We start from the raw sequence: 72,089 nt of genomic DNA on the forward strand, positions 1-72,089 counted from the left end.
AAATACAGAAATAAACACTTTTCCAAAAACAAGCTCTAAATCATGTTGAAATACAGAAATAAGCACTTTTCAAAAACAAGCTCCAAATCATGTTGAAATACAGAAATAAACACTTTTCCATAAACAAGCTCTAAATCATGTTTGATGCACTCTGTAAGTGAATTTTTTTCCAGGTCTGTTTAATCAGGATGATAGGAACACTGTGGACAGTTTTCAGCAAGTTGCAACATTGAAATACAGAAATAAACACTTTTCCAAAAACAAGCTCTAAATCATGTTGAAAAACAGAAAAAATACTTTTCCATAAACAAGCTCTAAATCATGTTGAAATACAGAAATAAGCACTTTTCAAAAACAAGCTCCAAATCATGTTGAAATACAGAAATAAGCACTTTTCAAAAACAAGCTCCAAATCATGTTGAAATACAGAAATAAGCACTTTTCAAAAACAAGCTCCAAATCATGTTGAAATACAGAAATAAACACTTTTCCATAAACAAGCTCTAAATCATGTTTGATGCACTCTGTAAGTGAATTTTTTTTCAGGTCTGTTTAATCAGGATGATAGGAACACTGTGGACAGTTTTCAGCAAGTTGCAACATTGAAATACAGAAATAAACACTTTTCCAAAAACAAGCTCCAAATCATGTTGAAATACAGAAATAAACACTTTTCCATAAACAAGCTCCAAATCATGTTTGATGCACTCTGTAAGTGAATTTTTTTTCAGTACTGTTTAATCAGGATGATTGGAACACTGTGGACAGTTTTCAGCAAGTTGCAACATTGAAATACAGAAATAAACACTTTTCCAAAAACAAGCTCTAAATCATGTTGAAAAACAGAAAAAACACTTTTCCATAAACAAGCTCTAAATCATGTTGAAAAACAGAAAAAACACTTTTCCATAAACAAGCTCTAAATCATGTTGAAATACAGATATAAGCACTTTCCAAAAACAAGCTCTAAATCATGTTGAAAAACAGAAAAAACACTTTTCCATAAACAAGCTCTAAATCATGTTTGATGCACTCTGTAAGTGAATTTTTTTTCAGGTCTGTTTAATCAGGATGATAGGAACACTGTGGACAGTTTTCAGCAAGTTGCAACATTGAAATACAGAAATAAACACTTTTCCAAAAACAAGCTCTAAATCATGTTGAAAAACAGAAAAAACACTTTTCCATAAACAAGCTCTAAATCATGTTGAAATACAGAAATAAGCACTTTTCAAAAACAAGCTCCAAATCATGTTGAAATACAGAAATAAGCACTTTTCAAAAACAAGCTCCAAATCATGTTGAAATACAGAAATAAGCACTTTTCAAAAACAAGCTCCAAATCATGTTGAAATACAGAAATAAGCACTTTTCAAAAACAAGCTCTAAATCATGTTGAAATACAGAAATAAACACTTTTCCATAAACAAGCTCTAAATCATGTTTGATGCACTCTAAGTGAATTTTTTTTCAGGTCTGTTTAATCAGGATGATAGGAACACTGTGGACAGTTTTCAGCAAGTTGCAACATTGAAATACAGAAATAAACACTTTTCCAAAAACAAGCTCCAAATCATGTTGAAATACAGAAATAAACACTTTTCCATAAACAAGCTCCAAATCATGTTTGATGCACTCTGTAAGTGAATTTTTTTTCAGTACTGTTTAATCAGGATGATTGGAACACTGTGGACAGTTTTCAGCAAGTTGCAACATTGAAATACAGAAATAAACACTTTTCCAAAAACAAGCTCTAAATCATGTTGAAAAACAGAAAAAACACTTTTCCATAAACAAGCTCTAAATCATGTTGAAATACAGATATAAGCACTTTCCAAAAACAAGCTCTAAATCATGTTGAAAAACAGAAAAACCACTTTTCCAGCAACAAGCTCTCAATCATGTTGAAATACAGAAATAAACACCTTTCCATAAACAAGCTCTAAATCATGTTTGATGCACTCTGTAAGTGAATTTTTTTTCAGGTCTGTTTAATCAGGATGATAGGAACACTGTGGACAGTTTTCAGCAAGTTGCAACAATGAAATACAGAAATAAACACTTTTCCAAAAACAAGCTCTAAATCATGTTGAAATACAGAAATAAGCACTTTTCAAAAACAAGCTCCAAATCATGTTGAAAAACAGAAAAAACACTTTTCCATAAACAAGCTCTAAATCATGTTGAAATACAGAAATAAGCACTTTTCAAAAACAAGCTCCAAATCATGTTGAAATACAGAAATAAGCACTTTTCAAAAACAAGCTCCAAATCATGTTGAAATACAGAAATAAGCACTTTTCAAAAACAAGCTCCAAATCATGTTGAAATACAGAAATAAGCACTTTTCAAAAACAAGCTCCAAATCATGTTGAAATACAGAAATAAACACTTTTCCATAAACAAGCTCTAAATCATGTTTGATGCACTCTGTAAGTGAATTTTTTTTCAGGTCTGTTTAATCAGGATGATAGGAACACTGTGGACAGTTTTCAGCAAGTTGCAACATTGAAATACAGAAATAAACACTTTTCCAAAAACAAGCTCCAAATCATGTTGAAATACAGAAATAAACACTTTTCCATAAACAAGCTCCAAATCATGTTGAAATACAGAAATAAACACTTTTCCATAAACAAGCTCCAAATCATGTTTGATGCACTCTGTAAGTGAATTTTTTTTCAGTACTGTTTAATCAGGATGATAGGAACACTGTGGACAGTTTTCAGCAAGTTGCAACATTGAAATACAGAAATAAACACTTTTCCAAAAACAAGCTCTAAATCATGTTGAAAAACAGAAAAAACACTTTTCCATGAACAAGCTCTAAATCATGTTGAAATACAGAAATAAGCACTTTTCAAAAACAAGCTCCAAATCATGTTGAAATACAGAAATAAGCACTTTTCAAAAACAAGCTCCAAATCATGTTGAAATACAGAAATAAGCACTTTTCAAAAACAAGCTCCAAATCATGTTGAAATACAGAAATAAGCACTTTTCAAAAACAAGCTCCAAATCATGTTGAAATACAGAAATAAGCACTTTTCAAAAACAAGCTCCAAATCATGTTGAAATACAGAAATAAGCACTTTTCAAAAACAAGCTCCAAATCATGTTGAAATACAGAAATAAACACTTTTCCATAAACAAGCTCTAAATCATGTTTGATGCACTCTGTAAGTGAATTTTTTTTCAGGTCTGTTTAATCAGGATGATAGGAACACTGTGGACAGTTTTCAGCAAGTTGCAACATTGAAATACAGAAATAAACACTTTTCCAAAAACAAGCTCCAAATCATGTTGAAATACAGAAATAAACACTTTTCCATAAACAAGCTCCAAATCATGTTGAAATACAGAAATAAACACTTTTCCATAAACAAGCTCCAAATCATGTTTGATGCACTCTGTAAGTGAATTTTTTTTCAGTACTGTTTAATCAGGATGATTGGAACACTGTGGACAGTTTTCAGCAAGTTGCAACATTGAAATACAGAAATAAACACTTTTCCAAAAACAAGCTCTAAATCATGTTGAAAAACAGAAAAAACACTTTTCCATGAACAAGCTCTAAATCATGTTGAAATACAGAAATAAGCACTTTTCAAAAACAAGCTCCAAATCATGTTGAAATACAGAAATAAGCACTTTTCAAAAACAAGCTCCAAATCATGTTGAAATACAGAAATAAGCACTTTTCAAAAACAAGCTCCAAATCATGTTGAAATACAGAAATAAACACTTTTCCATAAACAAGCTCTAAATCATGTTTGATGCACTCTGTAAGTGAATTTTTTTTCAGGTCTGTTTAATCAGGATGATAGGAACACTGTGGACAGTTTTCAGCAAGTTGCAACATTGAAATACAGAAATAAACACTTTTCCAAAAACAAGCTCCAAATCATGTTGAAATACAGAAATAAACACTTTTCCATAAACAAGCTCCAAATCATGTTTGATGCACTCTGTAAGTGAATTTTGTTTCAGTACTGTTTAATCAGGATGATAGGAACACTGTGGACAGTTTTCAGCAAGTTGCAACATTGAAATACAGAAATAAACACTTTTCCAAAAACAAGCTCTAAATCATGTTGAAAAACAGAAAAAACACTTTTCCATAAACAAGCTCTAAATCATGTTGAAAAACAGAAAAAACACCTTTCCATAAACAAGCTCTAAATCATGTTGAAATACAGATATAAGCACTTTCCAAAAACAAGCTCTAAATCATGTTGAAAAACAGAAAAAACACTTTTCCATAAACAAGCTCTAAATCATGTTTGATGCACTCTGTAAGTGAATTTTTTTTCAGGTCTGTTTAATCAGGATGATAGGAACACTGTGGACAGTTTTCAGCAAGTTGCAACATTGAAATACAGAAATAAACACTTTTCCAAAAACAAGCTCTAAATCATGTTGAAAAACAGAAAAAACACTTTTCCATGAACAAGCTCTAAATCATGTTGAAATACAGAAATAAGCACTTTTCAAAAACAAGCTCCAAATCATGTTGAAATACAGAAATAAGCACTTTTCAAAAACAAGCTCCAAATCATGTTGAAATACAGAAATAAGCACTTTTCAAAAACAAGCTCCAAATCATGTTGAAATACAGAAATAAGCACTTTTCAAAAACAAGCTCCAAATCATGTTGAAATACAGAAATAAGCACTTTTCAAAAACAAGCTCCAAATCATGTTGAAATACAGAAATAAGCACTTTTCAAAAACAAGCTCCAAATCATGTTGAAATACAGAAATAAACACTTTTCCATAAACAAGCTCTAAATCATGTTTGATGCACTCTGTAAGTGAATTTTTTTTCAGGTCTGTTTAATCAGGATGATAGGAACACTGTGGACAGTTTTCAGCAAGTTGCAACATTGAAATACAGAAATAAACACTTTTCCAAAAACAAGCTCCAAATCATGTTGAAATACAGAAATAAACACTTTTCCATAAACAAGCTCCAAATCATGTTGAAATACAGAAATAAACACTTTTCCATAAACAAGCTCCAAATCATGTTTGATGCACTCTGTAAGTGAATTTTTTTTCAGTACTGTTTAATCAGGATGATTGGAACACTGTGGACAGTTTTCAGCAAGTTGCAACATTGAAATACAGAAATAAACACTTTTCCAAAAACAAGCTCTAAATCATGTTGAAAAACAGAAAAAACACTTTTCCATGAACAAGCTCTAAATCATGTTGAAATACAGAAATAAGCACTTTTCAAAAACAAGCTCCAAATCATGTTGAAATACAGAAATAAGCACTTTTCAAAAACAAGCTCCAAATCATGTTGAAATACAGAAATAAGCACTTTTCAAAAACAAGCTCCAAATCATGTTGAAATACAGAAATAAACACTTTTCCATAAACAAGCTCTAAATCATGTTTGATGCACTCTGTAAGTGAATTTTTTTTCAGTACTGTTTAATCAGGATGATTGGAACACTGTGGACAGTTTTCAGCAAGTTGCAACATTGAAATACAGAAATAAACACTTTTCCAAAAACAAGCTCCAAATCATGTTGAAATACAGAAATAAACACTTTTCCATAAACAAGCTCCAAATCATGTTGAAATACAGAAATAAACACTTTTCCATAAACAAGCTCCAAATCATGTTTGATGCACTCTGTAAGTGAATTTTTTTTCAGTACTGTTTAATCAGGATGATTGGAACACTGTGGACAGTTTTCAGCAAGTTGCAACATTGAAATACAGAAATAAACACTTTTCCAAAAACAAGCTCTAAATCATGTTGAAAAACAGAAAAAACACTTTTCCATAAACAAGCTCTAAATCATGTTGAAATACAGAAATAAGCACTTTTCAAAAACAAGCTCCAAATCATGTTGAAATACAGAAATAAGCACTTTTCAAAAACAAGCTCCAAATCATGTTGAAATACAGAAATAAGCACTTTTCAAAAACAAGCTCCAAATCATGTTGAAATACAGAAATAAACACTTTTCCATAAACAAGCTCTAAATCATGTTTGATGCACTCTGTAAGTGAATTTTTTTTCAGTACTGTTTAATCAGGATGATTGGAACACTGTGGACAGTTTTCAGCAAGTTGCAACATTGAAATACAGAAATAAACACTTTTCCAAAAACAAGCTCTAAATCATGTTGAAAAACAGAAAAAACACTTTTCCATAAACAAGCTCTAAATCATGTTGAAATACAGATATAAGCACTTTCCAAAAACAAGCTCTAAATCATGTTGAAAAACAGAAAAAACACTTTTCCATAAACAAGCTCTAAATCATGTTGAAATACAGAAATAAACACTTTTCCATAAACAAGCTCTAAATCATGTTTGATGCACTCTGTAAGTGAATTTTTTTTCAGTACTGTTTAATCAGGATGATAGGAACACTGTGGACAGTTTTCAGCAAGTTGCAACATTGAAATACAGAAATAAACACTTTTCCATAAACAAGCTCTAAATCATGTTGAAATACAGATATAAGCACTTTCCAAAAACAAGCTCTAAATCATGTTGAAAAACAGAAAAACCACTTTTCCATAAACAAGCTCTAAATCATGTTGAAATACAGAAATAAACACCTTTCCATAAACAAGCTCTAAATCATGTTTGATGCACTCTGTAAGTGAATTTTTTTTCAGGTCTGTTTAATCAGGATGATAGGAACACTGTGGACAGTTTTCAGCAAGTTGCAACATTGAAATACAGAAATAAACACTTTTCCAAAAACAAGCTCTAAATCATGTTGAAAAACAGAAAAAATACTTTTCCATAAACAAGCTCTAAATCATGTTGAAATACAGAAATAAGCACTTTTCAAAAACAAGCTCCAAATCATGTTGAAATACAGAAATAAGCACTTTTCAAAAACAAGCTCCAAATCATGTTGAAATACAGAAATAAGCACTTTTCAAAAACAAGCTCCAAATCATGTTGAAATACAGAAATAAACACTTTTCCATAAACAAGCTCTAAATCATGTTTGATGCACTCTGTAAGTGAATTTTTTTTCAGGTCTGTTTAATCAGGATGATAGGAACACTGTGGACAGTTTTCAGCAAGTTGCAACATTGAAATACAGAAATAAACACTTTTCCAAAAACAAGCTCTAAATCATGTTGAAATACAGAAATAAACACTTTTCCATAAACAAGCTCTAAATCATGTTTGATGCACTCTGTAAGTGAATTTTTTTTCAGTACTGTTTAATCAGGATGATTGGAACACTGTGGACAGTTTTCAGCAAGTTGCAACATTGAAATACAGAAATAAACACTTTTCCAAAAACAAGCTCTAAATCATGTTGAAAAACAGAAAAAACACTTTTCCATAAACAAGCTCTAAATCATGTTGAAAAACAGAAAAAACACTTTTCCATAAACAAGCTCTAAATCATGTTGAAATACAGATATAAGCACTTTCCAAAAACAAGCTCTAAATCATGTTGAAAAACAGAAAAAACACTTTTCCATAAACAAGCTCTAAATCATGTTTGATGCACTCTGTAAGTGAATTTTTTTTCAGGTCTGTTTAATCAGGATGATAGGAACACTGTGGACAGTTTTCAGCAAGTTGCAACATTGAAATACAGAAATAAACACTTTTCCAAAAACAAGCTCTAAATCATGTTGAAAAACAGAAAAAACACTTTTCCATAAACAAGCTCTAAATCATGTTGAAATACAGAAATAAGCACTTTTCAAAAACAAGCTCCAAATCATGTTGAAATACAGAAATAAGCACTTTTCAAAAACAAGCTCCAAATCATGTTGAAATACAGAAATAAGCACTTTTCAAAAACAAGCTCCAAATCATGTTGAAATACAGAAATAAGCACTTTTCAAAAACAAGCTCTAAATCATGTTGAAATACAGAAATAAACACTTTTCCATAAACAAGCTCTAAATCATGTTTGATGCACTCTAAGTGAATTTTTTTTCAGGTCTGTTTAATCAGGATGATAGGAACACTGTGGACAGTTTTCAGCAAGTTGCAACATTGAAATACAGAAATAAACACTTTTCCAAAAACAAGCTCCAAATCATGTTGAAATACAGAAATAAACACTTTTCCATAAACAAGCTCCAAATCATGTTTGATGCACTCTGTAAGTGAATTTTTTTTCAGTACTGTTTAATCAGGATGATTGGAACACTGTGGACAGTTTTCAGCAAGTTGCAACATTGAAATACAGAAATAAACACTTTTCCAAAAACAAGCTCTAAATCATGTTGAAAAACAGAAAAAACACTTTTCCATAAACAAGCTCTAAATCATGTTGAAATACAGATATAAGCACTTTCCAAAAACAAGCTCTAAATCATGTTGAAAAACAGAAAAACCACTTTTCCATAAACAAGCTCTCAATCATGTTGAAATACAGAAATAAACACCTTTCCATAAACAAGCTCTAAATCATGTTTGATGCACTCTGTAAGTGAATTTTTTTTCAGGTCTGTTTAATCAGGATGATAGGAACACTGTGGACAGTTTTCAGCAAGTTGCAACATTGAAATACAGAAATAAACACTTTTCCAAAAACAAGCTCTAAATCATGTTGAAATACAGAAATAAGCACTTTTCAAAAACAAGCTCCAAATCATGTTGAAAAACAGAAAAAACACTTTTCCATAAACAAGCTCTAAATCATATTGAAATACAGAAATAAGCACTTTTCAAAAACAAGCTCCAAATCATGTTGAAATACAGAAATAAGCACTTTTCAAAAACAAGCTCCAAATCATGTTGAAATACAGAAATAAGCACTTTTCAAAAACAAGCTCCAAATCATGTTGAAATACAGAAATAAGCACTTTTCAAAAACAAGCTCCAAATCATGTTGAAATACAGAAATAAACACTTTTCCATAAACGAGCTCTAAATCATGTTTGATGCACTCTGTAAGTGAATTTTTTTTCAGTACTGTTTAATCAGGATGATAGGAACACTGTGTTTTCAGCAAGTTGCAACAGAAATACAGCACTTTTCAAAAACAAGCTCCAAATCATGTTGAAATACAGAAATAAGCACTTTTCAAAAACAAGCTTCAAATCATGTTGAAATACAGAAATAAGCACTTTTCCAAAAACAAGCTCCAAATCATGTTTGATGCACTCTGTAAGTGAATTTTTTTTCAGTACTGTTTAATCAGGATGATTGGAACACTGTGGACAGTTTTCAGCAAGTTGCAACATTGAAATACAGAAATAAACACTTTTCCAAAAACAAGCTCTAAATCATGTTGAAAAACAGAAAAAACACTTTTCCATAAACAAGCTCTAAATCATGTTGAAATACAGAAATAAGCACTTTTCAAAAACAAGCTCCAAATCATGTTGAAATACAGAAATAAGCACTTTTCAAAAACAAGCTCCAAATCATGTTGAAATACAGAAATAAGCACTTTTCAAAAACAAGCTCCAAATCATGTTGAAATACAGAAATAAGCACTTTTCAAAAACAAGCTCCAAATCATGTTGAAATACAGAAATAAGCACTTTTCAAAAACAAGCTCCAAATCATGTTGAAATACAGAAATAAGCACTTTTCAAAAACAAGCTCCAAATCATGTTGAAATACAGAAATAAACACTTTTCCATAAACAAGCTCTAAATCATGTTTGATGCACTCTGTAAGTGAATTTTTTTTCAGGTCTGTTTAATCAGGATGATAGGAACACTGTGGACAGTTTTCAGCAAGTTGCAACATTGAAATACAGAAATAAACACTTTTCCAAAAACAAGCTCTAAATCATGTTGAAAAACAGAAAAAACACTTTTCCATAAACAAGCTCTAAATCATGTTGAAAAACAGAAAAAACACTTTTCCATAAACAAGCTCTAAATCATGTTGAAATACAGATATAAGCACTTTCCAAAAACAAGCTCTAAATCATGTTGAAAAACAGAAAAAACACTTTTCCATAAACAAGCTCTAAATCATGTTTGATGCACTCTGTAAGTGAATTTTTTTTCAGGTCTGTTTAATCAGGATGATAGGAACACTGTGGACAGTTTTCAGCAAGTTGCAACATTGAAATACAGAAATAAACACTTTTCCAAAAACAAGCTCTAAATCATGTTGAAAAACAGAAAAAACACTTTTCCATAAACAAGCTCTAAATCATGTTGAAAAACAGAAAAAACACTTTTCCATAAACAAGCTCTAAATCATGTTGAAATACAGATATAAGCACTTTCCAAAAACAAGCTCTAAATCATGTTGAAAAACAGAAAAAACACTTTTCCATAAACAAGCTCTAAATCATGTTTGATGCACTCTGTAAGTGAATTTTTTTTCAGGTCTGTTTAATCAGGATGATAGGAACACTGTGGACAGTTTTCAGCAAGTTGCAACATTGAAATACAGAAATAAACACTTTTCCAAAAACAAGCTCTAAATCATGTTGAAAAACAGAAAAAACACTTTTCCATAAACAAGCTCTAAATCATGTTGAAATACAGAAATAAGCACTTTTCAAAAACAAGCTCCAAATCATGTTGAAAAACAGAAAAAACACTTTTCCATAAACAAGCTCTAAATCATGTTGAAATACAGAAATAAGCACTTTTCAAAAACAAGCTCCAAATCATGTTGAAATACAGAAATAAGCACTTTTCAAAAACAAGCTCCAAATCATGTTGAAATACAGAAATAAGCACTTTTCAAAAACAAGCTCCAAATCATGTTGAAATACAGAAATAAGCACTTTTCAAAAACAAGCTCCAAATCATGTTGAAATACAGAAATAAACACTTTTCCATAAACAAGCTCTAAATCATGTTTGATGCACTCTGTAAGTGAATTTTTTTTCAGGTCTGTTTAATCAGGATGATAGGAACACTGTGGACAGTTTTCAGCAAGTTGCAACATTGAAATACAGAAATAAACACTTTTCCAAAAACAAGCTCCAAATCATGTTGAAATACAGAAATAAACACTTTTCCATAAACAAGCTCCAAATCATGTTGAAATACAGAAATAAACACTTTTCCATAAACAAGCTCCAAATCATGTTTGATGCACTCTGTAAGTGAATTTTTTTTCAGTACTGTTTAATCAGGATGATAGGAACACTGTGGACAGTTTTCAGCAAGTTGCAACATTGAAATACAGAAATAAACACTTTTCCAAAAACAAGCTCTAAATCATGTTGAAAAACAGAAAAAACACTTTTCCATAAACAAGCTCTAAATCATGTTGAAATACAGAAATAAGCACTTTTCAAAAACAAGCTCCAAATCATGTTGAAATACAGAAATAAGCACTTTTCAAAAACAAGCTCCAAATCATGTTGAAATACAGAAATAAGCACTTTTCAAAAACAAGCTCCAAATCATGTTGAAATACAGAAATAAGCACTTTTCAAAAACAAGCTCCAAATCATGTTGAAATACAGAAATAAGCACTTTTCAAAAACAAGCTCCAAATCATGTTGAAATACAGAAATAAGCACTTTTCAAAAACAAGCTCTAAATCATGTTGAAATACAGAAATAAACACTTTTCCATAAACAAGCTCTAAATCATGTTTGATGCACTCTGTAAGTGAATTTTTTTTCAGGTCTGTTTAATCAGGATGATAGGAACACTGTGGACAGTTTTCAGCAAGTTGCAACATTGAAATACAGAAATAAACACTTTTCCAAAAACAAGCTCTAAATCATGTTGAAAAACAGAAAAAACACTTTTCCATAAACAAGCTCTAAATCATGTTGAAAAACAGAAAAAACACTTTTCCATAAACAAGCTCTAAATCATGTTGAAATACAGATATAAGCACTTTCCAAAAACAAGCTCTAAATCATGTTGAAAAACAGAAAAAACACTTTTCCATAAACAAGCTCTAAATCATGTTTGATGCACTCTGTAAGTGAATTTTTTTTCAGGTCTGTTTAATCAGGATGATAGGAACACTGTGGACAGTTTTCAGCAAGTTGCAACATTGAAATACAGAAATAAACACTTTTCCAAAAACAAGCTCTAAATCATGTTGAAAAACAGAAAAAACACTTTTCCATAAACAAGCTCTAAATCATGTTGAAATACAGAAATAAGCACTTTTCAAAAACAAGCTCCAAATCATGTTGAAATACAGAAATAAGCACTTTTCAAAAACAAGCTCCAAATCATGTTGAAATACAGAAATAAGCACTTTTCAAAAACAAGCTCCAAATCATGTTGAAATACAGAAATAAGCACTTTTCAAAAACAAGCTCTAAATCATGTTGAAATACAGAAATAAACACTTTTCCATAAACAAGCTCTAAATCATGTTTGATGCACTCTGTAAGTGAATTTTTTTTCAGGTCTGTTTAATCAGGATGATAGGAACACTGTGGACAGTTTTCAGCAAGTTGCAACATTGAAATACAGAAATAAACACTTTTCCAAAAACAAGCTCCAAATCATGTTGAAATACAGAAATAAACACTTTTCCATAAACAAGCTCCAAATCATGTTTGATGCACTCTGTAAGTGAATTTTTTTTCAGTACTGTTTAATCAGGATGATTGGAACACTGTGGACAGTTTTCAGCAAGTTGCAACATTGAAATACAGAAATAAACACTTTTCCAAAAACAAGCTCTAAATCATGTTGAAAAACAGAAAAAACACTTTTCCATAAACAAGCTCTAAATCATGTTGAAATACAGATATAAGCACTTTCCAAAAACAAGCTCTAAATCATGTTGAAAAACAGAAAAACCACTTTTCCATAAACAAGCTCTAAATCATGTTGAAATACAGAAATAAACACCTTTCCATAAACAAGCTCTAAATCATGTTTGATGCACTCTGTAAGTGAATTTTTTTTCAGGTCTGTTTAATCAGGATGATAGGAACACTGTGGACAGTTTTCAGCAAGTTGCAACATTGAAATACAGAAATAAACACTTTTCCATAAACAAGCTCTAAATCATGTTGAAATACAGATATAAGCACTTTCCAAAAACAAGCTCTAAATCATGTTGAAAAACAGAAAAAACACTTTTCCATAAACAAGCTCTAAATCATGTTGAAATACAGAAATAAACACCTTTCCATAAACAAGCTCTAAATCATGTTTGATGCACTCTGTAAGTGAATTTTTTTTCAGGTCTGTTTAATCAGGATGATAGGAACACTGTGGACAGTTTTCAGCAAGTTGCAACAATGAAATACAGAAATAAACACTTTTCCAAAAACAAGCTCTAAATCATGTTGAAATACAGAAATAAGCACTTTTCAAAAACAAGCTCCAAATCATGTTGAAAAACAGAAAAAACACTTTTCCATAAACAAGCTCTAAATCATGTTGAAATACAGAAATAAGCACTTTTCAAAAACAAGCTCCAAATCATGTTGAAATACAGAAATAAGCACTTTTCAAAAACAAGCTCCAAATCATGTTGAAATACAGAAATAAGCACTTTTCAAAAACAAGCTCCAAATCATGTTGAAATACAGAAATAAGCACTTTTCAAAAACAAGCTCTAAATCATGTTGAAAAACAGAAAAAACACTTTTCCATAAACAAGCTCTAAATCATGTTGAAATACAGAAATAAGCACTTTTCAAAAACAAGCTCCAAATCATGTTGAAATACAGAAATAAGCACTTTTCAAAAACAAGCTCCAAATCATGTTGAAATACAGAAATAAGCACTTTTCAAAAACAAGCTCCAAATCATGTTGAAATACAGAAATAAGCACTTTTCAAAAACAAGCTCTAAATCATGTTGAAATACAGAAATAAACACTTTTCCATAAACAAGCTCTAAATCATGTTTGATGCACTCTGTAAGTGAATTTTTTTTCAGGTCTGTTTAATCAGGATGATAGGAACACTGTGGACAGTTTTCAGCAAGTTGCAACATTGAAATACAGAAATAAACACTTTTCCAAAAACAAGCTCCAAATCATGTTGAAATACAGAAATAAACACTTTTCCATAAACAAGCTCCAAATCATGTTTGATGCACTCTGTAAGTGAATTTTTTTTCAGTACTGTTTAATCAGGATGATTGGAACACTGTGGACAGTTTTCAGCAAGTTGCAACATTGAAATACAGAAATAAACACTTTTCCAAAAACAAGCTCTAAATCATGTTGAAAAACAGAAAAAACACTTTTCCATAAACAAGCTCTAAATCATGTTGAAATACAGATATAAGCACTTTCCAAAAACAAGCTCTAAATCATGTTGAAAAACAGAAAAACCACTTTTCCATAAACAAGCTCTAAATCATGTTGAAATACAGAAATAAACACCTTTCCATAAACAAGCTCTAAATCATGTTTGATGCACTCTGTAAGTGAATTTTTTTTCAGGTCTGTTTAATCAGGATGATAGGAACACTGTGGACAGTTTTCAGCAAGTTGCAACATTGAAATACAGAAATAAACACTTTTCCATAAACAAGCTCTAAATCATGTTGAAATACAGATATAAGCACTTTCCAAAAACAAGCTCTAAATCATGTTGAAAAACAGAAAAACCACTTTTCCATAAACAAGCTCTAAATCATGTTGAAATACAGAAATAAACACCTTTCCATAAACAAGCTCTAAATCATGTTTGATGCACTCTGTAAGTGAATTTTTTTTCAGGTCTGTTTAATCAGGATGATAGGAACACTGTGGACAGTTTTCAGCAAGTTGCAACAATGAAATACAGAAATAAACACTTTTCCAAAAACAAGCTCTAAATCATGTTGAAATACAGAAATAAGCACTTTTCAAAAACAAGCTCCAAATCATGTTGAAATACAGAAATAAACACTTTTCCATAAACAAGCTCTAAATCATGTTTGATGCACTCTGTAAGTGAATTTTTTTCCAGGTCTGTTTAATCAGGATGATAGGAACACTGTGGACAGTTTTCAGCAAGTTGCAACATTGAAATACAGAAATAAACACTTTTCCAAAAACAAGCTCTAAATCATGTTGAAAAACAGAAAAAACACTTTTCCATAAACAAGCTCTAAATCATGTTGAAATACAGATATAAGCACTTTTCAAAAACAAGCTCCAAATCATGTTGAAATACAGAAATAAGCACTTTTCAAAAACAAGCTCTAAATCATGTTGAAATACAGAAATAAACACTTTTCCATAAACAAGCTCTAAATCATGTTTGATGCACTCTGTAAGTGAATTTTTTTCCAGGTCTGTTTAATCAGGATGATAGGAACACTGTGGACAGTTTTCAGCAAGTTGCAACAATGAAATACAGAAATAAACAATTTTCCAAAAACAAGCTCTAAATCATGTTGAAATACAGATATAAGCACTTTCCAAAAACAAGCTCTAAATCATGTTGAAAAACAGAAAAACCACTTTTCCATAAACAAGCTCTAAATCATGTTGAAATACAGAAATAAACACCTTTCCATAAACAAGCTCTAAATCATGTTTGATGCACTCTGTAAGTGAATTTTTTTTCAGGTCTGTTTAATCAGGATGATAGGAACACTGTGGACAGTTTTCAGCAAGTTGCAACAATGAAATACAGAAATAAACACTTTTCCAAAAACAAGCTCTAAATCATGTTGAAATACAGAAATAAGCACTTTTCAAAAACAAGCTCCAAATCATGTTGAAAAACAGAAAAAACACTTTTCCATAAACAAGCTCTAAATCATGTTGAAATACAGAAATAAGCACTTTTCAAAAACAAGCTCCAAATCATGTTGAAATACAGAAATAAGCACTTTTCAAAAACAAGCTCCAAATCATGTTGAAATACAGAAATAAGCACTTTTCAAAAACAAGCTCCAAATCATGTTGAAATACAGAAATAAGCACTTTTCAAAAACAAGCTCTAAATCATGTTGAAAAACAGAAAAAACACTTTTCCATAAACAAGCTCCAAATCATGTTGAAATACAGAAATAAGCACTTTTCAAAAACAAGCTCCAAATCATGTTGAAATACAGAAATAAGCACTTTTCAAAAACAAGCTCCAAATCATGTTGAAATACAGAAATAAGCACTTTTCAAAAACAAGCTCCAAATCATGTTGAAATACAGAAATAAGCACTTTTCAAAAACAAGCTCCAAATCATGTTGAAATACAGAAATAAACACTTTTCCATAAACAAGCTCTAAATCATGTTTGATGCACTCTGTAAGTGAATTTTTTTTCCGTACTGTTTAATCAGGATGATAGGAACACTGTGGACAGTTTTCAGCAAGTTGCAACATTGAAATACAGAAATAAACACTTTTCCAAAAACAAGCTCCAAATCATGTTGAAATACAGAAATAAACACTTTTCCATAAACAAGCTCTAAATCATGTTTGATGCACTCTGTAAGTGAATTTTTTTTCAGTACTGTTTAATCAGGATGATAGGAACACTGTGGACAGTTTTCAGCAAGTTGCAACATTGAAATACAGAAATAAACACTTTTCCAAAAACAAGCTCTAAATCATGTTGAAAAACAGAAAAAACACTTTTCCATAAACAAGCTCTAAATCATGTTGAAATACAGAAATAAGCACTTTTCAAAAACAAGCTCTAAATCATGTTGAAAAACAGAAAAACCACTTTTCCATAAACAAGCTCTAAATCATGTTGAAATACAGAAATAAACACCTTTCCATAAACAAGCTCTAAATCATGTTTGATGCACTCTGTAAGTGAATTTTTTTTCAGGTCTGTTTAATCAGGATGATAGGAACACTGTGGACAGTTTTCAGCAAGTTGCAACATTGAAATACAGAAATAAACACTTTTCCATAAACAAGCTCTAAATCATGTTGAAATACAGATATAAGCACTTTCCAAAAACAAGCTCTAAATCATGTTGAAAAACAGAAAAACCACTTTTCCATAAACAAGCTCTAAATCATGTTGAAATACAGAAATAAACACCTTTCCATAAACAAGCTCTAAATCATGTTTGATGCACTCTGTAAGTGAATTTTTTTTCAGGTCTGTTTAATCAGGATGATAGGAACACTGTGGACAGTTTTCAGCAAGTTGCAACAATGAAATACAGAAATAAACACTTTTCCAAAAACAAGCTCTAAATCATGTTGAAATACAGAAATAAGCACTTTTCAAAAACAAGCTCCAAATCATGTTGAAATACAGAAATAAACACTTTTCCATAAACAAGCTCTAAATCATGTTTGATGCACTCTGTAAGTGAATTTTTTTCCAGGTCTGTTTAATCAGGATGATAGGAACACTGTGGACAGTTTTCAGCAAGTTGCAACATTGAAATACAGAAATAAACACTTTTCCAAAAACAAGCTCTAAATCATGTTGAAATACAGAAAAAACACTTTTCCATAAACAAGCTCTAAATCATGTTGAAATACAGATATAAGCACTTTTCAAAAACAAGCTCCAAATCATGTTGAAATACAGAAATAAGCACTTTTCAAAAACAAGCTCTAAATCATGTTGAAATACAGAAATAAACACTTTTCCATAAACAAGCTCTAAATCATGTTTGATGCACTCTGTAAGTGAATTTTTTTCCAGGTCTGTTTAATCAGGATGATAGGAACACTGTGGACAGTTTTCAGCAAGTTGCAACAATGAAATACAGAAATAAACAATTTTCCATAAACAAGCTCTAAATCATGTTGAAATACAGATATAAGCACTTTCCAAAAACAAGCTCTAAATCATGTTGAAAAACAGAAAAACCACTTTTCCATAAACAAGCTCTAAATCATGTTGAAATACAGAAATAAACACCTTTCCATAAACAAGCTCTAAATCATGTTTGATGCACTCTGTAAGTGAATTTTTTTTCAGGTCTGTTTAATCAGGATGATAGGAACACTGTGGACAGTTTTCAGCAAGTTGCAACATTGAAATACAGAAATAAACACTTTTCCATAAACAAGCTCTAAATCATGTTGAAATACAGATATAAGCACTTTCCAAAAACAAGCTCTAAATCATGTTGAAAAACAGAAAAACCACTTTTCCATAAACAAGCTCTAAATCATGTTGAAATACAGAAATAAACACCTTTCCATAAACAAGCTCTAAATCATGTTTGATGCACTCTGTAAGTGAATTTTTTTTCAGTACTGTTTAATCAGGATGATAGGAACACTGTGGACAGTTTTCAGCAAGTTGCAACATTGAAATACAGAAATAAACACTTTTCCAAAAACAAGCTCTAAATCATGTTGAAATACAGAAATAAGCACTTTTCAAAAACAAGCTCCAAATCATGTTGAAATACAGAAATAAACACTTTTCCATAAACAAGCTCTAAATCATGTTTGATGCACTCTGTAAGTGAATTTTTTTCCAGGTCTGTTTAATCAGGATGATAGGAACACTGTGGACAGTTTTCAGCAAGTTGCAACATTGAAATACAGAAATAAACACTTTTCCAAAAACAAGCTCTAAATCATGTTGAAAAACAGAAAAAACACTTTTCCATAAACAAGCTCTAAATCATGTTGAAATACAGATATAAGCACTTTTCAAAAACAAGCTCCAAATCATGTTGAAATACAGAAATAAGCACTTTTCAAAAACAAGCTCTAAATCATGTTGAAATACAGAAATAAACACTTTTCCATAAACAAGCTCTAAATCATGTTTGATGCACTCTGTAAGTGAATTTTTTTCCAGGTCTGTTTAATCAGGATGATAGGAACACTGTGGACAGTTTTCAGCAAGTTGCAACAATGAAATACAGAAATAAACACTTTTCCAAAAACAAGCTCTAAATCATGTTGAAATACAGAAATAAGCACTTTTCAAAAACAAGCTCCAAATCATGTTGAAATACAGAAATAAACACTTTTCCATAAACAAGCTCTAAATCATGTTTGATGCACTCTGTAAGTGAATTTTTTTCCAGGTCTGTTTAATCAGGATGATAGGAACACTGTGGACAGTTTTCAGCAAGTTGCAACATTGAAATACAGAAATAAACACTTTTCCAAAAACAAGCTCTAAATCATGTTGAAATACAGAAATAAGCACTTTTCAAAAACAAGCTCCAAATCATGTTGAAATACAGAAATAAACACTTTTCCATAAACAAGCTCTAAATCATGTTGAAATACAGATATAAGCACTTTTCAAAAACAAGCTCCAAATCATGTTGAAATACAGAAATAAACACTTTTCCATAAACAAGCTCTAAATCATGTTTGATGCACTCTGTAAGTGAATTTTTTTCCAGGTCTGTTTAATCAGGATGATAGGAACACTGTGGACAGTTTTCAGCAAGTTGCAACATTGAAATACAGAAATAAACACTTTTCCAAAAACAAGCTCTAAATCATGTTGAAATACAGAAATAAGCACTTTTCAAAAACAAGCTCCAAATCATGTTGAAATACAGAAATAAACACTTTTCCATAAACAAGCTCTAAATCATGTTTGATGCACTCTGTAAGTGAATTTTTTTCCAGGTCTGTTTAATCAGGATGATAGGAACACTGTGGACAGTTTTCAGCAAGTTGCAACATTGAAATACAGAAATAAACACTTTTCCAAAAACAAGCTCTAAATCATGTTGAAAAACAGAAAAAACACTTTTCCATAAACAAGCTCTAAATCATGTTGAAATACAGATATAAGCACTTTTCAAAAACAAGCTCCAAATCATGTTGAAATACAGAAATAAGCACTTTTCAAAAACAAGCTCTAAATCATGTTGAAATACAGAAATAAACACTTTTCCATAAACAAGCTCTAAATCATGTTTGATGCACTCTGTAAGTGAATTTTTTTCCAGGTCTGTTTAATCAGGATGATAGGAACACTGTGGACAGTTTTCAGCAAGTTGCAACAATGAAATACAGAAATAAACAATTTTCCAAAAACAAGCTCTAAATCATGTTGAAATACAGAAATAAGCACTTTTCAAAAACAAGCTCCAAATCATGTTGAAATACAGAAATAAACACTTTTCCATAAACAAGCTCTAAATCATGTTTGATGCACTCTGTAAGTGAATTTTTTTTCAGGTCTGTTTAATCAGGATGATAGGAACACTGTGGACAGTTTTCAGCAAGTTGCAACATTGAAATACAGAAATAAACACTTTTTTTCATGTTGAAATACATAAGCACTTTTCAAAAACAAGCTCAAAATCATGTTGAAATACAGAAATAAACACTTTTCCATAAACAAGCTCTAAATCATGTTGAAATACAGATAAGCACTTTTCAAAAACAAGCTCCAAATCATGTTGAAATACAGAAATAAACACTTTTCCATAAACAAGCTCTAAATCATGTTTGATGCACTCTGTAAGTGAATTTTTTTTCAGGTCTGTTTAATCAGGATGATAGGAACACTGTGGACAGTTTTCAGCAAGTTGCAACATTGAAATACAGAAATAAACACTTTTCCAAAAACAAGCTCTAAATCATGTTGAAAAACAGAAAAAACACTTTTCCATAAACAAGCTCTAAATCATGTTGAAAAACAGAAAAAACACTTTTCCATAAACAAGCTCTAAATCATGTTGAAATACAGATATAAGCACTTTCCAAAAACAAGCTCCAAATCATGTTGAAATACAGAAAAAACACTTTTCCATAAACAAGCTCTAAATCATGTTGAAATACAGAAATAAACACCTTTCCATAAACAAGCTCTAAATCATGTTTGATGCACTCTGTAAGTGAATTTTTTTTCAGGTCTGTTTAATCAGGATGATAGGAACACTGTGGACAGTTTTCAGCAAGTTGCAACATTGAAATACAGAAATAAACACTTTTCCATAAACAAGCTCTAAATCATGTTGAAATACAGATATAAGCACTTTCCAAAAACAAGCTCCAAATCATGTTGAAAAACAGAAATAACCACTTTTCCATAAACAAGCTCTAAATCATGTTGAAATACAGAAATAAACACTTTTCCATAAACAAGCTCTAAATCATGTTTGATGCACTCTGTAAGTGAATTTTTTTTCAGGTCTGTTTAATCAGGATGATAGGAACACTGTGGACAGTTTTCAGCAAGTTGCAACATTGAAATACAGAAATAAACACTTTTCCAAAAACAAGCTCCAAATCATGTTGAAATACAGAAATAAACACTTTTCCATAAACAAGCTCCAAATCATGTTTGATGCACTCTGTAAGTGAATTTTTTTTCAGTACTGTTTAATCAGGATGATAGGAACACTGTGGACAGTTTTCAGCAAGTTGCAACATTGAAATACAGAAATAAACACTTTTCCAAAAACAAGCTCTAAATCATGTTGAAAAACAGAAATAAACACTTTTCCATAAACAAGCTCTAAATCATGTTTGATGCACTCTGTAAGTGAATTTTTTTTCAGGTCTGTTTAATCAGGATGATAGGAACACTGTGGACAGTTTTCAGCAAGTTGCAACATTGAAATACAGAAATAAACACTTTTCCAAAAACAAGCTCCAAATCATGTTGAAATACAGAAATAAACACTTTTCCATAAACAAGCTCCAAATCATGTTTGATGCACTCTGTAAGTGAATTTTTTTTCAGTACTGTTTAATCAGGATGATTGGAACACTGTGGACAGTTTTCAGCAAGTTGCAACATTGAAATACAGAAATAAACACTTTTCCAAAAACAAGCTCTAAATCATGTTGAAAAACAGAAAAAACACTTTTCCATAAACAAGCTCTAAATCATGTTGAAATACAGAAATAAGCACTTTTCAAAAACAAGCTCCAAATCATGTTGAAATACAGAAATAAGCACTTTTCAAAAACAAGCTCCAAATCATGTTGAAATACAGAAATAAGCACTTTTCAAAAACAAGCTCCAAATCATGTTGAAATACAGAAATAAGCACTTTTCAAAAACAAGCTCTAAATCATGTTGAAAAACAGAAAAAACACTTTTCCATAAACAAGCTCTAAATCATGTTGAAATACAGAAATAAGCACTTTTCAAAAACAAGCTCCAAATCATGTTGAAATACAGAAATAAGCACTTTTCAAAAACAAGCTCCAAATCATGTTGAAATACAGAAATAAGCACTTTTCAAAAACAAGCTCCAAATCATGTTGAAATACAGAAATAAGCACTTTTCAAAAACAAGCTCTAAATCATGTTGAAATACAGAAATAAACACTTTTCCATAAACAAGCTCTAAATCATGTTTGATGCACTCTGTAAGTGAATTTTTTTCCAGGTCTGTTTAATCAGGATGATAGGAACACTGTGGACAGTTTTCAGCAAGTTGCAACAATGAAATACAGAAATAAACACTTTTCCAAAAACAAGCTCTAAATCATGTTGAAATACAGAAATAAGCACTTTTCAAAAACAAGCTCCAAATCATGTTGAAATACAGAAATAAACACTTTTCCATAAACAAGCTCTAAATCATGTTTGATGCACTCTGTAAGTGAATTTTTTTCCAGGTCTGTTTAATCAGGATGATAGGAACACTGTGGACAGTTTTCAGCAAGTTGCAACATTGAAATACAGAAATAAACACTTTTCCAAAAACAAGCTCTAAATCATGTTGAAATACAGAAATAAGCACTTTTCAAAAACAAGCTCCAAATCATGTTGAAATACAGAAATAAACACTTTTCCATAAACAAGCTCTAAATCATGTTGAAATACAGATATAAGCACTTTTCAAAAACAAGCTCCAAATCATGTTGAAATACAGAAATAAACACTTTTCCATAAACAAGCTCTAAATCATGTTTGATGCACTCTGTAAGTGAATTTTTTTCCAGGTCTGTTTAATCAGGATGATAGGAACACTGTGGACAGTTTTCAGCAAGTTGCAACATTGAAATACAGAAATAAACACTTTTCCAAAAACAAGCTCTAAATCATGTTGAAATACAGAAATAAGCACTTTTCAAAAACAAGCTCCAAATCATGTTGAAATACAGAAATAAACACTTTTCCATAAACAAGCTCTAAATCATGTTTGATGCACTCTGTAAGTGAATTTTTTTCCAGGTCTGTTTAATCAGGATGATAGGAACACTGTGGACAGTTTTCAGCAAGTTGCAACATTGAAATACAGAAATAAACACTTTTCCAAAAACAAGCTCTAAATCATGTTGAAAAACAGAAAAAACACTTTTCCATAAACAAGCTCTAAATCATGTTGAAATACAGATATAAGCACTTTTCAAAAACAAGCTCCAAATCATGTTGAAATACAGAAATAAGCACTTTTCAAAAACAAGCTCTAAATCATGTTGAAATACAGAAATAAACACTTTTCCATAAACAAGCTCTAAATCATGTTTGATGCACTCTGTAAGTGAATTTTTTTCCAGGTCTGTTTAATCAGGATGATAGGAACACTGTGGACAGTTTTCAGCAAGTTGCAACATTGAAATACAGAAATAAACAATTTTCCAAAAACAAGCTCTAAATCATGTTGAAAAACAGAAATAAGCACTTTTCCACAAACAAGCTCCAAATCATGTTGAAATACAGAAATAAACACTTTTCCATAAACAAGCTCTAAATCATGTTTGATGCACTCTGTAAGTGAATTTTTTTCCAGGTCTGTTTAATCAGGATGATAGGAACACTGTGGACAGTTTTCAGCAAGTTGCAACATTGAAATACAGAAATAAACACTTTTCCAAAAACAAGCTCTAAATCATGTTGAAATACAGAAATAAGCACTTTTCAAAAACAAGCTCAAAATCATGTTGAAATACAGAAATAAACAAGCTCTAAATCATGTTGAAATACAGATATAAGCACTTTTCAAAAACAAGCTCCAAATCATGTTGAAATACAGAAATAAACACTTTTCCATAAACAAGCTCTAAATCATGTTTGATGCACTCTGTAAGTGAATTTTTTTTCAGGTCTGTTTAATCAGGATGATAGGAACACTGTGGACAGTTTTCAGCAAGTTGCAACATTGAAATACAGAAATAAACACTTTTCCAAAAACAAGCTCTAAATCATGTTGAAAAACAGAAAAAACACTTTTCCATAAACAAGCTCTAAATCATGTTGAAATACAGAAAAAACACTTTTCCATAAACAAGCTCTAAATCATGTTGAAATACAGATATAAGCACTTTCCAAAAACAAGCTCTAAATCATGTTGAAAAACAGAAAAACCACTTTTCCATAAACAAGCTCTAAATCATGTTGAAATACAGAAATAAACACCTTTCCATAAACAAGCTCTAAATCATGTTTGATGCACTCTGTAAGTGAATTTTTTTTCAGGTCTGTTTAATCAGGATGATAGGAACACTGTGGACAGTTTTCAGCAAGTTGCAACATTGAAATACAGAAATAAACACTTTTCCATAAACAAGCTCTAAATCATGTTGAAATACAGAAATAAGCACTTTTCCAAAAACAAGCTCTAAATCATGTTGAAATACAGAAAAACCACTTTTCCATAAACAAGCTCTAAATCATGTTGAAATACAGAAATAAACACTTTTCCATAAACAAGCTCTAAATCATGTTTGATGCACTCTGTAAGTGAATTTTTTTTCAGGTCTGTTTAATCAGGATGATAGGAACACTGTGGACAGTTTTCAGCAAGTTGCAACATTGAAATACAGAAATAAACACTTTTCCAAAAACAAGCTCCAAATCATGTTGAAATACAGAAATAAACACTTTTCCATAAACAAGCTCTAAATCATGTTTGATGCACTCTGTAAGTGAATTTTTTTTCAGTACTGTTTAATCAGGATGATTGGAACACTGTGGACAGTTTTCAGCAAGTTGCAACATTGAAATACAGAAATAAACACTTTTCCAAAAACAAGCTCTAAATCATGTTGAAATACAGAAATAAGCACTTTTCAAAAACAAGCTCCAAATCATGTTGAAAAACAGAAATAAACACTTTTCCATAAACAAGCTCTAAATCATGTTTGATGCACTCTGTAAGTGAATTTTTTTTCAGGTCTGTTTAATCAGGATGATAGGAACACTGTGGACAGTTTTCAGCAAGTTGCAACATTGAAATACAGAAATAAACACTTTTCCAAAAACAAGCTCTAAATCATGTTGAAATACAGAAATAAACACTTTTCCATAAACAAGCTCCAAATCATGTTTGATGCACTCTGTAAGTGAATTTTTTTTCAGTACTGTTTAATCAGGATGATTGGAACACTGTGGACAGTTTTCAGCAAGTTGCAACATTGAAATACAGAAATAAACACTTTTCCAAAAACAAGCTCCAAATCATGTTGAAATACAGAAATAAGAAATCATGTTGAAAAACAGAAAAAACACTTTTCCATAAACAAGCTCTAAATCATGTTGAAATACAGAAATAAGCACTTTTCAAAAACAAGCTCCAAATCATGTTGAAATACAGAAATAAGCACTTTTCAAAAACAAGTTCCAAATCATGTTGAAATACAGAAATAAACACTTTTCAAAAACAAGCTCCAAATCATGTTGAAATACAGAAATAAGCACTTTTCAAAAACAAGCTCTAAATCATGTTGAAAAACAGAAAAAACACTTTTCCATAAACAAGCTCTAAATCATGTTGAAATACAGAAATAAGCACTTTTCAAAAACAAGCTCCAAATCATGTTGAAATACAGAAATAAGCACTTTTCAAAAACAAGCTCCAAATCATGTTGAAATACAGAAATAAGCACTTTTCAAAAACAAGCTCCAAATCATGTTGAAATACAGAAATAAGCACTTTTCAAAAACAAGCTCTAAATCATGTTGAAATACAGAAATAAACACTTTTCCATAAACAAGCTCTAAATCATGTTTGATGCACTCTGTAAGTGAATTTTTTTTCAGGTCTGTTTAATCAGGATGATAGGAACACTGTGGACAGTTTTCAGCAAGTTGCAACATTGAAATACAGAAATAAACACTTTTCCAAAAACAAGCTCCAAATCATGTTGAAATACAGAAATAAACACTTTTCCATAAACAAGCTCCAAATCATGTTTGATGCACTCTGTAAGTGAATTTTTTTTCAGTACTGTTTAATCAGGATGATTGGAACACTGTGGACAGTTTTCAGCAAGTTGCAACATTGAAATACAGAAATAAACACTTTTCCAAAAACAAGCTCTAAATCATGTTGAAAAACAGAAAAAACACTTTTCCATAAACAAGCTCTAAATCATGTTGAAATACAGATATAAGCACTTTCCAAAAACAAGCTCTAAATCATGTTGAAAAACAGAAAAACCACTTTTCCATAAACAAGCTCTAAATCATGTTGAAATACAGAAATAAACACCTTTCCATAAACAAGCTCTAAATCATGTTTGATGCACTCTGTAAGTGAATTTTTTTTCAGGTCTGTTTAATCAGGATGATAGGAACACTGTGGACAGTTTTCAGCAAGTTGCAACATTGAAATACAGAAATAAACACTTTTCCATAAACAAGCTCTAAATCATGTTGAAATACAGATATAAGCACTTTCCAAAAACAAGCTCTAAATCATGTTGAAAAACAGAAAAACCACTTTTCCATAAACAAGCTCTAAATCATGTTGAAATACAGAAATAAACACCTTTCCATAAACAAGCTCTAAATCATGTTTGATGCACTCTGTAAGTGAATTTTTTTCCAGGTCTGTTTAATCAGGATGATAGGAACACTGTGGACAGTTTTCAGCAAGTTGCAACATTGAAATACAGAAATAAACACTTTTCCAAAAACAAGCTCTAAATCATGTTGAAATACAGAAATAAGCACTTTTCAAAAACAAGCTCCAAATCATGTTGAAATACAGAAATAAACACTTTTCCATAAACAAGCTCTAAATCATGTTTGATGCACTCTGTAAGTGAATTTTTTTCCAGGTCTGTTTAATCAGGATGATAGGAACACTGTGGACAGTTTTCAGCAAGTTGCAACATTGAAATACAGAAATAAACACTTTTCCAAAAACAAGCTCTAAATCATGTTGAAAAACAGAAAAAACACTTTTCCATAAACAAGCTCTAAATCATGTTGAAATACAGATATAAGCACTTTTCAAAAACAAGCTCCAAATCATGTTGAAATACAGAAATAAGCACTTTTCAAAAACAAGCTCTAAATCATGTTGAAATACAGAAATAAACACTTTTCCATAAACAAGCTCTAAATCATGTTTGATGCACTCTGTAAGTGAATTTTTTTCCAGGTCTGTTTAATCAGGATGATAGGAACACTGTGGACAGTTTTCAGCAAGTTGCAACAATGAAATACAGAAATAAACAATTTTCCAAAAACAAGCTCTAAATCATGTTGAAATACAGAAATAAGCACTTTTCAAAAACAAGCTCCAAATCATGTTGAAATACAGAAATAAACACTTTTCCATAAACAAGCTCTAAATCATGTTTGATGCACTCTGTAAGTGAATTTTTTTCCAGGTCTGTTTAATCAGGATGATAGGAACACTGTGGACAGTTTTCAGCAAGTTGCAACATTGAAATACAGAAATAAACACTTTTCCAAAAACAAGCTCTAAATCATGTTGAAATACAGAAATAAGCACTTTTCAAAAACAAGCTCCAAATCATGTTGAAATACAGAAATAAACACTTTTCCATAAACAAGCTCTAAATCATGTTTGATGCACTCTGTAAGTGAATTTTTTTCCAGGTCTGTTTAATCAGGATGATAGGAACACTGTGGACAGTTTTCAGCAAGTTGCAACATTGAAATACAGAAATAAACACTTTTCCAAAAACAAGCTCTAAATCATGTTGAAAAACTGAAAAAACACTTTTCCATAAACAAGCTCTAAATCATGTTGAAATACAGAAATAAACACTTTTCCATAAACAAGCTCTAAATCATGTTTGATGCACTCTGTAAGTGCATTTTTTTTCAGGTCTGTTTAATCAGGATGATAGGAACACTGTGGACAGTTTTCAGCAAGTTGCAACATTGAAATACAGAAATAAACACTTTTCCAAAAACAAGCTCTAAATCATGTTGAAATACAGAAATAAGCACTTTTCAAAAACAAGCTCCAAATCATGTTGAAATACAGAAATAAACACTTTTCCATAAACAAGCTCTAAATCATGTTGAAATACAGATATAAGCACTTTTCAAAAACAAGCTCCAAATCATGTTGAAATACAGAAATAAACACTTTTCCATAAACAAGCTCTAAATCATGTTTGATGCACTCTGTAAGTGAATTTTTTTCCAGGTCTGTTTAATCAGGATGATAGGAACACTGTGGACAGTTTTCAGCAAGTTGCAACATTGAAATACAGAAATAAACACTTTTCCAAAAACAAGCTCTAAATCATGTTGAAATACAGAAATAAGCACTTTTCAAAAACAAGCTCCAAATCATGTTGAAATACAGAAATAAACACTTTTCCATAAACAAGCTCTAAATCATGTTTGATGCACTCTGTAAGTGAATTTTTTTCCAGGTCTGTTTAATCAGGATGATAGGAACACTGTGGACAGTTTTCAGCAAGTTGCAACATTGAAATACAGAAATAAACACTTTTCCAAAAACAAGCTCTAAATCATGTTGAAATACAGAAATAAGCACTTTTCAAAAACAAGCTCCAAATCATGTTGAAATACAGAAATAAACACTTTTCCATAAACAAGCTCTAAATCATGTTGAAATACAGATATAAGCACTTTTCAAAAACAAGCTCCAAATCATGTTGAAATACAGAAATAAACACTTTTCCATAAACAAGCTCTAAATCATGTTTGATGCACTCTGTAAGTGAATTTTTTTCCAGGTCTGTTTAATCAGGATGATAGGAACACTGTGGACAGTTTTCAGCAAGTTGCAACATTGAAATACAGAAATAAACACCTTTCCAAAAACAAGCTCTAAATCATGTTGAAAAACAGAAAAAACACTTTTCCATAAACAAGCTCCAAATCATGTTGAAATACAGAAATAAACACTTTTCCATAAACAAGCTCTAAATCATGTTTGATGCACTCTGTAAGTGCATTTTTTTTCAGGTCTGTTTAATCAGGATGATAGGAACACTGTGGACAGTTTTCAGCAAGTTGCAACATTGAAATACAGAAATAAACACTTTTCCAAAAACAAGCTCTAAATCATGTTGAAAAACAGAAAAAACACTTTTTCATAAACAAGCTCTAAATCATGTTGAAATACAGAAATAAACACTTTTCCATAAACAAGCTCTAAATCATGTTTGATGCACTCTGTAAGTGCATTTTTTGTCAGGTCTGTTTAATCAGGATGATAGGAACACTGTGGACAGTTTTCAGCAAGTTGCAACATTGAAATACAGAAATAAACACTTTTCCAAAAACAAGCTCCAAATCATGTTGAAATACAGAAATAAGCACTTTTCAAAAACAAGCTCCAAATCATGTTGAAATACAGAAATAAGCACTTTTCAAAAACAAGCTCCAAATCATGTTGAAATACAGAAATAAGCACTTTTCAAAAACAAGTTCCAAATCATGTTGAAATACAGAAATAAGCACTTTTCAAAAACAAGCTCCAAATCATGTTGAAATACAGAAATAAGCACTTTTCAAAAACAAGCTCTAAATCATGTTGAAAAACAGAAAAAACACTTTTCCATAAACAAGCTCTAAATCATGTTGAAATACAGAAATAAGCACTTTTCAAAAACAAGCTCCAAATCATGTTGAAATACAGAAATAAGCACTTTTCAAAAACAAGCTCCAAATCATGTTGAAATACAGAAATAAGCACTTTTCAAAAACAAGCTCCAAATCATGTTGAAATACAGAAATAAGCACTTTTCAAAAACAAGCTCCAAATCATGTTGAAATACAGAAATAAACACTTTTCCATAAACAAGCTCTAAATCATGTTTGATGCACTCTGTAAGTGAATTTTTTTTCAGGTCTGTTTAATCAGGATGATAGGAACACTGTGGACAGTTTTCAGCAAGTTGCAACATTGAAATACAGAAATAAACACTTTTCCAAAAACAAGCTCCAAATCATGTTGAAATACAGAAATAAACACTTTTCCATAAACAAGCTCCAAATCATGTTTGATGCACTCTGTAAGTGAATTTTTTTTCAGTACTGTTTAATCAGGATGATTGGAACACTGTGGACAGTTTTCAGCAAGTTGCAACATTGAAATACAGAAATAAACACTTTTCCAAAAACAAGCTCTAAATCATGTTGAAAAACAGAAAAAACACTTTTCCATAAACAAGCTCTAAATCATGTTGAAATACAGATATAAGCACTTTCCAAAAACAAGCTCTAAATCATGTTGAAAAACAGAAAAACCACTTTTCCATAAACAAGCTCTAAATCATGTTGAAATACAGAAATAAACACCTTTCCATAAACAAGCTCTAAATCATGTTTGATGCACTCTGTAAGTGAATTTTTTTTCAGGTCTGTTTAATCAGGATGATAGGAACACTGTGGACAGTTTTCAGCAAGTTGCAACATTGAAATACAGAAATAAACACTTTTCCATAAACAAGCTCTAAATCATGTTGAAATACAGATATAAGCACTTTCCAAAAACAAGCTCTAAATCATGTTGAAAAACAGAAAAACCACTTTTCCATAAACAAGCTCTAAATCATGTTGAAATACAGAAATAAACACCTTTCCATAAACAAGCTCTAAATCATGTTTGATGCACTCTGTAAGTGAATTTTTTTCCAGGTCTGTTTAATCAGGATGATAGGAACACTGTGGACAGTTTTCAGCAAGTTGCAACATTGAAATACAGAAATAAACACTTTTCCAAAAACAAGCTCTAAATCATGTTGAAATACAGAAATAAGCACTTTTCAAAAACAAGCTCCAAATCATGTTGAAATACAGAAATAAACACTTTTCCATAAACAAGCTCTAAATCATGTTTGATGCACTCTGTAAGTGAATTTTTTTCCAGGTCTGTTTAATCAGGATGATAGGAACACTGTGGACAGTTTTCAGCAAGTTGCAACATTGAAATACAGAAATAAACACTTTTCCAAAAACAAGCTCTAAATCATGTTGAAAAACAGAAAAAACACTTTTCCATAAACAAGCTCTAAATCATGTTGAAATACAGATATAAGCACTTTTCAAAAACAAGCTCCAAATCATGTTGAAATACAGAAATAAGCACTTTTCAAAAACAAGCTCTAAATCATGTTGAAATACAGAAATAAACACTTTTCCATAAACAAGCTCTAAATCATGTTTGATGCACTCTGTAAGTGAATTTTTTTCCAGGTCTGTTTAATCAGGATGATAGGAACACTGTGGACAGTTTTCAGCAAGTTGCAACAATGAAATACAGAAATAAACAATTTTCCAAAAACAAGCTCTAAATCATGTTGAAATACAGAAATAAGCACTTTTCAAAAACAAGCTCCAAATCATGTTGAAATACAGAAATAAACACTTTTCCATAAACAAGCTCTAAATCATGTTTGATGCACTCTGTAAGTGAATTTTTTTCCAGGTCTGTTTAATCAGGATGATAGGAACACTGTGGACAGTTTTCAGCAAGTTGCAACATTGAAATACAGAAATAAACACTTTTCCAAAAACAAGCTCTAAATCATGTTGAAATACAGAAATAAGCACTTTTCAAAAACAAGCTCCAAATCATGTTGAAATACAGAAATAAACACTTTTCCATAAACAAGCTCTAAATCATGTTTGATGCACTCTGTAAGTGAATTTTTTTCCAGGTCTGTTTAATCAGGATGATAGGAACACTGTGGACAGTTTTCAGCAAGTTGCAACATTGAAATACAGAAATAAACACTTTTCCAAAAACAAGCTCTAAATCATGTTGAAAAACTGAAAAAACACTTTTCCATAAACAAGCTCTAAATCATGTTGAAATACAGAAATAAACACTTTTCCATAAACAAGCTCTAAATCATGTTTGATGCACTCTGTAAGTGCATTTTTTTTCAGGTCTGTTTAATCAGGATGATAGGAACACTGTGGACAGTTTTCAGCAAGTTGCAACATTGAAATACAGAAATAAACACTTTTCCAAAAACAAGCTCTAAATCATGTTGAAATACAGAAATAAGCACTTTTCAAAAACAAGCTCCAAATCATGTTGAAATACAGAAATAAACACTTTTCCATAAACAAGCTCTAAATCATGTTGAAATACAGATATAAGCACTTTTCAAAAACAAGCTCCAAATCATGTTGAAATACAGAAATAAACACTTTTCCATAAACAAGCTCTAAATCATGTTTGATGCACTCTGTAAGTGAATTTTTTTCCAGGTCTGTTTAATCAGGATGATAGGAACACTGTGGACAGTTTTCAGCAAGTTGCAACATTGAAATACAGAAATAAACACTTTTCCAAAAACAAGCTCTAAATCATGTTGAAATACAGAAATAAGCACTTTTCAAAAACAAGCTCCAAATCATGTTGAAATACAGAAATAAACACTTTTCCATAAACAAGCTCTAAATCATGTTTGATGCACTCTGTAAGTGAATTTTTTTTCAGTACTGTTTAATCAGGATGATAGGAACACTGTGGACATTTTTCAGCAAGTTGCAACATTGAAATACAGAAATAAACACTTTTCCAAAAACAAGCTCTAAATCATGTTGAAAAACAGAAAAAACACTTTTCCATAAACAAGCTCTAAATCATGTTGAAATACAGAAATAAACACTTTTACATAAACAAGCTCTAAATCATGTTTGATGCACTCTGTAAGTGCATTTTTTTCCAGGTCTGTTTAATCAGGATGATAGGAACACTGTGGACAGTTTTCAGCAAGTTGCAACATTGAAATACAGAAATAAACACTTTTCCAAAAACAAGCTCTAAATCATGTTGAAATACAGAAATAAGCACTTTTCAAAAACAAGCTCCAAATCATGTTGAAATACAGAAATAAACACTTTTCCATAAACAAGCTCTAAATCATGTTTGATGCACTCTGTAAGTGAATTTTTTTCCAGGTCTGTTTAATCAGGATGATAGGAACACTGTGGACATTTTTCAGCAAGTTGCAACATTGAAATACAGAAATAAACACTTTTCCAAAAACAAGCTCTAAATCATGTTGAAAAACAGAAAAAACACTTTTCCATAAACAAGCTCTAAATCATGTTGAAATACAGAAATAAACACTTTTCCATAAACAAGCTCTAAATCATGTTTGATGCACTCTGTAAGTGCATTTTTTTCCAGGTCTGTTTAATCAGGATGATAGGAACACTGTGGACAGTTTTCAGCAAGTTGCAACATTGAAATACAGAAATAAACACTTTTCCAAAAACAAGCTCTAAATCATGTTGAAATACAGAAATAAGCACTTTTCAAAAACAAGCTCCAAATCATGTTGAAATACAGAAATAAACACTTTTCCATAAACAAGCTCTAAATCATGTTGAAATACAGATATAAGCACTTTTCAAAAACAAGCTCCAAATCATGTTGAAATACAGAAATAAACACTTTTCCATAAACAAGCTCTAAATCATGTTTGATGCACTCTGTAAGTGAATTTTTTTCCAGGTCTGTTTAATCAGGATGATAGGAACACTGTGGACAGTTTTCAGCAAGTTGCAACATTGAAATACAGAAATAAACACTTTTCCAAAAACAAGCTCTAAATCATGTTGAAATACAGAAATAAGCACTTTTCAAAAACAAGCTCCAAATCATGTTGAAATACAGAAATAAACACTTTTCCATAAACAAGCTCTAAATCATGTTGAAATACAGATATAAGCACTTTTCAAAAACAAGCTCCAAATCATGTTGAAATACAGAAATAAACACTTTTCCATAAACAAGCTCTAAATCATGTTTGATGCACTCTGTAAGTGAATTTTTTTCCAGGTCTGTTTAATCAGGATGATAGGAACACTGTGGACAGTTTTCAGCAAGTTGCAACATTGAAATACAGAAATAAACACTTTTCCAAAAACAAGCTCTAAATCATGTTGAAATACAGAAATAAGCACTTTTCAAAAACAAGCTCCAAATCATGTTGAAATACAGAAATAAACACTTTTCCATAAACAAGCTCTAAATCATGTTTGATGCACTCTGTAAGTGAATTTTTTTCCAGGTCTGTTTAATCAGGATGATAGGAACACTGTGGACATTTTTCAGCAAGTTGCAACATTGAAATACAGAAATAAACACTTTTCCAAAAACAAGCTCTAAATCATGTTGAAAAACAGAAAAAACACTTTTCCATAAACAAGCTCTAAATCATGTTGAAATACAGAAATAAACACTTTTACATAAACAAGCTCTAAATCATGTTTGATGCACTCTGTAAGTGCATTTTTTTCCAGGTCTGTTTAATCAGGATGATAGGAACACTGTGGACAGTTTTCAGCAAGTTGCAACATTGAAATACAGAAATAAACACTTTTCCAAAAACAAGCTCTAAATCATGTTGAAATACAGAAATAAGCACTTTTCAAAAACAAGCTCCAAATCATGTTGAAATACAGAAATAAACACTTTTCCATAAACAAGCTCTAAATCATGTTTGATGCACTCTGTAAGTGAGTTTTTTTCCAGGTCTGTTTAATCAGGATGATAGGAACACTGTGGACATTTTTCAGCAAGTTGCAACATTGAAATACAGAAATAAACACTTTTCCAAAAACAAGCTCTAAATCATGTTGAAAAACAGAAAAAACACTTTTCCATAAACAAGCTCTAAATCATGTTGAAATACAGAAATAAACACTTTTCCATAAACAAGCTCTAAATCATGTTTGATGCACTCTGTAAGTGCATTTTTTTCCAGGTCTGTTTAATCAGGATGATAGGAACACTGTGGACAGTTTTCAGCAAGTTGCAACATTGAAATACAGAAATAAACACTTTTCCAAAAACAAGCTCTAAATCATGTTGAAATACAGAAATAAGCACTTTTCAAAAACAAGCTCCAAATCATGTTGAAATACAGAAATAAACACTTTTCCAAAAACAAGCTCTAAATCATGTTGAAATACAGATATAAGCACTTTTCAAAAACAAGCTCCAAATCATGTTGAAATACAGAAATAAACACTTTTCCATGAACAAGCTCTAAATCATGTTTGATGCACTCTGTAAGTGAATTTTTTTCCAGGTCTGTTTAATCAGGATGATAGGAACACTGTGGACAGTTTTCAGCAAGTTGCAACATTGAAATACAGAAATAAACACTTTTCCAAAAACAAGCTCTAAATCATGTTGAAATACAGAAATAAGCACTTTTCAAAAACAAGCTCCAAATCATGTTGAAATACAGAAATAAACACTTTTCCATAAACAAGCTCTAAATCATGTTGAAATACAGATATAAGCACTTTTCAAAAACAAGCTCCAAATCATGTTGAAATACAGAAATAAACACTTTTCCATAAACAAGCTCTAAATCATGTTTGATGCACTCTGTAAGTGAATTTTTTTCCAGGTCTGTTTAATCAGGATGATAGGAACACTGTGGACAGTTTTCAGCAAGTTGCAACATTGAAATACAGAAATAAACACTTTTCCAAAAACAAGCTCTAAATCATGTTGAAATACAGAAATAAGCACTTTTCAAAAACAAGCTCCAAATCATGTTGAAATACAGAAATAAACACTTTTACATAAACAAGCTCTAAATCATGTTTGATGCTCTCTGTAAGTGCATTTTTTTCCAGGTCTGTTTAATCAGGATGATAGGAACACTGTGGACAGTTTTCAGCAAGTTGCAACATTGAAATACAGAAATAAACACTTTTCCAAAAACAAGCTCTAAATCATGTTGAAATACAGAAATAAGCACTTTTCAAAAACAAGCTCCAAATCATGTTGAAATACAGAAATAAACACTTTTCCATAAACAAGCTCTAAATCATGTTTGATGCACTCTGTAAGTGAGTTTTTTTCCAGGTCTGTTTAATCAGGATGATAGGAACACTGTGGACATTTTTCAGCAAGTTGCAACATTGAAATACAGAAATAAACACTTTTCCAAAAACAAGCTCTAAATCATGTTGAAAAACAGAAAAAACACTTTTCCATAAACAAGCTCTAAATCATGTTGAAATACAGAAATAAACACTTTTCCATAAACAAGCTCTAAATCATGTTGAAATACAGATATAAGCACTTTTCAAAAACAAGCTCCAAATCATGTTGAAATACAGAAATAAACACTTTTCCATAAACAAGCTCTAAATCATGTTTGATGCACTCTGTAAGTGAATTTTTTTCCAGGTCTGTTTAATCAGGATGATAGGAACACTGTGGACAGTTTTCAGCAAGTTGCAACATTGAAATACAGAAATAAACACTTTTCCAAAAACAAGCTCTAAATCATGTTGAAATACAGAAATAAGCACTTTTCAAAAACAAGCTCCAAATCATGTTGAAATACAGAAATAAACACTTTTCCATAAACAAGCTCTAAATCATGTTTGATGCACTCTGTAAGTGAATTTTTTTCCAGGTCTGTTTAATCAGGATGATAGGAACACTGTGGACAGTTTTCAGCAAGTTGCAACATTGAAATACAGAAATAAACACTTTTCCAAAAACAAGCTCTAAATCATGTTGAAAAACAGAAAAAACACTTTTCCATAAACAAGCTCTAAATCATGTTGAAATACAGAAATAAACACTTTTCCATAAACAAGCTCTAAATCATGTTTGATGCACTCTGTAAGTGCATTTTTTTTCAGGTCTGTTTAATCAGGATGATAGGAACACTGTGGACAGTTTTCAGCAAGTTGCAACATTGAAATACAGAAATAAACACTTTTCCAAAAACAAGCTCTAAATCATGTTGAAATACAGAAATAAGCACTTTTCAAAAACAAGCTCCAAATCATGTTGAAATACAGAAATAAACACTTTTCCATAAACAAGCTCTAAATCATGTTGAAATACAGATATAAGCACTTTTCAAAAACAAGCTCCAAATCATGTTGAAATACAGAAATAAACACTTTTCCATAAACAAGCTCTAAATCATGTTTGATGCACTCTGTAAGTGAATTTTTTTCCAGGTCTGTTTAATCAGGATGATAGGAACACTGTGGACAGTTTTCAGCAAGTTGCAACATTGAAATACAGAAATAAACACTTTTCCAAAAACAAGCTCTAAATCATGTTGAAATACAGAAATAAGCACTTTTCAAAAACAAGCTCCAAATCATGTTGAAATACAGAAATAAACACTTTTCCATAAACAAGCTCTAAATCATGTTTGATGCACTCTGTAAGTGAATTTTTTTCCAGGTCTGTTTAATCAGGATGATAGGAACACTGTGGACAGTTTTCAGCAAGATGCAACATTGAAATACAGAAATAAACACTTTTCCAAAAACAAGCTCTAAATCATGTTGAAAAACAGAAAAAACACTTTTCCATAAACAAGCTCTAAATCATGTTGAAATACAGAAATAAACACTTTTCCATAAACAAGCTCTAAATCATGTTTGATGCACTCTGTAAGTGCATTTTTTTCCAGGTCTGTTTAATCAGGATGATAGGAACACTGTGGACAGTTTTCAGCAAGTTGCAACATTGAAATACAGAAATAAACACTTTTCCAAAAACAAGCTCTAAATCATGTTGAAATACAGAAATAAGCACTTTTCAAAAACAAGCTCCAAATCATGTTGAAATACAGAAATAAACACTTTTCCATAAACAAGCTCTAAATCATGTTGAAATACAGATATAAGCACTTTTCAAAAACAAGCTCCAAATCATGTTGAAATACAGAAATAAACACTTTTCCATAAACAAGCTCTAAATCATGTTTGATGCACTCTGTAAGTGAATTTTTTTCCAGGTCTGTTTAATCAGGATGATAGGAACACTGTGGACAGTTTTCAGCAAGTTGCAACATTGAAATACAGAAATAAACACTTTTCCAAAAACAAGCTCTAAATCATGTTGAAATACAGAAATAAGCACTTTTCAAAAACAAGCTCCAAATCATGTTGAAATACAGAAATAAACACTTTTCCATAAACAAGCTCTAAATCATGTTTGATGCACTCTGTAAGTGAATTTTTTTCCAGGTCTGTTTAATCAGGATGATAGGAACACTGTGGACAGTTTTCAGCAAGTTGCAACATTGAAATACAGAAATAAACACTTTTCCAAAAACAAGCTCTAAATCATGTTGAAAAACAGAAAAAACACTTTTCCATAAACAAGCTCTAAATCATGTTGAAATACAGAAATAAACACTTTTCCATAAACAAGCTCTAAATCATGTTTGATGCACTCTGTAAGTGCATTTTTTTTCAGGTCTGTTTAATCAGGATGATAGGAACACTGTGGACAGTTTTCATCAAGTTGCAACATTGAAATACAGAAATAAACACTTCTCCAAAAACAAGCTCTAAATCATGTTGAAAAACAGAAAAAACACTTTTTCATAAACAAGCTCTAAATCATGTTGAAATACAGAAATAAACACTTTTCCATAAACAAGCTCTAAATCATGTTTGATGCACTCTGTAAGTGCATTTTTTTTCAGGTCTGTTTAATCAGGATGATAGGAACACTGTGGACAGTTTTCAGCAAGTTGCAACATTGAAATACAGAAATAAACACTTTTCCAAAAACAAGCTCCAAATCATGTTGAAATACAGAAATAAACTCTTTTCCATAAACAAGCTCTAAATCATGTTGAAATACAGAAATAAGCACTTTTCAAAAACAAGCTCCAAATCATGTTGAAATACAGAAATAAGCACTTTTCAAAAACAAGCTCCAAATCATGTTGAAATACAGAAATAAGCACTTTTCAAAAACAAGCTCCAAATCATGTTGAAATACAGAAATAAACACTTTTCCATAAACAAGCTCTAAATCATGTTGAAAAACAGAAATAAGCACTTTTCAAAAACAAGCTCCAAATCATGTTGAAATACAGAAATAAACACTTTTCCATAAACAAGCTCTAAATCATGTTTGATGCACTCTAAGTGAATTTTTTTTCAGGTCTGTTTAATCAGGATGATAGGAACACTGTGGACAGTTTTCAGCAAGTTTCAACATTGAAATACAGAAATAAACACTTTTCCAAAAACAAGCTCTAAATCATGTTGAAATACAGAAATAAGCACTTTTCAAAAACAAGCTCCAAATCATGTTGAAATACAGAAATAAACACTTTTCCATAAACAAGCTCTAAATCATGTTTGATGCACTCTGTAAGTGAATTTTTTCCAGGTCTGTTTAATCAGGATGATAGGAACACTGTGGACAGTTTTCAGCAAGTTGCAACATTGAAATACAGAAATAAACACTTTTCCAAAAACAAGCTCTAAATCATGTTGAAAAACAGAAAAAACACTTTTCCATAAACAAGCTCTAAATCATGTTGAAATACAGAAATAAACACTTTTCCATAAACAAGCTCTAAATCATGTTTGATGCACTCTGTAAGTGCATTTTTTTTCAGGTCTGTTTAATCAGGATGATAGGAACACTGTGGACAGTTTTCAGCAAGTTGCAACATTGAAATACAGAAATAAACACTTTTCCAAAAACAAGCTCTAAATCATGTTGAAATACAGAAATAAGCACTTTTCAAAAACAAGCTCCAAATCATGTTGAAATACAGAAATAAACACTTTTCCATAAACAAGCTCTAAATCATGTTGAAATACAGATATAAGCACTTTTCAAAAACAAGCTCCAAATCATGTTGAAATACAGAAATAAACACTTTTCCATAAACAAGCTCTAAATCATGTTTGATGCACTCTGTAAGTGAATTTTTTTCCAGGTCTGTTTAATCAGGATGATAGGAACACTGTGGACAGTTTTCAGCAAGTTGCAACATTGAAATACAGAAATAAACACTTTTCCAAAAACAAGCTCTAAATCATGTTGAAATACAGAAATAAGCACTTTTCAAAAACAAGCTCCAAATCATGTTGAAATACAGAAATAAACACTTTTCCATAAACAAGCTCTAAATCATGTTTGATGCACTCTGTAAGTGAATTTTTTTCCAGGTCTGTTTAATCAGGATGATAGGAACACTGTGGACATTTTTCAGCAAGTTGCAACATTGAAATACAGAAATAAACACTTTTCCAAAAACAAGCTCTAAATCATGTTGAAAAACAGAAAAAACACTTTTCCATAAACAAGCTCCAAATCATGTTGAAATACAGAAATAAACACTTTTCCATAAACAAGCTCTAAATCATGTTTGATGCACTCTGTAAGTGCATTTTTTTCCAGGTCTGTTTAATCAGGATGATAGGAACACTGTGGACAGTTTTCAGCAAGTTGCAACATTGAAATACAGAAATAAACACTTTTCCAAAAACAAGCTCCAAATCATGTTGAAATACAGAAATAAGCACTTTTCAAAAACAAGCTCCAAATCATGTTGAAATACAGAAATAAACACTTTTCCATAAACAAGCTCTAAATCATGTTTGATGCACTCTGTAAGTGCATTTTTTTTCAGTACTGTTTAATCAGGATGATAGGAACACTGTGGACAGTTTTCAGCAAGTTGCAACATTGAAATACAGAAATAAACACTTTTCCAAAAACAAGCTCTAAATCATGTTGAAATACAGAAATAAGCACTTTTCAAAAACAAGCTCCAAATCATGTTGAAATACAGAAATAAACACTTTTCCATAAACAAGCTCTAAATCATGTTTGATGCACTCTGTAAGTGAATTTTTTTTCAGTACTGTTTAATCAGGATGATAGGAACACTGTGGACAGTTTTCAGCAAGTTGCAACATTGAAATACAGAAATAAACACTTTTCCAAAAACAAGCTCTAAATCATGTTGAAAAACAGAAAAAACACTTTTCCATAAACAAGCTCTAAATCATGTTGAAATACAGAAATAAACACTTTTCCATAAACAAGCTCTAAATCATGTTTGATGCACTCTGTAAGTGCATTTTTTTCCAGGTCTGTTTAATCAGGATGATAGGAACACTGTGGACAGTTTTCAGCAAGTTGCAACATTGAAATACAGAAATAAACACTTTTCCAAAAACAAGCTCTAAATCATGTTGAAATACAGAAATAAGCACTTTTCAAAAACAAGCTCCAAATCATGTTGAAATACAGAAATAAACACTTTTCCATAAACAAGCTCTAAATCATGTTTGATGCACTCTGTAAGCGAATTTTTTTCCAGGTCTGTTTAATCAGGATGATAGGAACACTGTGGACATTTTTCAGCAAGTTGCAACATTGAAATACAGAAATAAACACTTTTCCAAAAACAAGCTCTAAATCATGTTGAAAAACAGAAAAAACACTTTTCCATAAACAAGCTCCAAATCATGTTGAAATACAGAAATAAACACTTTTCCATAAACAAGCTCTAAATCATGTTTGATGCACTCTGTAAGTGCATTTTTTTCCAGGTCTGTTTAATCAGGATGATAGGAACACTGTGGACAGTTTTCAGCAAGTTGCAACATTGAAATACAGAAATAAACACTTTTCCAAAAACAAGCTCTAAATCATGTTGAAATACAGAAATAAGCACTTTTCAAAAACAAGCTCCAAATCATGTTGAAATACAGAAATAAACACTTTTCCATAAACAAGCTCTAAATCATGTTTGATGCACTCTGTAAGTGAATTTTTTCCCAGGTCTGTTTAATCAGGATGATAGGAACACTGTGGACATTTTTCAGCAAGTTGCAACATTGAAATACAGAAATAAACACTTTTCCAAAAACAAGCTCTAAATCATGTTGAAAAACAGAAAAAACACTTTTCCATAAACAAGCTCTAAATCATGTTGAAATACAGAAATAAACACTTTTCCATAAACAAGCTCTAAATCATGTTTGATGCACTCTGTAAGTGAATTTTTTTCCAGGTCTGTTTAATCAGGATGATAGGAACACTGTGGACAGTTTTCAGCAAGTTGCAACATTGAAATACAGAAATAAACACTTTTCCAAAAACAAGCTCTAAATCATGTTGAAATACAGAAATAAGCACTTTTCAAAAACAAGCTCCAAATCATGTTGAAATACAGAAATAAACACTTTTCCATAAACAAGCTCTAAATCATGTTTGATGCACTCTGTAAGTGAATTTTTTTCCAGGTCTGTTTAATCAGGATGTAAGGGAACTCCCCCCCCAATTGTACAAAATAACATGGCAACTTATTGGCAGAGAGCGAACCATACACACGATGGGATTGTGTGGGATTTCATATTGCAACCGGCGGTGTTTCGTCCAAAGTTGGTGGCAAATGCCATATTGTAAATGAGCTGTGTAACACCCCAAAAATCCTATAGTGGGCGTGTGAGTTCCATCTTATTTTTTCATAGGCTTACTGTAACGCAAGTCAAGACCCCAGAGCCAAATTTTGAAATTTTTTAAGTTTTGGCAAAAACTTATCACCCCCTTAAAAAAGTGCTTTCTGGACCGTTTTTCGAAATTCTTTCGATTTTTATGTCAATTACACATGTGTAAGAACTGTATGAAAATACTTTTGTCAAATTTTATTAACATAATTTTATTGACATTTTTATTTGGACTTAAGGAATATGTTTTGTGCATTTTGGAATGTGATTTCATAGGAAGTCAAAAGTCAAAAGTCAAAAATGTCAAAAATTTGGAAAAAACGTATCACCCCCTTTAAAAAAGTGCTTTCTTGACCGTTTTTTGAAATTCTTTCGATTTTTATGTCAATTACACATGTGTAAGAACTGTATGAAAATACTTTTGTCAAATTTTATTAACATAATTTTTTGGACATTTTTATTTGGACTTAAGGAATATGTTTTGTGCATTTTGGAATGTGATTTCATAGGAAGTCAAAAGTCAAAAGTCAAAAATGTCAAAAATTTGGAAAAAACGTATCACCCCCTTTAAAAAGGTGCTTTCTGAACCGTTTTTTGAAATTCTTTCGATTTTTATGTCAATTACACATGTATAAGAACTGTATGAAAATACTTTAGTCACATTTTACTATCATAATTTTTTATAAATGTTTACTTGTACTTAAGGAATATGTTTTGTGCATTTGGAATGTGATTTCATAGGAAGTCAAAAGTCAAAAGTTAAAAGTCAAAAATGTTAAAAATGTGGAAAAAACATATATTCCATTTAAAAAAGTGCTTTCTGGACCGTTTTTTGAAATTCTTTCAATTTTTACGTCAATTACACATGTATAAGAACTGTATGAAAATACTTTAGTCACATTTTACTATCATCATTTTTTATAAATGTTTACTTGTACTTATCACCCCCCAAACCTCCATAAATCACTCAGGCCAGCACCCATTGATTTGGGGCCGTAGTATAGTGCTCCCATGGACGTCTGGATGACACCTAAAAGCATTTAAAACCGTTTTGAAAAATGACATGAAAACATGAAAAATATTTTTTTTTTTACTTTTTTTGGAAACCTCCTTAAATCACTCAGGCCAGACCCCATTGACTCGAGAAGAAAAAACATAAAATATTTTTCAGAAGATAAAACATAGAATATTTTTTGACTTTTTTGGAAAACCTCCATAAATCACTCAGGCCAACCCCCATTGATTTTTGTCCGTAGAATAGTGCTCCCAGAGCGGGTATGGAGGTCTGGATGCCCCCTAAACGCAATTTCAACCGTCTTGAAACAGGGCACCTGGTAACCTAAAAGTTTGGACTTAGAATATTTTTCGAGTTTTTTGGAAAAACTCCATAAATCACTCAGGCCATTGAATCGAGAATAAAAAACATAAAATATTTTTCAGAAAAAAAAACATAGAATATTTTCTGACTTTTTGGGAAAACCTCCATAAATCCCTCAGGCCAACACCCATTGATTTTTGTCCGTCGAATAGTGCTCCCAGAGCGGGTATGGAAGTCCGGATGCCCCCTAAACGCAATTTCATCCAGGGCATCTGGTAACCTAAAAAAAATACCAGGTGCACGAAAAGTTTGGACTTAGAATATTTTTCGAGTTTTTTGGAAAAACTCCATAAATCACTCAGGCCATTGACTCGAGAATAAAAAACAAAAAATATTTTTCAGAAAAAAAACATAGAATATTTTCTGACTTTTTTGGAAAACCTCCATAAATCACTCAGGCCAACACCCACTGATTTTTGTCCGTCGAACAGTGCTCCCAGAGCGGGTTGGAAGTCTGGATGCCCCCTAAACGCAGTTTCAACCAGGGCATCTGGTAACCTAAAAATAATGCCAGGTGCACAAACAGTTTGGACTTGTTTGTGTGTGTGTGAGCTTTTCTTTGACATCTGTTTCGAGAAATGACTGATTTACAGTTCATGAAGGTTGCCTAATCACACACTTAAAGTTTTGGAAAGATCTGACTTTTTTAACCCTTTTAAACAGCACCTATGACCCCATTTTAAGGCACTTCCGGTTGGCACAGGAAGCTATAGGTAAAGACATATGCTGATCGGGGTATGCTCTTAGAGAATCCTGAGTTTTAAGTCTATACGTTAAGAACTGACTGACAGGGTTGAATGCACTATAAATCACAAACTGCTGGTTGGCTATGGCAAAACACTTTTAGGGTTATTTAACCACTTCCGGTTGGTCCAGGAAGCTTAGAATCAACACAGGTAGACCTCATAGTGGCCTGATGGATTGTTATCAAAGACAGGTTCATAAGACATTCATAACCCACATAGGCTTCAGGTTGAATTTAGAGGTGCACTCAATGTATTCCTATGGGGCTACATTTCATTGTATACTGTTTGATGTAAACACCTTCTTTTAACTGTGAAGGGTTAATGCCACAGAGTCAAGGTTAGGCTTGCACAGATCGGGAGGACCTTAGGAGTGTTCCTGAGGTAAAATTGTGCTTCTAACCTTAACGGTTCTCTCTCTGTCTCCCAAAAGCAAATCAAATTGACATTGAGGTCAAAGGGTCATTTGTGTCCGTCTTCTTGTAACGGTCGCTGCGCTCAGACCGAGCAAGCTACGGTTAAGCGGGGCATCTCGTTGAACTCGGCACGGCCTGGAGATAATAGTAATGCCATTGCAGGCTTTGTGTGTCTTTAAGCACCGTACTTTTTCACTCCATCCTTGCTTTTTGTGTGTGTATGTTTGTGTGAGAGAGCTTTTCTTTGACATCTGTTGGGAGAAATGACTGATTACAGTTCATGAGGGTTGTCTAATCACATATATGAAGTTTTGAAAAGTTCTGACCTTTTAACCCTTCAAAACAGCATCTATGACACCATCTTAAGGCCCTTCTGGGTGTCACAGGAAGCTATAAGTAAAGACATATCCTCATCGGGGTATGCTCTTAGAGAATCCTGAGTTTTAAGTCTATACGTTAAGATCTGACTGATTTACACAGGGTTGAATGCACTATATATCACAAACTGCTGGTTGGGTATGGCAAAACACTTTTAGGGTGATTTTATCACTTCCGGTTGCTCCAGGAAGCTTAGAATCAACACAGGTAGACCTCATAGTGGCTTGATGGATTGTTATCAAAGACAGGTTCATAAGACATTCATAACCCACATAGGGTTTATTTAAAGAATGCACGTTAAATTTGCAATATGATTCAACACATCATATTGCAAAAGTAACACACACTGTTATGTTTGCAATATGATTCAACACATCATATTGCAAAAGTAACACACACTGTTACGTTTGCAATATGATGTGTTGAATCATATTGCAAACATAACACACACTGTTACTTTTGCAATATGATGTGTTGAATCATATTGCAAATTAAACGTGCATTCTTTAAATACTTTAAATACTTTAGAAATACAAAATCGAACAGGCTTGTTGGGGTTTGTCTCTATGGGCCGAGCCGGTTTCAACGCACCTAGTCTTGAGACTCTGGGACTTTTCTAAACGTCGCCAGTTTCGTTGAGGTCAAAATGAATTGAAAACATGGCAAATACACGAGGCTTTTTATCGATCCGAGAACCTTCTAGAGCCACATAATTCACTGTGCACAATCGACCTGAGGTCTAGAACAGGTTTGTAAATTTTCAGAACTCTAGGTCTAACGGTTCTTTAAAAGTTGGAACAAAAGTAACTACCACAGGCACTGTCTGCCTCTTAGCCCCTCAGTGTGTCCCTCCATCATTTCTGTTAGGGTGTGTAAATTTTTCTTTGAAATCTGATGGGACTAATGACTGATTTACAGTTCAGGAAGGTTGCCTAATCACAAATATGAAGTTTTGGAAAGATTTAACTTTTTTAACCCTTCGAAACAGCTCTTTTGACACCAATTATGGCACTTCCGGTTTGCACAGGAAGCTGAACGTAAACACATATCCTCATTGGAGTAGGCTTTTACAGAATCCTGAGTTTTAAGTCTATACGTTAAGAACTCAGTGATTTACATAGGGCTGAATGCACTATTTCTCTCAAACTGCAGGTTGGGTATTGCAAACACTTTTAGGGTGGTTTTAACCACTTCCGGTTGTTCCAGGAAGCTTAGAATCGACACAGGTAGACCTTATGATGGGCTGATGGACTGACATCAAAGACAGGTTCCTAAGACCTTCATAACCCACATAGGCTTCAGGTTGAATTTGGAGGTGCAGTCAATGTATTCCTATGGAGAGAGATGTCAATGTAAACTGTGAGATGTAAAAACCTGTTTTCACTGTTAAGGGTTAATGCCACAAGGTCAAGGTTAGGCTTGCACAGATCGGGAGGACCTAAAGAACATTCCTGAGGTGAAATTGTGTTTCTAACCCTAACGGTTCTCTCTCTGTCTCCCAAAAGCAAATGAAATTGACATTGAGGTCAAAAGGTCATTTTGCTCTGTCTTCTTGTCACTGTCGCTGTGGCCAGACCGAATGAGCTACGGTCAAGCGGGGCATCTCGTTGAACTCGGCACGGCCTAGAGATAATGGTCATGCCATTGTCGGCTTTGTGTGTCTTTAAGCACCGTACTTTTTCACTCCATCCCTGCTGTGTGTGTGTGTGAGAGCTTTTCTTTGACATCTGTTTAGAGAAATGACTGATTTACACTTCATGAAGGTTGCCTAATCACACACTTAAAGTTTTGGAAAGATCTGACTTTTTTAACCCTTCGAAACAGCACCTATGACCCCATTTTAATGCACTTCCGGTTGGCACAGGAAGCTATAGGTAAACACATATCTTGATTGGGGTATGCTGTTACAGAATCCTGAATTTTAAGTCTATACGTTAAGAATTGACTGATCTACATAGGGTTGAATGCAGTGATTTTCAAAATTGCAAGTCATGTATATCAGGACACCTTTTAGGGTGGTTTTAACCACTTCCGGTTGGTCCAGGTAGCTTAAAATCAACACAGGTAGACCTCATAGTGGCCTGATGGATTGGTATCAAAGACAGGTTCATAAGACCTTCATAACCCACATAGGCTTCAGGTTGAATTTGGAGGTGCAGTCAATGTATTCCTATGGGGCGAAATGTCATTGTAAACTGTTTGATCTAAACACCTTCATTTAACTATTAAGGGTTAATGCCACAGGGTCAATGTTAGGCTTGCACAGATCGGGGGGACCTTAAGAACATTCCTGAGGTCAAATTGTGTTTCTAACCCTAACGGTTCTCTCGCTGTCTCCCAAAAGCAAATAAAATTGACATGGAGGTCAAAAGGTCATTTTGCTCTGTCTTCTTGTAACGGTCGCTGCGCTCAGACCGAGCGAGCTACGGCCAAGCGGGGCATCTCGTTGAACTCGGCACGGCCTGGAGATTATGGTGATGTCATTTTAGTGGTGATTTCAGAATGCTATTTTGCTGCATTCATGGAAGGCGCTGTGAATTTTGGGCCTGCTCTGAAATATTTGATAGATGGCTTCTAAAGGAGTTGGAAAAAGTGAGTTTGGAGTCAGATGGTATCAGTTTGGTGTCTGAAAAGATGTCATTGACTTATGGACACTTGCTAGTTGACTTTGGTTGACAATTGCTAGTTGACTTGCTAGTTGACTTTTGTCCATTTGCAATATGTTTCAACGGGGAGGTACCATGAGGATAAAGCGACACGATGAAATTTCACGAAACGAGCGATGGAGAGGAACCACTATCACTGCCCGGCCATCCTGAGGTCATCAGGACGTTGACTTTTGTATTTCTAAAGTATTTAAAGAATGCACGTTATATTTGCAATATGATTCAACATCACATCATATTGCAAATATAACGGGCATTTGCAATATGATGTGATGTTGAATCATATTGCAAATCTAACGGGCATTCTTTAAATACTTTACAAATGCAAAAGTCAACGGTCTGATGATCTCAGGATGGCCGGGCAGTGATAGTGGTTCCTCTCCATCGCTCGTTTCGTGAAATTTCATCGTGTCGCTTTATCCTCATGGTACCTCCCCGTTGAAACATATTGCAAATGTACAAAAGTCAACGAGCAAGTCAGTGTCCATCAGTCAAATAGATATTTTCAGACACCAAACTGATACCATCTGACTCCAAACTCACTTATTCCAACTCCTTTAGATGCCAACTATAACATATTTCAGAGCAGGCCCAAAATTCACAGCGCCTTCTATTTAAACCATAATAAAACAAATAATACGTAGTTATGTTCTAGCTGCGGGTCCAGTGCTCACATTATGTTTAGCCCTATGTGAGGCGACCTCGAATCCCAAGTTTCGGCTCGATAGGTCATTCGGTGCCCGAGCAAAACCCTAATTGGTGCTGAAATTCCACTTTTTTCATTGCCTTGCTACGGGGTCCTTGAATGAGCAATCAAACAGGCTTGTTGGGGTCTGTCTATATGGGCCGAGCCGGTTTCAACGCACCTAGTCTTGAGACTCTGGGACGTTTCTAAATGTCGTCCGTTTCGTTGAGGTCAAAATGACTTGAAAACATGGCAAATACACAAGGCTTTTTATCGACCCGAGAACCTTCTAGAGCCACATAATTCACTGTGCACAATCGACCTGAGGTCTAGAACAGGTTTGTAAATTTTCAGAACTCTAGGTCTGACGGTTCTTTAAAAGTTGGAACAAAACTAACTACCACATGCACTGTCTGCCTCTTAGCCCCTCAGTGTGTCCCTCCATCATTTCTGTGTCGGTGTGTTTTTTTTTTTTTTGAAATCTGATGGGATGAAGGACTGATTTACAGTTCATGAGGGTTGTCTATTCACATATATGAAGTTTTGGAAAGATTTGACATTTTTAACCCTTCGAAACAGCCAATTAGACACCAGTTATGGCACTTCCGGTTGTCACAGGAAGCTATAAATAAACACATATCATCACTGGAGTAGGCTGTTACAGAATCCTGAGTTTTAAGTCTGTATGTTAAAAATTGACTGATTTACATAGGGCTGAATGCACTATTTCTCTCAAACTGCAGGTTGGCTATGGCAAACACTTTTAGGGTGATTTAACCACTTCCGGTTGCTCCAGGAAGCTTAGAATCGACACAGGTAGACCTCATGGTGGCCTGATGGACTGACATCAAAGACAGGTTCATAAGACATTCATAACCCACATAGGCTTCAGGTTGAATTTAGAGGTGCACTCAATGTATTCCTATGGGGCTACATTTCATTGTATATTGTTTGATGTAAACACCAGCTTTTAACTGTTAAGGGTTAATGCCACAAGGTCAAGGTTAGGCTTGCACAGATCGGGAGGACCTTAAGAACATTCCTGAGGTGAAATTGTGCTTTTAACCTTAACGGTTCTCTCTCTGTCTCCCAAAAGCAAATAAAATTGACATGAGGTCAATAGGTCATTTGGGTCCGTCTTCTTGTAACGGTCGCTGCGCTCAGACCGAACAAGCTACGGTCAAGCGGGGCATCTCGTTGAACTCGGCACGGCCTGGAGATAATAGTAATACCGTTGCAGGCTTTGTGTGTCTTTAAGCACCGTACTTTTTCACTCCATCCTTCCTTTTTGTGTGTGTGTGTTTGTGTGAGAGAGCTGTCTGTTGGGAAAAATGACTGATTACAGTTCACGAGGGTTGTCTAATCACACAAGTGAAGTTTTGAAAAGATCTCACCTTTATTACCCTTCAAACCTGACCCTATGCACCATTTTAAGGTACTTCCAGTTGACATAGGAAGCTGAACGTGAACACATACCCTCCTTGGGGTAGGCTCTTATATAATATTGAGCTTTAAGTCTTTATGTTAAGAACTGACTTATTAACAGAGGGTTAAATGAGTGTGTGTTACTTCATAAAATCACATAAAATCACAGAATTCTCGCAGAGCTTCGAGACCCACTTTAAAAATGTTCGTGTGAACAAACTGCAACTGGATCTGTGATTTTTTGGAAAAAAAAATTCCTCTTCGTGAACATCACCAAATGGACAATGTACTATTTCTCTTAAATTACGATAGATAAACGGCAGTTTTTTTTTTTCCTGACACCGTATGCTTATGTACTTTGACGTGAAGCGGTCAAATCGCACCCTACTTTTCGTTTTTGACCTTTGATCCCAGCAAAATGGCCATAACTCAAAAAGCGCCGAAGCCTCGACGCCATCTTGTTCGGGGCCAACTTCCCTTTACTCCAAACCTACGCTCGCCGAGTTTCGTCTTCGAAATATTTTCCGTTTAGGAGAAAAGGCCGCGCTCGTTTGCCCCGTGTTCGTGCGCCTGCAATATGATTTATTTTCCGCCTTGTGGGAATTTTCGAGAATGCGGGGAGCAAGTCAAAAATTTGTTATTTTTATAAAACGGCGACCGAAAGTCCGAAACGATTTCTGACATGACTTCCCGAAAGAGCTCCCCCGCGCCCTCGGCCCGACGCCGTCCGCGATTTTCCCGGACGAAGTCGGACGTCAGGTAAGGGACCGTACATTTCCAATGGGAGAATCTCCACCGATCATACGGCTCCCGTACCAGATGTCCCTTATGTATGTAGGGGAAGATTTTATATAGCAGACATTTTTTTCAAAAAAATGTTGCGAAAGGGGTCAAAACAGCAGTTGTTTGGGAAAGTTTAAAAAAAACATAGTAGCATTAGTAAAACTGCTGTAACGTAAGTTCCATACTGAATAAACTGTTTCCACATTTGACAAGCAAAAGTAGAGGAAGGATTTAATCCAAAATATGTTTGTCTAACTCTTTGGTTTAGTTGTCAAATTGATAGTTGTATTGAAATGAATGAATCTGCTAACTTCTGACATGTTTTACAGAGGCTTGAAAGACTGACAATGGGTTACGAAAATAGCTCTAGTTACAGACTGGTAGCCCCGATTTGAAATCCGACTTCGTACTTGAAAAGCAGACAAGTAGGGGAAGATTTTATATAGCAGACATTTTTTTCAAAAAAATGTTGCGAAAGGGGTCAAAACAGCAGTTGTTTGGGAAAGTTTGAAAAAAACATGGTAGCATTAGTAAAACTGCTTTTACGTAAGTTCCATACTGAATAAACTGTTTCCACATTTGACAAGCAAAAGTAGAGGAAGGATTTAATCCAAAATATTTTTGTCTAACTCTTTGGTTTAGTTGTCAAATTGATAGTTGTATTGAAATGAATGAATCTGCTAACTTCTGACATGTTTTACAGAGGCTTGAAAGACAGGCGATGGGTTACGAAAATAGCTCTAGTTACAGACTGGTAGCCCCGATTTGAAATCCGACTTCGTACTTGAAAAGCATACAAGTAGGGGAAGATTTTATATAGCAGACATTTTTTTCAAAAAAATGTTGCGAAAGGGGTCAAAACAGCAGTTGTTTGGGAAAGTTTGAAAAAAACATGGTAGCATTAGTAAAACTGCTGTAACGTAAGTTACATACTGAATAAACTGTTTCCAAATTTGACAAGCAAAAGTAGAGGAAGGATTTAATCCAAAATATGTTTGTCTAACTCTTTGGTTTAGTTGTCAAATTGATAGTTGTATTGAGATGAATGAATCTGCTAACTTCTGACATGTTTTACAGAGGCTTGAAAGACAGGCGATGGGTTACGAAAATAGCTCTAGTTACAGACTGGTAGCCCCGATTTGAAATCCGACTTCGTACTTGAAAAGCATACAAGTAGGGGAAGATTTTATATAGCAGACATTTTTTTCAAAAAAATGTTGCGAAAGGGGTCAAAACAGCAGTTGTTTGGGAAAGTTTGAAAAAAACATGGTAGCATTAGTAAAACTGCTGTAACGTAAGTTACATACTGAATAAACTGTTTCCAAATTTGACAAGCAAAAGTAGAGGAAGGATTTAATCCAAAATATGTTTGTCTAACTCTTTGGTTTAGTTGTCAAATTGATAGTTGTATTGAAATGAATGAATCTGCTAACTTCTGACATGTTTTACAGAGGCTTGAAAGACAGGCGATGGGTTACGAAAATAGCTCTAGTTACAGACTGGTAGCCCCGATTTGAAATCCGACTTCGTAATTGAAAAGCAGACAAGTAGGGGAAGATTTTATGTAGCAGACATTTTTTCCTTTAAAATGTTGCGAAAGGGGTCAAAACAGCAGTTGTTTGGGAAAGTTTGAAAAAAACGTGGTAGATTTAGTAAAACTGATGTAACATAAGTTCCATACTGAATAAACTGTTTCCACATTTGACAAGCAAAAGTAGAGGAAGGATTTAATCCAAAATATGTTTGTCTAACTCTTTGGTTTAGTTGTCAAATTGATAGTTGTATTGAAATGAATGAATCTGCTAACTTCTGACATGTTTTACAGAGGCTTGAAAGACTGACAATGGGTTACGAAAATAGCTCTAGTTACAGACTGGTAGCCCCGATTTGAAATCCGACTTTGTACTTGAAAAGCAGACAAGTAGGGGAAGATTTTATATAGCAGACATTTTTTTCAAAAAAATGTTGCGAAAGGGGTCAAAACAGCAGTTGTTTGGGAAAGTTTAAAAAAAACATAGTAGCATTAGTAAAACTGCTGTAACTTAAGTTCCATACTGAATAAACTGTTTCCACATTTGACAAGCAAAAGTAGAGGAAGGATTTAATCCAAAATATGTTTGTCTAACTCTTTGGTTTAGTTGTCAAATTGATAGTTGTATTGAAATGAATGAATCTGCTAACTTCTGACATGTTTTACAGAGGCTTGAAAGACTGACAATGGGTTACGAAAATAGCTCTAGTTACAGACTGGTAGCCCCGATTTGAAATCCGACTTTGTACTTGAAAAGCAGACAAGTAGGGGAAGATTTTATATAGCAGACATTTTTTTCAAAAAAATGTTGCGAAAGGGGTCAAAACAGCAGTTGTTTGGGAAAGTTTAAAAAAAACATAGTAGCATTAGTAAAACTGCTGTAACGTAAGTTCCATACTGAATAAACTGTTTCCACATTTGACAAGCAAAAGTAGAGGAAGGATTTAATCCAAAATATGTTTGTCTAACTCTTTGGTTTAGTTGTCAAATTGATAGTTGTATTGAAATGAATGAATCTGCTAACTTCTGACATGTTTTACAGAGGCTTGAAAGACAGACAATGGGTTACGAAAATAGCTCTAGTTACAGACTGGTAGCCCCGATTTGAAATCCGAATTCGTACTTGAAAAGCAGACAAGTAGGGGAAGATTTTATATAGCAGACATTTTTTTCTAAAAAATGTTGCGAAAGGGGTCAAAACAGCAGTTGTTTGGGAAAGTTTGAAAAAAACGTGGTAGATTTAGTAAAACTGATGTAACATAAGTTCCATACTGAATAAACTGTTTCCACATTTGACAAGCAAAAGTAGAGGAAGGATTTAATCCAAAATATGTTTGTCTAACTCTTTGGTTTAGTTGTCAAATTGATAGTTGTATTGAAATGAATGAATCTGCTAACTTCTGACATGTTTTACAGAGGCTTGAAAGACTGACAATGGGTTACGAAAATAGCTCTAGTTACAGACTGGTAGCCCCGATTTGAAATCCGACTTTGTACTTGAAAAGCAGACAAGTAGGGGAAGATTTTATATAGCAGACATTTTTTTCAAAAAAATGTTGCGAAAGGGGTCAAAACAGCAGTTGTTTGGGAAAGTTTAAAAAAAACATAGTAGCATTAGTAAAACTGCTGTAACTTAAGTTCCATACTGAATAAACTGTTTCCACATTTGACAAGCAAAAGTAGAGGAAGGATTTAATCCAAAATATGTTTGTCTAACTCTTTGGTTTAGTTGTCAAATTGATAGTTGTATTGAAATGAATGAATCTGCTAACTTCTGACATGTTTTACAGAGGCTTGAAAGACAGGCGATGGGTTACGAAAATAGCTCTAGTTACAGACTGGTAGCCCCGATTTGAAATCCGACTTCGTATTTGAAAAGCAGACAAGTAGGGGAAGATTTTATGTAGCAGACATTTCTTCCTTTAAAATGTTGCGAAAGGGGTCAAAACAGCAGTTGTTTGGGAAAGTTTGAAAAAAACGTGGTAGCATTAGTAAAACTGCTGTTACGTAAGTTCCATACTGAATAAACTGTTTCCACATTTGACAAGCAAAAGTAGAGGAAGGATTTAATCCAAAATATTTTTGTCTAACTCTTTGGTTTAGTTGTCAAATTGATAGTTGTATTGAAATGAATGAATCTGCTAACTTCTGACATGTTTTACAGAGGCTTGAAAGACAGGCGATGGGTTACGAAAATAGCTCTAGTTACAGACTGGTAGCCCCGATTTGAAATCCGACTTCGTACTTGAAAAGCATACAAGTAGGGGAAGATTTTATATAGCAGACATTTTTTTCAAAAAAATGTTGCGAAAGGGGTCAAAACAGCAGTTGTGTGGGAAAGTTTTAAAAAAACTTGGTAGCATTAGTAAAACTGCTGTAACGTGAGTTACATACTGAATAAACTGTTTCCAAATTTGACAAGCAAAAGTAGAGGAAGGATTTAATCCAAAATATGTTTGTCTAACTCTTTGGTTTAGTTGTCAAATTGATAGTTGTATTGAAATGAATGAATCTGCTAACTTCTGACATGTTTTACAGAAGCTTGAAAGACTGACAATGGGTTACGAAAATAGCTCTAGTTACAGACTGGTAGCCCCGATTTGAAATCCGAATTCGTACTTGAAAAGCAGACAAGTAGGGGAAGATTTTATATAGCAGACATTTTTTTCAAAAAAATGTTGCGAAAGGGGTCAAAACAGCAGTTGTTTGGGAAAGTTTGAAAAAAACATGGTAGCATTAGTAAAACTGCTGTAACGTAAGTTACATACTGAATAAACTGTTTCCAAATTTGACAAGCAAAAGTAGAGGAAGGATTTAATCCAAAATATGTTTGTCTAACTCTTTGGTTTAGTTGTCAAATTGATAGTTGTATTGAAATGAATGAATCTGCTAACTTCTGACATGTTTTTCAGAGGCTTGAAAGACAGACTATGGGTTACAAAAATAGCTCTAGTTACAGATTGGTAGCCCCGATTTGAAATCCGACTTCGTACTTGAAAAGCAGACAAGTAGGGGAAGATTTTATATAGCAGACATTTTTTTCAAAAAAATGTTGCGAAAGGGGTCAAAACAGCAGTTGTTTGGGAAAGTTTGAAAAAAACATGGTAGCATTAGTAAAACTGCTGTTACGTAAGTTACATACTGAATAAACTGTTTCCACATTTGACAAGCAAAAGTAGAGGAAGGATTTAATCCAAAATATTTCTGTCTAACTTCTTGGATTAGTGGTCAAATTGATAGTTGTTTTGAAATGAATGAATCTGCTAACTTCTGACATGTTTTACAGAGGCTTGAAAGGCAGGCGATGGGTTACGAAAATAGCTCTAGTTACAGACTGGTAGCCCCGATTTGAAATCCGACTTCGTACTTGAAAAGCATACAAGTAGGGGAAGATTTTATATAGCAGACATTCTTTTCAAAAAAAAGTTGCGAAAGGGGTCAAAACAGCAGTTGTTTGGGAAAGTTTGAAAAAAACATGGTAGCATTAGTAAAACTGCTGTAACGTAAGTTACATACCGAATAAACTGTTTCCAAATTTGACAAGCAAAAGTAGAGGAGGGATTTAATCCAAAATATGTTTGTCTAACTCTTTGGTTTAGTTGTCAAATTGATAGTTGTATTGAAATGAATGAATCTGCTAACTTCTGACATGTTTTACAGAGGCTTGAAAGACAGACTATGTGTTACAAAAATAGCTCTAGTTACAGATTGGTAGCCCCGATTTGAAATCCGACTTCGTACTTGAAAAGCAGACAAGTAGGGGAAGATTTTATATAGCAGACATTATTTTCAAACATTTTTTGCGAAAGGGGTCAAAACAGCAGTTGTGTGGGAAAGTTTGAAAAAAACTTGGTAGCATTAGTAAAACTGCTGTAACGTGAGTTACATACTGAATAAACTGTTTCCAAATTTGACAAGCAAAAGTAGAGGAAGGATTTAATCCAAAATATGTTTGTCTAACTCTTTGGTTTAGTTGTCAAATTGATAGTTGTATTGAAATGAATGAATCTGCTAACTTCTGACATGTTTTACAGAAGCTTGAAAGACTGACAATGGGTTACGAAAATAGCTCTAGTTACAGACTGGTAGCCCCGATTTGAAATCCGAATTCGTACTTGAAAAGCAGACAAGTAGGGGAAGATTTTATATAGCAGACATTTTTTTCAAAAAAATGTTGCGAAAGGGGTCAAAACAGCAGTTGTTTGGGAAAGTTTGAAAAAAACATGGTAGCATTAGTAAAACTGCTGTAACGTAAGTTACATACTGAATAAACTGTTTCCAAATTTGACAAGCAAAAGTAGAGGAAGGATTTAATCCAAAATATGTTTGTCTAACTCTTTGGTTTAGTTGTCAAATTGATAGTTGTATTGAAATGAATGAATCTGCTAACTTCTGACATGTTTTACAGAGGCTTGAAAGACAGACTATGGGTTACAAAAATAGCTCTAGTTACAGATTGGTAGCCCCGATTTGAAATCCGACTTCGTACTTGAAAAGCAGACAAGTAGGGGAAGATTTTATATAGCAGACATTTTTTTCAAAAAAATGTTGCGAAAGGGGTCAAAACAGCAGTTGTTTGGGAAAGTTTGAAAAAAACATGGTAGCATTAGTAAAACTGCTGTTACGTAAGTTACATACTGAATAAACTGTTTCCACATTTGACAAGCAAAAGTAGAGGAAGGATTTAATCCAAAATATTTCTGTCTAACTTCTTGGATTAGTGGTCAAATTGATAGTTGTTTTGAAATGAATGAATCTGCTAACTTCTGACATGTTTTACAGAGGCTTGAAAGGCAGGCGATGGGTTACGAAAATAGCTCTAGTTACAGACTGGTAGCCCCGATTTGAAATCCGACTTCGTACTTGAAAAGCATACAAGTAGGGGAAGATTTTATATAGCAGACATTCTTTTCAAAAAAAAGTTGCGAAAGGGGTCAAAACAGCAGTTGTTTGGGAAAGTTTGAAAAAAACATGGTAGCATTAGTAAAACTGCTGTAACGTAAGTTACATACCGAATAAACTGTTTCCAAATTTGACAAGCAAAAGTAGAGGAGGGATTTAATCCAAAATATGTTTGTCTAACTCTTTGGTTTAGTTGTCAAATTGATAGTTGTATTGAAATGAATGAATCTGCTAACTTCTGACATGTTTTACAGAGGCTTGAAAGACAGACTATGTGTTACAAAAATAGCTCTAGTTACAGATTGGTAGCCCCGATTTGAAATCCGACTTCGTACTTGAAAAGCAGACAAGTAGGGGAAGATTTTATATAGCAGACATTTTTTTCAAACATTTTTTGCGAAAGGGGTCAAAACAGCAGTTGTTTGGGAAAGTTTGAAAAAAACATGGTAGCATTAGTAAAACTGCTGTAACGTAAATTCCATAGTGAATAAACTGTTTCCAAATTTGACAAGCAAAAGTAGAGGAAGGATTTAATCCAAAATCTTTCTGTCTAACTCCTTGGTTTAGTGGTCAAATTGATAGTTGTTTTGAAATGAATGAATCTGCTAACTTCTGACATGTTTTACAGAGGCTTGAAAGACAGGCGATGGGTTACGAAAATAGCTCTAGTTACAGACTGGTAGCCCCGATTTGAAATCCGACTTCGTACTTGAAAAGCATACAAGTAGGGGAAGATTTTATATAGCAGACATTTTTTTCTTTAAAATGTTGCGAAAGGGGTCAAAACAGCAGTTGTTTGGGAAAGTTTGAAAAAAACATGGTAGCATTAGTAAAACTGCTGTAACGTAAGTTACATACTGAATAAACTGTTTCCACATTTGACAAGCAAAAGTAGAGGAAGATTTAATCCAAAATTTTTTGTCTAACTCTTTGGTTTAGTTGTAAATTGAAATCTGTTTTGAAATGAATGAATCTGCTAAATTCTGACATGTTTTACAGAGTCTTGAAAGACAGGCGATGTGTTACAAAAATAGCTCTAGTTACAGATTGGTAGCCCCGATTTGAAATCCGACTTCGTACTAGAAAAGCAGACAAGTAGGGGAAGATTTTATGTAGCAGACATTTTTTCCTTTAAAATGTTGCGAAAGGGGTCAAAACAGCAGTTGTTTGGGAAAGTTTGAAAAAAACGTGGTAGATTTAGTAAAACTGATGTAACGTAAGTTCCATACTGAATAAACTGTTTCCACATTTGACAAGCAAAAGTAGAGGAAGATTTAATCCAAAATATTTTTGTCTAACTCTTTGGTTTAGTTGTCAAATTGAAATCTGTTTTGAAATGAATGAATCTGCTAAATTCTGACATGTTTTACAGAGTCTTGAAAGACAGGCGATGTGTTACAAAAATAGCTCTAGTTACAGACTGGTAGCCCCGATTTGAAATCCGAATTCGTACTTGAAAAGCAGACAAGTAGGGGAAGATTTTATATAGCAGACATTTTTTTCAAAAAAATGTTGCGAAAGGGGTCAAAACAGCAGTTGTTTGGGAAAGTTTGAAAAAAACATAGTAGCATTAGTAAAACTGCTGTAACGTAAGTTCCATACTGAATAAACTGTTTCCACATTTGACAAGCAAAAGTAGAGGAAGGATTTAATCCAAAATATGTTTGTCTAACTCTTTGGTTTAGTTGTCAAATTGATAGTTGTATTGAAATGAATGAATCTGCTAACTTCTGACATGTTTTACAGAGGCTTGAAAGACTGACAATGGGTTACGAAAATAGCTCTAGTTACAGACTGGTAGCCCCGATTTGAAATCCGAATTCGTACTTGAAAAGCATACAAGTAGGGGAAGATTTTATATAGCAGACATTTTTTTCAAAAGAATGTTGCGAAAGGGGTCAAAACAGCAGTTGTTTGGGAAAGTTTGAAAAAAACATGGTAGCATTAGTAAAACTGCTGTAACGTAAGTTACATACTGAATAAACTGTTTCCAAATTTGACAAGCAAAAGTAGAGGAAGGATTTAATCCAAAATATGTTTGTCTAACTCTTTGGTTTAGTTGTCAAATTGATAGTTGTATTGAAATGAATGAATCTGCTAACTTCTGACATGTTTTACAGAGGCTTGAAAGACTGACAATGGGTTACGAAAATAGCTCTAGTTACAGACTGGTAGCCCCGATTTGAAATCCGACTTCGTACTTGAAAAGCAGACAAGTAGGGGAAGATTTTATATAGCAGACATTATTTTCAAAAAAATGTTGCGAAAGGGGTCAAAACAGCAGTTGTTTGGGAAAGTTTGAAAAAAACATGGTAGCATTAGTAAAACTGCTGTTACGTAAGTTACATACTGAATAAACTGTTTCCACATTTGACAAGCAAAAGTAGAGGAAGGATTTAATCCAAAATATTTCTGTCTAACTTCTTGGTTTAGTGGTCAAATTGATAGTTGTTTTGAAATGAATGAATCTGCTAACTTCTGACATGTTTTACAGAGGCTTGAAAGACAGGCGATGGGTTACAAAAATAGCTCTAGTTACAGATTGGTAGCCCCGATTTGAAATCCGACTTCGTACTTGAAAAGCAGACAAGTAGGGGAAGATTTTATATAGCAGACATTTTTTTCAAAAAAATGTTGCGAAAGGGGTCAAAACAGCAGTTGTTTGGGAAAGTTTGAAAAAAACATGGTAGCATTAGTAAAACTGCTGTTACGTAAGTTACATACTGAATAAACTGTTTCCAAATTTGACAAGCAAAAGTAGAGGAAGGATTTAATCCAAAATATTTCTGTCTAACTTCTTGGTTTAGTGGTCAAATTGATAGTTGTTTTGAAATGAATGAATCTGCTAACTTCTGACATGTTTTACAGAGGCTTGAAAGGCAGGCGATGGGTTACGAAAATAGCTCTAGTTACAGACTGGTAGCCCCGATTTGAAATCCGACTTCGTACTTGAAAAGCATACAAGTAGGGGAAGATTTTATATAGCAGACATTTTTTTCAAAAAAAAGTTGCGAAAGGGGTCAAAACAGCAGTTGTTTGGGAAAGTTTTGAAAAAAACATGGTAGCATTAGTAAAACTGCTGTAACGTAAGTTACATACTGAATAAACTGTTTCCAAATTTGACAAGCAAAAGTAGAGGAGGGATTTAATCCAAAATATGTTTGTCTAACTCTTTGGTTTAGTTGTCAAATTGATAGTTGTATTGAAATGAATGAATCTGCTAACTTCTGACATGTTTTACAGAGGCTTGAAAGACAGGCGATGGGTTACAAAAATAGCTCTAGTTACAGATTGGTAGCCCCGATTTGAAATCCGACTTCGTACTTGAAAAGCAGACAAGTAGGGGAAGATTTTATATAGCAGACATTTTTTTCTTTAAAATGTTGCGAAAGGGGTCAAAACAGCAGTTGTTTGGGAAAGTTTGAAAAAAACATGGTAGCATTAGTAAAACTGCTGTTACGTAAGTTACATACTGAATAAACTGTTTCCACATTTGACAAGCAAAAGTAGAGGAAGGATTTAATCCAAAATATTTCTGTCTAACTTCTTGGTTTAGTGGTCAAATTGATAGTTGTTTTGAAATGAATGAATCTGCTAACTTCTGACATGTTTTACAGAGGCTTGAAAGGCAGGCGATGGGTTACGAAAATAGCTCTAGTTACAGACTGGTAGCCCCGATTTGAAATCCGACTTCGTACTTGAAAAGCATACAAGTAGGGGAAGATTTTATATAGCAGACATTTTTTTCAAAAAAAAGTTGCGAAAGGGGTCAAAACAGCAGTTGTTTGGGAAAGTTTGAAAAAAACATGGTAGCATTAGTAAAACTGCTGTAACGTAAGTTACATACTGAATAAACTGTTTCCAAATTTGACAAGCAAAAGTAGAGGAGGGATTTAATCCAAAATATGTTTGTCTAACTCTTTGGTTTAGTTGTCAAATTGATAGTTGTATTGAAATGAATGAATCTGCTAACTTCTGACATGTTTTACAGAGGCTTGAAAGACAGGCGATGGGTTACAAAAATAGCTCTAGTTACAGATTGGTAGCCCCGATTTGAAATCCGACTTCGTACTTGAAAAGCAGACAAGTAGGGGAAGATTTTATATAGCAGACATTTTTTTCTTTAAAATGTTGCGAAAGGGGTCAAAACAGCAGTTGTTTGGGAAAGTTTGAAAAAAACATGGTAGCATTAGTAAAACTGCTGTAACGTAAGTTACATACTGAATAAACTGTTTCCACATTTGACAAGCAAAAGTAGAGGAAGATTTAATCCAAAATATTTTTGTCTAACTCTTTGGTTTAGTTGTAAATTGAAATCTGTTTTGAAATGAATGAATCTGCTAAATTCTGACATGTTTTACAGAGTCTTGAAAGACAGGCGATGTGTTACAAAAATAGCTCTAGTTACAGATTGGTAGCCCCGATTTGAAATCCGACTTCGTACTTGAAAAGCAGACAAGTAGGGGAAGATTTTATGTAGCAGACATTTTTTCCTTTAAAATGTTGCGAAAGGGGTCAAAACAGCAGTTGTTTGGGAAAGTTTGAAAAAAATGTGGTAGATTTAGTAAAACTGATGTAACGTAAGTTCCATACTGAATAAACTGTTTCCACATTTGACAAGCAAAAGTAGAGGAAGGATTTAATCCAAAATATTTTTGTCTAACTCTTTGGTTTAGTTGTCAAATTGATAGTTGTATTGAAATGAATGAATCTGCTAACTTCTGACATGTTTTACAGAGTCTTGAAAGACAGGCGATGTGTTACAAAAATAGCTCTAGTTACAGATTGGTAGCCCCGATTTGAAATCCGACTTCGTACTTGAAAAGCAGACAAGTAGGGGAAGATTTTATGTAGCAGACATTTTTTCCTTTAAAATGTTGCGAAAGGGGTCAAAACAGCAGTTGTTTGGGAAAGTTTGAAAAAAACGTGGTAGATTTAGTAAAACTGATGTAACGTAAGTTCCATACTGAATAAACTGTTTCCACATTTGACAAGCAAAAGTAGAGGAAGATTTAATCCAAAATATTTTTGTCTAACTCTTTGGTTTAGTTGTCAAATTGAAATCTGTTTTGAAATGAATGAATCTGCTAAATTCTGACATGTTTTACAGAGTCTTGAAAGACAGGCGATGTGTTACAAAAATAGCTCTAGTTACAGATTGGTAGCCCCGATTTGAAATCCGACTTCGTACTTGAAAAGCAGACAAGTAGGGGAAGATTTTATGTAGCAGACATTTTTTCCTTTAAAATGTTGCGAAAGGGGTCAAAACAGCAGTTGTTTGGGAAAGTTTGAAAAAAACGTGGTAGATTTAGTAAACCTGATGTCACGTAAGTTCCATACTGAATAAACTGTTTCCACATTTGACAAGCAAAAGTAGAGGAAGATTTAATCCAAAATATTTTTGTCTAACTCTTTGGTTTAGTTGTCAAATTGATAGTTGTATTGAAATGAATGAATCTGCTAACTTCTGACATGTTTTACAGAGGCTTGAAAGACTGACAATGGGTTACGAAAATAGCTCTAGTTACAGACTGGTAGCCCCGATTTGAAATCCGAATTGATACTTGAAAAGCAGACAAGTAGGGGAAGATTTTATATAGCAGACATTTTTTTCTAAAAAATGTTGCGAAAGGGGTCAAAACAGCAGTTGTTTGGGAAAGTTTGAAAAAAACATGGTAGCATTAGTAAAACTGCTGTTACGTAAGTTCCATACTGAATAAACTGTTTCCACATTTGACAAGCAAAAGTAGAGGAAGGATTTAATCCAAAATATGTTTGTCTAACTCTTTGGTTTAGTTGTCAAATTGATAGTTGTATTGAAATGAATGAATCTGCTAACTTCTGACATGTTTTACAGAGGCTTGAAAGACTGACGATGGGTTACTTAAATAGCTCTAGTTACAGACTGGTAGCCCCGATTTGAAATCCGACTTCGTACTTGAAAAGCATACAAGTAGGGGAAGATTTTATATAGCAGACATTTTTTTCAAAAAAATGTTGCGAAAGGGGTCAAAACAGCAGTTGTTTGGGAAAGTTTGAAAAAAACATGGTAGCATTAGTAAAACTGCTGTAACGTAAGTTACATACTGAATAAACTGTTTCCAAATTTGACAAGCAAAAGTAGAGGAAGGATTTAATCCAAAATATGTTTGTCTAACTCTTTGGTTTAGTTGTCAAATTGATAGTTGTATTGAAATGAATGAATCTGCTAACTTCTGACATGTTTTACAGAGGCTTGAAAGACTGACAATGGGTTACCAAAATAGCTCTAGTTACAGACTGGTTGCCCCGATTTGAAATCCGAATTGGTACTTGAAAAGCATACAAGTAGGGGAAGATTTTATATAGCAGACATTTTTTTCTAAAAAATGTTGCGAAATGGTTCAAAACAGCAGTTGTTTGGGAAAGTTTGAAAAAAACATGGTAGCATTAGTAAAACTGCTGTTACGTAAGTTCCATACTGAATAAACTGTTTCCACATTTGACAAGCAAAAGTAGAGGAAGGATTTAATCCAAAATATTTTTGTCTAACTCTTTGGTTTAGTTGTCAAATTGATAGTTGTATTGAAATGAATGAATCTGCTAACTTCTGACATGTTTTACAGAGGCTTGAAAGACTGACAATGGGTTACCAAAATAGCTCTAGTTACAGACTGGTAGCCCCGATTTGAAATCCGACTTCGTACTTGAAAAGCATACAAGTAGGGGAAGATTTTATACAGCAGATATTTTTTTCAAAAAAAAGTTGCGAAAGGGGTCAAAACAGCAGTTGTTTGGGAAAGTTTGAAAAAAACATGGTAGCATTAGTAAAACTGCTGTAACGTAAGTTACATACTGAATAAACTGTTTCCAAATTTGACAAGCAAAAGTAGAGGAGGGATTTAATCCAAAATATGTTTGTCTAACTCTTTGGTTTAGTTGTCAAATTGATAGTTGTATTGAAATGAATGAATCTGCTAACTTCTGACATGTTTTACAGAGGCTTGAAAGACAGACTATGGGTTACAAAAATAGCTCTAGTTACAGATTGGTAGCCCCGATTTGAAATCCGACTTCGTACTTGAAAAGCAGACAAGTAGGGGAAGATTTTATATAGCAGACATTTTTTTCAAACATTTTTTGCGAAAGGGGTCAAAACAGCAGTTGTTTGGGAAAGTTTGAAAAAAACATGGTAGCATTAGTAAAACTGCTGTAACGTAAGTTCCATACTGAATAAACTGTTTCCAAATTTGACAAGCAAAAGTAGAGGAAGGATTTAATCCAAAATCTTTCTGTCTAACTCCTTGGTTTAGTGGTCAAATTGATAGTTGTTTTGAAATGAATGAATCTGCTAACTTCTGACATGTTTTACAGAGGCTTGAAAGACAGGCGATGGGTTACGAAAATAGCTCTAGTTACAGACTGGTAGCCCCGATTTGAAATCCGACTTCGTACTTGAAAAGCATACAAGTAGGGGAAGATTTTATATAGCAGACATTTTTTTCTTTAAAATGTTGCGAAAGGGGTCAAAACAGCAGTTGTTTGGGAAAGTTTGAAAAAAACATGGTAGCATTAGTAAAACTGCTGTAACGTAAGTTACATACTGAATAAACTGTTTCCAAATTTGACAAGCAAAAGTAGAGGAAGGATTTAATCCAAAATATGTTTGTCTAACTCTTTGGTTTAGTTGTCAAATTGATAGTTGTATTGAAATGAACGAATCTGCTAACTTCTGACATGTTTTACAGAGGCTTGAAAGACTGACGATGGGTTACGAAAATAGCTCTAGTTACAGACTGGTAGCCCCGATTTGAAATCCGAATTGGTACTTGAAAAGCAGACAAGTAGGGGAAGATTTTATATAGCAGACATTTTTTTCTAAAAAATGTTGCGAAAGGGGTCAAAACAGCAGTTGTTTGGGAAAGTTTGAAAAAAACATGGTAGCATTAGTAAAACTGCTGTTACGTAAGTTCCATACTGAATAAACTGTTTCCACATTTGACAAGCAAAAGTAGAGGAAGGATTTAATCCAAAATATTTTTGTCTAACTCTTTGGTTTAGTTGTCAAATTGATAGTTGTATTGAAATGAATGAATCTGCTAACTTCTGACATGTTTTACAGAGGCTTGAAAGACTGACAATGGGTTACCAAAATAGCTCTAGTTACAGACTGGTAGCCCCGAATTGAAATCCGACTTCGTACTTGAAAAGCAGACAAGTAGGGGAAGATTTTATAAAGCAGACATTTTTTTCTAAAAAATGTTGCGAAAGGGGTCAAAACAGCAGTTGTTTGGGAAAGTTTGAAAAAAACATGGTAGCATTAGTAAAACTGCTGTTACGTAAGTTACATACTGAATAAACTGTTTCCACATTTGACAAGCAAAAGTAGAGGAAGGATTTAATCCAAAATATTTCTGTCTAACTTCTTGGTTTAGTGGTCAAATTGATAGTTGTATTGAAATGAATGAATCTGCTAACTTCTGACATGTTTTACAGAGGCTTGAAAGGCAGGCGATGGGTTACCAAAATAGCTCTAGTTACAGACTGGTAGCCCCGATTTGAAATCCGACTTCGTACTTGAAAAGCATACAAGTAGGGGAAGATTTTATATAGCAGATATTTTTTCAAAAAAAAGTTGCGAAAGGGGTCAAAACGGCAGTTGTTTGGGAAAGTTTGAAAAAAACATGGTAGCATTAGTAAAACTGCTGTAACGTAAGTTCCATACTGAATAAACTGTTTCCAAATTTGACAAGCAAAAGTAGAGGAAGGATTTAATCCAAAATCTTTCTGTCTAACTCCATGGTTTAGTGGTCAAATTGATTGTTGTTTTGAAATGAATGAATCTGCTAACTTCTGACATGTTTTACAGAGGCTTGAAAGACAGGCGATGGGTTACGAAAATAGCTCTAGTTACAGACTGGTAGCCCCGATTTGAAATCCGACTTCGTACTTGAAAAGCATACAAGTAGGGGAAGATTTTATATAGCCTACATTTTTTTCTTTAAAATGTTGCGAAAGGGGTCAAAACAGCAGTTGTTTGGGAAAGTTTGAAAAAAAACATGGTAGCATTAGTAAAACTGCTGTAACGTAAGTTACATACTGAATAAACTGTTTCCAAATTTGACAAGCAAAAGTAGAGGAAGGATTTAATCCAAAATATGTTTGTCTAACTCTTTGGTTTAGTTGTCAAATTGATAGTTGTATTGAAATGAACGAATCTGCTAACTTCTGACATGTTTTACAGAGGCTTGAAAGACTGACGATGGGTTACGAAAATAGCTCTAGTTACAGACTGGTAGCCCCGATTTGAAATCCGACTTCGTACTTGAAAAGCAGACAAGTAGGGGAAGATTTTATACAGCTGACATTTTTTCTTTAAAATGTTGCGAGAGGGGTCAAACAGCAGTTGTTTGGGAAAGTTTTAAAAAAACATGGTAGCATTAGTAAAACTGCTGTTACATAAGTTCCATACTGAATAAACTGTTTCCACATTTGACAAACAAAAGTAGAGGAAGGATTAAATCCCCCCAAAAATCTTCTAACTCTTTGGTTTAGTTGTCAAATTGATAGTTGTATTGAAATGAATGAATCTGCTAAATTCTGACATGTTTTACAGAGGTTTGAAAGACTGACAATGGGTTACGAAAATAGCTCTAGTTACAGACTGGTAGCCCCGATTTGAAATCCGACTTCGTACTTGAAAAGCAGACAAGTAGCGGAAGATTTTATATAGCAGACATTTGTTTCTTTAAAATGTTGCGAAAGGGGTCAAAACAGCAGTTGTTTGGGAAAGTTTGAAAAAAAACATGGTAGCATTAGTAAAACTGCTGTAACGTAAGTTCCCTACTGAATAAACTGTTTCCACATTTGACAAGCAAAAGTAGAGGAAGGATTTAATCCAAAATATTTTTGTCTAACTCTTTGGTTTAGTTGTCAAATTGATAGTTGTATTGAAATGAATGAATCTGCTAACTTCTGACATGTTTTACAGAGTCTTGAAAGACAGGCGATGTGTTACAAAAATAGCTCTAGTTACAGACTGGTAGCCCCGATTTGAAATCCGACTTCGTACTTGAAAAGCAGAGAAGTAGGGGAAGATTTTATATAGCAGACATTTTTTTCTTTAAAATGTTGCGAAAGGGGTCAAAACAGCAGTTGTTTGGGAAAGTTTGAAAAAAACATGGTAGCATTAGTAAAACTGCTGTAACGTAAGTTCCATACTGAATAAACTGTTTCCACATTTGACAAGCAAAAGTAGAGGAAGGATTTAATCCAAAATATTTTTGTCTAACTCTTTGGTTTAGTTGTCAAATTGATAGTTGTATTGAAATGAACGAATCTGCTAACTTCTGACATGTTTTACAGAGGCTTGAAAGACTGACGATGGGTTACGAAAATAGCTCTAGTTACAGACTGGTAGCCCCGATTTGAAATCCGACTTCGTACTTGAAAAGCAGACAAGTAGGGGAAGATTTTATATAGCAGACATTTTTTTCTTTAAAATGTTGCGAAAGGGGTCAAAACAGCAGTTGGTTGGGAAAGTTTAAAAAAAACATGGTAGCATTAGTAAAACTGCTGTTACATAAGTTCCATACTGAATAAACTGTTTCCACATTTGACAAGCAAAAGTAGAGGAAGGATTTAATCCAAAATATTTTTGTCTAACTCTTTGGTTTAGTTGTCAAATTGATAGTTGTATTGAAATGAATGAATCTGCTAACTTCTGACATGTTTTACAGAGGCTTGAAAGACTGACGATGGGTTACTTAACCTGTCTAGGACTGGGGTGCCGCTAGCGCCACGTTTCAGGAAAAAAATAAAATAAATGGCGAAATGTCATAATTATAAATATTTAGCTTCAATTAAATCAGAAGTGTTATACACCATATCAAAGCTATACCTCTTGTTAATCTAGCCAATATGTCCGATTTCGAAAAGCTTCACTGCAAAAGCGATTATCGATCAGTAAACAACACATTAGGTACAGTTACAACAAAGTACATTAGTCACGAAAGTCAGAAATAGCAATAAAAATCATCAATTACCTTAGGAAATTTTCTTCTTTTGGCAATCCTAAAGGTCACGACGAAACAATCAAGTGGCTTTTTGTTCGATATAATCCATTTTATAGCCTAACACGAAATATTTTGTGAACGGCTTGTGTGGAAAATTCAGCGTCCTTCAACTTTGGACGTAACATTCATTGTAATTACTCACTCTAAAGGGACGTTTATCAAGTCAAGTTCGGTTTCATTAGAATCCTCTGTTTGTTAGTAAAACAACCAAACTTCATGGTTCTTTTCCCGGGACATATTGACCGAAAAAGATTGATTTGAACAGACCAAACAACGACCTCCTGACGCGCCAATCGAATGACCTGTCCTTCGTTGATTGACTGTATTTCGGACCAATGACCACTGATCTTCTTGAAATCTAGCTGGATAGATAGCCAATGAACAGAGGTACATGGGCATATGCAATGGTTCTACCCGGAAATAATAGGCTTCGTTGTAAAGCCATGCGTACACATTGCCTTTTGCCATTGAAAACTCAACCAGAAGGATCCCTGCCGTTTTACGCGCCGCAAATGTTTTTTTCTGAGCATTTTCAAGTTACAATAATGGCTAATAAATCAGCAAAATCAAAGACCAAGACCAGGTACACAGATATGCACGATATAATTGATGAAATAGAGAGATCTAGTGATAGTGAACATCTAAATGAATCCAGTGAGATTGAATCCGTGGATTCAGAATTTGAAGACATGTTCCTCCACGGTGAAGACGCAGTTTTGGATCGGTGAGTAACGTTGTTTGAAATTAGTAATATCAAATATAATTCATTTGAGTTGTTTGAGATATTGTATTTTATTTGCCTTATATAAAAATATGACTAGGACATGAAATATAAAAGTACACAAGTATATTGAAATGTAGAAAGTACATATTGCTCTACATTGTGGGTGTATGTCTGTGTGTCTGGACAAAACCTCCCCATGGTCACAAATTGTGTATATATATTATGTGTCTGTATAATTATTACCTAATTGTTTCCATGTATTTTATATCTAAAATGGAATTGACAAAACCTCACCATGGTCACAAATTGTGTATATATATTATGTGTCTGTATAATTATTACCTAATTGTTTCCATGTATTTTATATCTAAAATGGAATTGACAAAACCTCCCCATGGTCACAAATTGTGTATATATATTATGTGTCTGTATAATTATTACCTAATTGTTTCCATGTATTTTATATCTAAAATGGAATTGACAAAACCTCCCCATGGTCACAAATTGTGTATATATATTATGTGTCTGTATAATTATTACCTAATTGTTTCCATGTATTTTATATCTAAAATGGAATTGACAAAACCTCACCATGGTCACAAATTGTGTATATATATTATGTGTCTGTATAATTATTACCTAATTGTTTCCATGTATTTTATATCTAAAATGGAATTGACAAAACCTCACCATGGTCACAAATTGTGTATATATATTATGTGTCTGTATAATTATTACCTAATTGTTTCCATGTATTTTATATCTAAAATGGAATTGACAAAACCTCACCATGGTCACAAATTGTGTATATATATTATGTGTCTGTATAATTATTACCTAATTGTTTCCATGTATTTTATATCTAAAATGGAATTGACAAAACCTCACCATGGTCACAAATTGTGTATACAGTGGGGAGAACAAGTATTTGATACACTGCCGATTTTGCAGGTTTTCCTACTTACAAAGCATGTAGAGGTCTGTAATTTTTATCACAGGTACACTTCAACTGTGAGAGACGGAATCTAAAACAAAAATCCAGAAAATCACATTGTATGATTTTTAAGTAATTCATTTGCATTTTATTGCATGACATAAGTATTTGATACATCAGAAAAGCAGAACTTAATATTTGGTACAGAAACCTTTGATGGCAATTACAGAGATCATACGTTTCCTGTAGTTCTTGACTAGGTTTGCACACACTGCAGCAGGGATTTTGGCCCACTCCTCCCTACAGATCTTCTCCAGATCCTTCAGGTTTCGGGGCTGTCGCTGGGCAATACGGACTTTCAGCTCCCTCCAAAGATTTTCTATTGGGTTCAGGTCTGGAGACTGGCTAGGCCACTCCAGGACCTTGAGATGCTTCTTACGGAGCCACTCCTTAGTTGCCATGGCTGTGTGCTTCGTGTCGTTGTCATGCTGGAAGACCCAGCCACGACCCATCTTCAATGCTCTTACTGAGGGAAGGAGGTTGTTGGCCAAGATCTCGCGATACATGGCCCCATCCATCCTCCCCTCAATACGGTGCAGTCGTCCTGTCCCCTTTGCAGAAAAGCATCCCCAAAGAATGATGTTTCCACCTCCATGCTTCACGGTTGGGATGGTGTTCTTGGGGTTGTACTCATACTTCTTCTTCCTCCAAACACGGCGAGTGGAGTTAGACCAAAAAGCTCTATTTTTGTCTCATCAGACCACATGACCTTCTCCCATTCCTCCTCTGGATCATCCAGATGGTCATTGGCAAACTTCAGACGGGCCTGGACATGCACTGGCTTAAGCAGGGGTACCTTGCGTGCGCTGCAGGATTTTAATCCATGACGGCGTAGTGTGTTACTAATGGTTTTCTTTGAGACTGTGGTCCCAGCTCTCTTCAGGTCATTGACCAGGTCCTGCCGTGTAGTTCTGGGCTGATCCCTCACCTTCCTCATGATCATTGATGCCCCACGAGGTGAAATCTTGCATGGAGCCCCAGACCGAGGGTGATTGACCGTCATCTTGAACTTCTTCCATTTTCTAATAATTGCGCCAACAGTTGTTTCCTTCTCACCAAGCTGCTTGCCTATTGTCCTGTAGCCCATCCCAGCCTTGTGCAGGTCTACAATTTTATCCCTGATGTCCTTACACAGCTCTCTGGTCTTGGCCATTGTGGAGAGGTTGGAATCTGTTTGATTGAGTGTGTGGACAGGTGTCTTTTATACAGGTAACGAGTTCAAACAGGTGCAGTTAATACAGGTAATGAGTGGAGAACAGGAGGGCTTCTTAAAGAAAAACTAACAGGTCTGTGAGAGCCGGAATTCTTACTGGTTGGTAGGTGATCAAATACTTATGTCATGCAATAAAATGCAAATTAATTATTTAAAAATCATACAATGTGATTTTCTGGATTTTTGTTTTAGATTCCGTCTCTCATAGTTGAAGTGTACCTATGATAAAAATGACAGACCTCTACATGCATTGTAAGTAGGAAAACCTGCAAAATCGGCAGTGTATCAAATACTTGTTCTCCCCACTGTATATAATATGTGTCTGTCTTTATTTCACAGTCCCAGCGATTCTGATTGGGAGCCAAGGAGAAAATCCCCCACTGAAGCTGGTCCATCCAGCTGGACCCCGGCTGTATCCGGCACCACACCTACCCCCGCCCGGCCATCAAGGGGTGGTAAGCCGGCGGCAAAGAAGCGGAGGAAGGGCAGCGTGCGGAGGAAGGGCAGCGTGGAACCGTCCAGCGTGGAACCTGCCAGAGCGGAGGAGGACCGTTGGCACTCTGTTCTTGAGGAGGATGTGGCCCCACCAGCTCCACTTTTCCGCCCAAAACGCCCAGTAGGCCCTCAATTGGACCCAACTTCTAAGTACAGCCCCATGCAACTTTTCCAGTTGTTCTTCACCTCGGCAGTTGTTGATACCCTGGTGATGAACACTAATAAATATGGGGCTAAGAAGCAGGAAGGCAAGACAGAGGCATGGAAGGAAATTTCCATTTCAGAACTGTTTTGCTACCTGTCTATGGTCATTTACATGGGGCTGGTGAAGTTGAAGAACCTCAAACACTACTGGAAAACTACACCACTCTATCAACTGCCTTTCCCCTCAACGGTCATGTCTTGTAAGAGGTTTCTGACAATTTCACGGGCACTTCACATTAGTGACCCAGAGGTTGATAAGGACAACGAGGCGAAACGAGGCACAGCAGGCTTTGACAAACTATGCAAGATTAAACCTCTCTACCATGATATCGTTGAGGCATGCAAGACATA

Source organism: Salvelinus alpinus, chromosome 5, assembly GCF_045679555.1.
Source record: "Salvelinus alpinus chromosome 5, SLU_Salpinus.1, whole genome shotgun sequence".
Lineage (NCBI taxonomy): Eukaryota > Metazoa > Chordata > Actinopteri > Salmoniformes > Salmonidae > Salvelinus > Salvelinus alpinus.